Below are 72,089 nucleotides of genomic sequence, written 5' to 3' on the forward strand. Positions count from 1 at the left end.
TTATCTGTGAATATCCAGTTTTCCCAGCACCTTTCCCTGAAAATACTGTTTTTCCCCATTAAGTTATCTTGGTACCCTGATCAAAAATCAATTGACTATAAATGTAAAGGTTTACTTCTTTATTTAAGACTTTGTTTTTTTCTAGCTTTATTGAAGTTTGATTGACAAATAAAATTGTATGTATTTAAGGTATACAATACAATATTTTGATATATGTATACATTATGTAATGAATACAAAAATCAAGCTAATTAGGATACCCACCATCCCACAATCTCACATATTTTTATAGTAATCTCATTATTTTTATAGTAAGAACACTTAAGATCTACTCTCTTATCAAATGTCCAGTGTACAATAGGTATATATTAATTATAGTCATCATGGTGTGCATTAGGTATCTAGAACTTTTTCATCTTGTAACTGAAAATTTTTACCCTTTGAACAGCATTTCCTCATTTCTCCCACTCCTTTGCCCTTGATAACTACCATTCTACTCTCTTCCTATGGGCTCATTTAAAAAAAATTCAACATATAAGTGAGATCATGCAGTGTCTTTCTGCATCTGGCTTATATCATTTACCATAACGTCCTCCAGCTTCATCATGTTGCAAATGGCAAGGTTTCCTTCATTTTCAAGACTGAGTAATATACTACATTTTCTTTATCTGTTTTTCCAATGAGAGATACCTAGGTTGCTTCCATATTGTAGTTATTGTGAATAAAACTGTAATGAACATGGAAGTGCAAATGCCCCTTTGACATACTGATTTCCGTTCCTTTGGGTATATACCCAGACACAAATAAATTATTGCTGGATCATACGGTATTCTATTTTTAGTTTTCTGAGAATCCTCCATCCTGTTTTCCATGATGGCTGTACTAATTTACATTTCCACCAACAGTATGTAAGGGCTCCTTTTTCTTTTCATAGTAACCAACACATTACCTTTTGACTTTCTGATAATAGTCATCCTAACAGATATGAGATGATATCTCAGTGAGATTTTACTTTGCATTTCCCTGATGATTAGTGATGTTGAGCACCTTTTCATAAACCTACTAGTCATTTGTATGTCTGCTTAGGAAAAATGTCTCTCCCTGTTCTTTCTCATTTTTAAATTGAGTTATCTGGAATTTTGCTGTTGAATTGCTTGAATCTCTTATATATTTTGGATATTAACTCTTATTGGATATACAGTTTGTAATCCATTTTCATCTATTACATAGGTTACCTTTTCATTTTGTTTATTGTTTTCTTGGCTGTGAAGAAACTTTTTAATTTCATGTAGTCCCTCTTGTTTTTGTTTCCTGTGATTTTTGTGTCATATCAAAAAAATATCATTGCCAAGACCAATATCAAGGAGATTTCCCCCGTGTTTTCTTCTAAGAGTCTTACATTTAAGTCTTTAATTTATTTTGAGTTGAATTTTGTTTATGATGTCAGATAATGGTCCAATTTCTTTCTTCTGCATGTGGATGTCTAGTTTTCCCAACAACATTCATTGAACAGACTATCCCTTTCCCACTGTGTGTTCTTGGTGCTTTCTCAAAGATTAATTGACTATATATGCCTGGGTTTATTTTTAGGTTCTCTATTTTGTTCTATTGATCTATGTGTCCATTTTTATGCCAGTATCATACTGTTTTGATTACCATAGGTTTGTAATATAATTTGAAATCATTATGTGTGATGACTCCAGCTTTGTTCTTTACGCACAAGATTGCTTTAGCTATTCAGGGTCTTTGTGATTCGATACAAATTTTAGAATCTTTTTGTATTTTTTCTATTTCTGTAAACAGGGATTGCATTGAATCCATAGACCACTTCAGGTAGCATGGGCATTTTGACAATATCAATTCTTCAAATCCATGAACACAGAATATCTTTCCATTTATTTGTCTTCTTCAACTTCCTGCATCAATGTTTTATAGTTTCCAGTGCATAGATTTTTCACTTCTTAAATTTATTATTTTATTCTTTTTGATGCTATCATAAATGGGATTGTTTTCTTAATTTCTTTTTCAGATCTTTGTCTTGTTCCTGATCTTAGAGAAGTTTTCAGGTTTTCACTGTTGACTATGATGTTGGCTGTGGCCTTGTCACATATAGCCTTTATTATGTTGGTGTTCACTCCTTCTATACCTAAATTATTGGGAGTTTTTACATATGTAGGTTGAACCATCCTTGTATCCCAGGAATAGATCAAGGAATAGATTCCACTTGATCATGGAATGTGATCCTTTTAATATGCTGTTGAATATGGTTTGCTACTATTTTGATTAGGACGTTTTGCATCTATGCTCATCAGGGATATTGGCCTATAATTTTTTTTGCAGTGCCCCTGTCTAGATTTGGTATTAGGGAAATGCTAGCCTGATAACATAAATTTGAAAATATTCCCTCCTCTTCAATTTTTTTTGGAAGAATTTGAGAAGAATTGGTAGTAGTTCTTGTTCAAATGTTTGGTTGAATTTATCAGGAAGACATCTGGTCCTGAGATTTTCTTTGTTGGGAGATTTTTGATTATTGATTCAATTTTCTTACTCATTATTGATCTGTTCAAATATTCTGTTTCTTCATGCTTCTGTCTCTGTAGGTTGTATGTTTCTAGAAATTTATTCATTTCTTCTAGCTTATTCGATTTGATGGCATATAACTGTTCATAGTAATCTCTTATTATCCATTGCATTTCTGTGGTATCAGTTGTAATATCTCCTCTTTTCTTTATAATTTTATTTATTTGAGTCTTTCTTTTTTCTTGGTAAGTTAAAATCTTGTTGGTTTTGTTTATATTTTCAAAAACACAACTTTTAGTTTCATTGATCTTTTCTATTGTTTTTCTATTTTCTATTCCATTCATTTCTGCTCTGATCTTGTTATTTACTTCATTCTTATCTAGTTCTTTGGGGTTTAAAGTTAGATTTTTAAAAAATATTCCTTTATTCTTAATGTATGCATTTGTTGCTACAAACTTCTTTTTTGAACTGCTTTTTCTGCCTTTGAACTGCTTTTTCTGCCTCTTATGTTTTGGTAAGTTGTGTTTCCATTTTTGTTTCTCTCAAGATAGTTTTTAATTCCCTTTTGGTTTCTTCTTTGACCCATTGGTTGTTTGAGAGCATGTTGTTCGATATCCACATATTTGTTAATTTTTCAGTTTTCCTCCTGTTATTGATTTATAGCTTCTTACTACTTTGGTCAGAAAAGATACTTGATATGATTTCAATATTCTTAATTTTTTTGAGACTTATCTTGTGGCTTACATGTGATAGATCCTGGAGAATGTTCTCAGTATACTTGAGAAGAATGTATATTCTGTTTCTGATGGTTGTCATGTGTGTATGTCTGCTAGGGCCATTTGGCCTAAAGTGCCATTCAAATCTAATACTTCCTTATTGATTTGCTGTCTGGATGATCTACCTATCATTGAAACTGGGATATTGAAGTCTCCTACTGTTATTGTATTGCTATTTATTTATCCCTTTATATCCGTTAATATTTACTTTATGTAGTTACATGTTCCCATGTTTGGTACACATACATGCATAATTATTATATCATCCTGATAAATTGACCTCTTTATTATTATTATATAATGACCTTCTTTTGTCTCCTTTTACAGTTTTTACTTAAATACTATTTTGTCTGATATAGATATCCCACTCTCTGTTTCCATTGGCATAGATATCATTTTCCATCCCTTCACTTTCAGCCTATTGTGTCCTTAAAGCTGCAGTAAGTTGCTGAGGCAGCTTATATTTGGGCCTTGTTTTTCTTATCTACTTAGCCTTTTTATATCTTTTGATTAGAGAATTTAATCCATTTATATTTAAAGTAGTTGTTGATAGTTAAAGACTTACTATTCTAATTTTGTTCATTGTTTTCTGGCTATTTTGTAGTTTCTTCATTTCTTTCTTCTTCTTTTACTATATTCTTTTGTAATTTGATGATTTTCATGTCACAGCATGCTTTTTTTCCATTATGTTTTATGTATCTACTATAGGTTTATGATTTATGGCTATCATAAGGCTTACATAAAACATCTAACAGTTATAACAGTCTATTTTATGCTTAAAACAAGCTAACTTTGATCACATACAAAACTCTATACTTTTACTTCGCTTTCCACATTTTATGCTTTTGATGTCATAAATTTCACATTTCTAAATTGTGTATTCATTAACAAATTATTGTAACTATAGGTTTTTTTAAATAATATTGTCCTTTCACTTTTTATTTTTTGATACAAGGTCTCAGTCTGTCTCCTGAGCTGGAGTGCAGTGGCACAATCATAGCTCACTGCAGCCTCAAACTCCTGTGCTCAGCCACCCATCCTTTAACTTTTATACTAGTTTAAAATCAATTTACATACTGGTGTTACAGTATTAGAGTATTCTGATTTTGACTACATACATACCTTTACCAGTGAGTTTTATATTTTCTTATGTATTCATGTTACTAATTGGTATACTTTCAGTTCAGCTTGAAGAACTCCCTTTTAGTGTTTTGGGTCTAGTGGTGATAAACCCTCTGAGATATTGTCTGCGAACGTTTTAATTTCTCCTTCATTTCTGAAGGACATCTTTTCTGGGTAAAGCATTCATCCTTGACAGGTTTTTTTTTCTCTTTCAGCACTTTGAATATATCATCCAACTTTCTCTTGGCCTGCAAGGTTTGTACTGACAAATCTGATGCTAGCCTGTTGGAGAGTTCCTTGCATGTGACAAGCCTCTTTGCTCTTACTATTTTCAAAATTAATTGTTTTTTGTTTTTTGATAGTGTGATTATAATGTGTTCTCTTTCCAATTAACCTGTTTAGAAATCTTTAAGCTTCATATAACTAAATGTATATATTTCATCCCCAAATTAGAAAAGTTTTGTCATCATTTTTTCAAATAAATGTCTGCTTCTTTCTCTTTCTCTTTTCCATCTAGAACTCACATAATATATATTAGTTCTTTTTATGGTATTCCATTATCCTATAGACTATTTTTTTATTCTTCTTTGTTCTTTTTAATTTTTTTTCTCCTCTGACTGGATAATTTTAAGTGAACTGTCTTCAACTTCACAGATTCTTTTTTTGTAGCTTGATCAAGCCTGCTCTTTATGCATTTATTGCATTTTTTATTTTATTCATTGTATTCTTCTGCTCCAGTATTTCTGTTAAGTTCTTTTTGCTTTATAAATTCTATCTCTTTGTTGAACTTATAATTTTGTTCATGTAGTTTCTTTATTTCCTTCGGTTTTTTATAAAAACTATTATTTTTAAGTCTTTATTAGGCTATTTGCAGATCTCCATTTCTTTGGGGTCAGCCACTGATTATTGCATTCCTTTTGTGATGCCATGGTTCCTTGATTTTTTTCATGTTTCTATTTTTTTTTTTTTTTTGATGGAGTCTCACTCTTGTCACCCAGGCTGGGGTGCAGTGTCATGATCTTGGCTCACTGCAACCTCCTCTTCCCAGGTTCAAGAGCTTCTCCTACCTCAGCCTCCCAAGTAGCTGGGATTACAGGTGCCCACCACCATGCCCAGCTAATTTTTGTATTTTTAGTAGAGACGGGGTTTCACCATGTCGGGCAGGCTGGTCTTGAACTCCTGACCTCAGGTGATCCACCCACGTCAGTCTCCCAAAGTGCTGGGATTACAGGTGTGAGCCACTGCACCCGGCCACTTTTTTTCATAATTCTTAAAGTCTTGTATTGCTGTATGCTCATTTAAAGAAGCAGTCATCTCCTCCAGTCTCTACTGACTAGGTTTTAGAAGAGAAACAACTTCCTCAGCCAATCTGGCTAGGAATTCTTAGGTTCTCTAAGATATTTTCTATGGATGCACATGCTTCACACTTCTCCTCTTTTGGATGGTAGTTCTTAAGATTGTATTCCTTTTCTTGATGCTAAAAGATCATGCCAGGGTCTAAGAGTCTCCTGTTTGTTTTTCCTAAAGAAGTGTCCTGAAATGCTCAATTTTGTATGCATTCTCCAAATCCCACAGAGTCAATCTGGCTGCCTGTATGTGTCCACAAGATATCTGAAAAAGCTCACACTTGGCATCTGCAGGAGTGCATGCAGGGAGCTGGCCACAGGGGGAAGGTGTGTGTGAGACACATAGAGCACTGGGAGTCTTTGTGGGTCAGTTGGTGGGGTTGGCCAACTAGACATTCCAAGAGACTGGTGAGCAAGCTCCCTGATGGAGTCTGGGATCCACTGCCGTTTGTTGACTTCTGAGCCCTGGTTGCATTGAGAACCTGCCTCTCTTCCCTATTGCTAATCTCTCTCAACCACTCAGCCATGCCAATCCCCTCAGTATTCTGAGTGGGGCAAGAAATAAATGGGTCTTTGGGCAGAGTGTCCTGCAGAACTGAGGAAGCTAGATGCTTACTCACTGCACTCTAACTTTCCTCCCCAGGAAAAACTGCAGGCCAAGGGGGTGTCTCTTAACACTGATCTGTGCAGCCTTGGGAGAGGTGATACAGATAAAGTAAAACTGTTTTTCTTATGCTCTTTAATATATCTATTCTTGGAGTTTTTTGCTTCAATAGTGTGCTAAACTTCTCCACTGGACTCCTATACTCCCACAAATGTGCTCTTTTTCATGAATGGTTGTAAAAAATCTTTCTATACGAAGATAACAGAGAAAACTTATATTTCACCATTTTGCTGACATTCTTCCACTTAAAGAAGCCAATTTTATCCTCACAACAGTCTTATGAGGTAAGCACCATTATTTTTCTCATTTTCCAGAGAAGAAAACTGGTTCAGACATGGTAAGTTATTTGTTAAATATCAAATACCCAGAAAGAGGTGAAGCTGGAATTAGAACCTATGCATGTGTCGCTACAAGCCCTGTGCAGCTTGAGATTCAGCAATAGCCTTGATTCTGGCCATTCAGCCAATCAATAGACTTAGGCTTGATTTCTTTCAGAACAGAGTTCTTCCATATGATATACAGGTAGAGGAGTTCGGCCTATCAATATTTCAAGGTACTTAATGTCCTAGAAATATTCAAATGTTGTTGACACCTTGAAATGTGTTTAAGCATGTTTCAGTGGGGAACTAAAACCTCATAAGAGCATTACTTTCTCATTGCCAACCTCAGTGTTAGCCCTTAACTGCATTTAGCTGTCCAGTGCCAATAGACATAAAAGCTCAAAAAAATTTCAGCAGCAGAAACCTCCCTCTTCCCCAGGTCCCTACCCTCAGGTTAATGGAAAAAAATTTTTAAACTGGCATTTTCAAGGACTTCTCTGCTCGATTTGCTATTTGAAAATTCAAAATATTGTAAACTTTCAAAGGTTGCTTTTCTGATGACAAACACAGAGATTAATGGATTTTTTTTTACTTGTTTTTGTTGTTGTTTGAGATCTAAAGGGTATTTTACATCCCTGAGAAATTCCAAGTTGCCCTCCAAGCTCTTATCTGACATCTAACCAATCTTTGAGTTTGACTAGGTTTATCCAGGATATAACTATAGATTGTTCATTGTCAGAGGAAATATTTTTGCCCCCAGAAGTATATATGTATGTCTCTCAGAGGATGCCAGAGCATAAATGATCAATCAGAGAGAACTGTGTGCTCATTCACAAATGCCAGTGCATACTTTTTCTCTAGCTGACTGCCAGGTTTCTCTCAAAGTTAAAGAAGAAAGGAAAGTTATAAGTTCTTACCTTACTTGGAGCGTGGCTAAACAGGGGTCATAAAAATATACTGATAAATTAATATCAAATTTCCAAATATCTGTGATATTCTTGTTTATGTTCTTGAATTATTATTAATGGTATGCATGCCTTAATTTCCTATGGAGTATAAAAGCATAATTGTTTTTATCATAGGGTCATAATTATCCATTGTCACATTGCCTTAGTTTATCAGATTAGCTCTTATCACACCTAGGAGATAATAAAGTAAGAAATGCTAACAAGACTAGGAAACTTGTGTTTGCTTATTCTAAGATGAAAGGAAGAAAAGAAATGTTCATTACCTTGAGTATTTTCCAAGTGGACTCTTGCAGATGGTGCTCATAATTGGGAGACACTGGAAAGTTAGATATATTGAAGAGACTAAGGGATATAATACAGGTAAATCCTGTAGCACAGTGCTTAACTGTGGTAGGTCACGGTAATTAATTGTTTTCTTTTTGGCTATACATAGAAAATATTTGCCAGAGCTGAGCCGGTTTGATCTGGCTTGTCCCAGGGAAGATAATTGTCAGGAGAGTTCTAAAGATGTTCTTACATTGATGCTATGTTGCTTCCCTCCCAGGAGGTATGCAGAACCACTTAGGGCCATATAGTTTTCTCCTAGACTATGTAACCTACAAGGAGATTCCATTGAGGGGTACTTCTTGGACCTTCTAAGCTCCAAAAGGTCAAGGACAAAGTCTCTTTTTGCTCGCCATTGCATCTTCTACAGCACCTGGCCCAAAATAGGTGCTCAATAATATTTTTTCAATTTAAGAATGCTGAGTATGGACAAATCATATTGAACTGAACTGCTGGATCAGATGTCACAAGATAAACTATCTGCTTCATTGTCATGTGCAGGGGAAATTTATGTTTGGGTTCTGGGACAGTCTCATTCTTCTTCAATTAAATGGCAAGAAAGCATACCACTCATTCCTAGTTCTTAGGAGACCAAGAGTTCCCTTCAAAAAGGAGCTCTCCTTAGTGGTGTTTACCAAGAATTCCACTGATATCATGCTTGATAAGACTCTCTGACAGCACAGCATCAAGAGATCTGAGCATAAAATCCTCCAAAATATGCAGATATTAAGCCCCTGACTCACTCAGGCAGTGGAAACGTAATTTCCACGATCTTGACTCTTCCTCTCCTCCCTAACCTAGGGAAGGTTTGAGGAGTTGACTGGGAGTAAGTAATTTGAAGCTATTGATAGCATGGAAGGGAGAGGGAAGAGAGGCATCTGGTTCTATTATTTTCTGTCCATGCAGGAATCCTCTTAGACACAAGCCACCTTCCGCTTTTTGGCCATTGTTCCACGCAGATCTCGATTTTCCCTTTGGCTCATGCATCCTTCAGGTTGGGTGGCTCTCAGGCTACTTGAGACATGCTTAACATTGTGAGATTTATTTTGCTTCTTCCATGACACTGGGGCATGGTTATCTCTGCTAGCCTGTTTCAGGCCCTTCTTTGAGTTATCCAAATCCTCCCCTCTGTGTCCTCCTTGACCCTCACTTCCATTCCCAGCCCAAAGAAATTTTATCTAATCTAAGGAGAAGCTGACTCAATGCACTTTTTTTTAATAACATTTTGTCTTCGCCTTGTTTCTCCCACATCCTAAAGGCTTAGTCCCTTAAAACAAAAACCTGGAAGACATTCACTTTTCTTCTCTGCTTTCCACTCTTTCATTTCCTCTCTTCTATGGCTCCTTTTGGAGCAGAGAAAACCTAGCTTCTCGAATGAGGTGGGGTGATGTGTTTAGGGTGGGTAGTGGGAAAATAGAGGGAAATTGTGGTAGATATTTTTTTTGAGAAGATGGCCACAGTAAACCTTTCCATCCCTTTGCCCTGTCCCTCTGCAATGTGACTGCTGCTCCCCTAACAAGAGGTAGAATCTATTTCCCAACCCCTCTTGGATCTGGGCTAACCCTTTGTTTTACTTTGACCAACAAAATGTAGAGGAATTGATATTGTGTGATTCTCAAGGCTAGACCTCAAAAGTCCTTTCAGCTTTCACTTTCATTCTCTTGGCATGCAGTGGCATGATGTGAAAAAAGCCAAGCTAGTCTCCCTGAAGAAGAGAGAATGAGTGAAGAGAGAAACTCAGCTGATGGCCAGCACCAACCGCCTGACATGGGGTGAGGTCATCTTGGACTTCAGCCCAATTAAGCCACAAAATCACTGAAGATGCATGAGCTCACCTCAGGCAAGACCAGCAGAAAAACCCATTGCTGAGCCCAGCCTATAAGGCTTACCCACAGAATTATGAGTAAACAAAATTACAGTTATTTAGGCTGCTAAGTTGTTGCACAATTTTTTATGAGGCAAGATACTTGATAGAGACATAAACACCAGGAAGAAAAACATTGGGTAATGTCTCAATGTATTATTACAGTACAGCTATGCCTTAAGTTTTACTTCCAGAGATTTTAGCATTTTCTAATGTCACACTTATGGACTATATGTTAGGAAAGTTTACAACATTTAGAACTGGGGTTTCCCCAAGGACAGTGGGGAAAAACGCAGAGGGTGGAAATGGCAGGGATGACATAGAAGTAGCAATAGTTTCTGAGAAGTGTAGGGAATAATGGTCAACTCAGCAAGAATATAACTGATATGCCTATTATATGCCCATGTCCATGGTACTGGGATGCCAAAATAATCCCATTCATCAAAAATTTATAATCTACTTGCTGGTAGGGTGACAAATATTAAAACCAGTTTTCCTTCAAAACCAGAGTTACATCTTCTCAACTAATTGTGTATGCATGTTTCATGTTGAGAACATGTCCCTAGGGGTCTGTCTGACAGGGCACACACTGCCTCTTCTATCACTTTTGGTATATTACTGTAGCTCCCAGAGAAAGAGCTATCATCAGGAATCATTTATAATACGTTCGTTGAAATATACCCAGTAATTTACTTTCTGTGTAACTTCTATTGATCATGAAAACTCTTATGTGATCTGTTTGTTAGGTCTGGGCTTCCTTGGTGATATTGATCAAGTAGATTCCTTTGTGAAAACCTACATTGATTAGTTTCCTGACAAGCTGTTAAGGCCACTTGCAAAACTGTCACTGGTGATACTTGCAGTTGGAAGAGTGGGGCTCACCCATAATGTCTTTCTGAAGGGAGATTGAATGGAAGATAGATGAATGCAGACAACATTCTCTGTGCTGGGTAACCACTCAGTGATTCATCTCCCAGCTCCTTTTTCTATGGGGAGAAAATTAATATCCAGGCAGTGAACAATTTCTACAACAACCATGATTTGCATGTTTGCTGAAAAATCCACATGAAACACAGAAGGCTAAGGGGAGACAGGTCTGGTCATTTTTAGCTGCCTTGTTCAAGCATACCTTTGGCAAAGCCATGCTCCTCTGCTCCTCCTCAGAATGGCAACTGCCCAAAACCCCACAAACAGCACTTAAAATCTGGATGGAAGACAATAAATATGCTTTGTCATCAGAAATTCAATGTGAACATGGGAAGGGTTAGAACAATAGGCCTCAGTGCTTTTTGACAAAAGAACACCAGATCACAAGCACAATGGACAGTTGGCAATGCTCATTTCTTTACAACTGAAATTAATTAATAACTTGTGCACCCAAAAGAGAACAAGAAGCTATATTTAAGTGCTGCATGTTACAAGAGCTAAGCAAGGGTCTCTAGTGTTGAAGGAGAGAGGGAGGAAGAGGGTAGCTGGTAAAAGAGTCTGACTCTAGCTGGAGCAGCTGTTCCCAAAGCATGTGCTTTAGAACTTATTCCCCTGAAATAGTCTTCAACAGGGTTCCATGATTGACTAGGTTCAACAAACAGTTGGAATTCCTATTAGTTTATCTGAGAAATCCCAGATAAAAGAAGTCTTCTTGGCTTACATGGGGTAGATATTGGTTAAGCTAGTTGTCCCTTGGGTCTAGTTGATAGAATTATTAATTCAGTCAGTGATCATTTCATTAACTCTGTGTTAACATAGTTTAGATTGCTCACCTAGAAAGAATGACTGAGGCCCTAATTCTGTCACTCACTAACAATGTGACCTCGGGCAAGTTAGGTACTCGCTCTGAGCCTCTGTTTTGAGGATTAAATAAGAGAATATGTGTATAAGTGATTATTCACCTGAAGATAATAGATTAACATTGATTATTAATTCTAAAAATGAACTTGTGCTTTCAAAGATGCTATTTTAGTATGTAGAATATTCCTGTTATTAAGGCAATGCCTCTATCTTTAAGGATGGAGCAATTGTATAAGCTAGGATCCTTAACCAAAGATGGGACAAAGAAACAAAAAACAGATTGCACATCTAAGTAAAAACTGAAAATATTACAGAAAGGGATTATTTTCTTGTTGTTACCCAGTGGACAACAGATACAGCAAAAATGAAGTCAGAGCTGTTGAGTTAGTGGTTTTGTTTTTATCATGGGCTTGTTGACTGCTATAATAGAGGAGACCATGGGAACACTTAGTCTTCACCTAATAGGCAAGAGGCCTGAAATTTTCTTCTGTAGGTCTGTAGAGTTTTGTCTGACAGCAACCATTCTGAACTTTGCCTTCTGTTACACAAACACCAGAGGCAGAAAGACAAAAAAGCAAACATTATTTCCCAATGGGACCCTCATCTGGGAAAGCAGTAACTTTTTCTTTTTTTTTTCAAAAAGAAGGTAATCATACAAATCAATAATTTCTATGATAAATTATCATAGAGAATTGAGACTAGTAGTTAAATTCCAAATTTGTAAAAACTATAAAATAATTTTACAACCCCTATGCATTACATAAACCTCCTACTACTGTCCTGGGTGGGATCCGATAAAAAGGCATCTCTGTGTCCACTCCATAGCTGACAAATCTATGATTAGTAGTTATTTATCCAAGGTCACATAGATGGTACCAGAACACTCAACTCAAACCTGTGTCATGGACCCACCAAGTCTAGTCCTTTTATTAATCTCTAAAAAGTATAGCAATAACTCAAATTCAGAAGGCAGCAGAAGGAAGAGAGGTTAAAAATTTGCTCTGAAGCTGTTGCGTTAGAGCCATCTTAACCCTCAGTGGGTTAAGTGATAGGTGAGTCACCAGGGAAACGGGTGCAAGGGAGAATCTATCTCAGGAGAAATAAAGGTAAAGTCACCACAATCCAAGACTAATAGCTCTAGGATTCTCCTCTTCCAGTTTGGACCTAACAGTCTCTCCCTTTCCTGAATTGTCCCAGCTATCGCCCAAATTGACTATGAGCAGAACACTGCAACAGACTGTTCTCTGTACATGTGTGCAGCTCCCAAAATATCTGACACCACAGTTTTCAAATAGAGAAATAACAGTTTTACTTGCCTACTTGTTTTATTTTTAAAAATCTTTTTGTCAGATGAAATCTTTTGTCAAGTTACAAAATTGACATGTGTCTACCACAATCCTTAAAACCAGTGAAATAATATAAAACTATGTAAAGAAAATGTTAATCATACTTCTACCCCCAACAAGAGTAAATAATATAGCAGTCTGGTGTCTTTCTACTTAAACTTTTTGTTTTTTGTTTTGTTTTGTTTTATTGAGGCAGAGTTTCACTCTGTCTCCCAGGCTGGACTGCAGTGGCGGGATCTCGGCTCACTGCAACTTCCGCCCCCCTGGGTTCAAGCAATTCTCCTGCTTCAGCCTCCCGAGTAGCTGGGATTACAGACGCCCACCACTGCACCCAGATAATTTTTGTGTTTTTGGTGGAGACAGGGTTTCACCATGATGGCCAGGCTGATCTCGAACTCCTGACCTCAAGTAAATCCCAAAGTGCTGGGATTACAGGCGTGAGCCACCACTCCCAGATACATCTTTTCACATTAAAAAAAATTGATATAAGGGATTTGGAGTTGTTATTGCCATTTGATGCCTTTCTCACATGACAATGCATTATCAACAGTCCTCCGGGTCAATAGAGAGAGGCTTATCCATTTTAGGAAACATTTAATGTTCCATAAGAGGATTATGCCAGACTTTATTCAGTATCTCCCTCATTAATGTACATCCATGTGTGTGTGTGTTTTTGTACTTGCCTTGACAAATAATGTGATAAACATCCTTGTTTATTAAAGTCCAGCTGTTGTTTCATTAGGATAGATTCCTATAACAGAGATTTCTGTGACAAAAGCTATGGATATATCTTAAATTTAAGATATGTTGCCACATTACCAAAATAAAACCAGGAGGATTAAAGATTTAAATTTTATACATAAAGTAATAAAATCTTAGCTACACAGAAAGGCTACCACCAGCTACTTGAAGCCTCTGATTATAAATCCTAAGTAAATGTGAATCCATATGAAAACAAAGATGAAATTCTATCCTTGAACTAAAATTACACTTTCAGATGAGTTAGGGAGATTGGGGGAGGGAGAGAGAGGAAAAGGAGCCCACAAAACCTCAGGCATTCTACTTTCATTATGACCCAGTAGAACACCAAGATGCAATGAAGTACCATCATTTTGGGTTTCTGGGATGAAGTACCAAAAAACTTAGATTTATTCTCATTCACATTTTGCTATATTCCTATAAATCAGCAGATCTGGTGTGGTTATCTGGTCTGGTGGTCCCAAAAAGTGTGTCTGAGGAACAGTCAATGGCCTTGTTCAGTTATGTACAAGGACTTTGTTATTCAGAGTAAGATTTCCAAAGTGAGGGAGAATCTGAGTCATTCTAACTTATAGAGAAAAGTCTAAAAGCCTGTATGGGGAAAACAGAAAGGAGAAAAAGGTGACCAAGCAGATGAGAAACCAGAAAAGAATTGAAAAACAAACAAAAAAAATGCTGTTTTTGCTGGAGAGTGATCAACATGACTTGCTGAGTTTTCTACAAAACCTTCAGAATACTCTACTTTATTTGCTATTCTTTAGAGTCTGACCTGTATTGGAAGAAGGGCAGGAGATGGTGGGAGAAATAGGAAGAAGTACCCACTCTGGTCTCAGGGTGGGCAGGAGCTTCCCAAGGGAGACTATCACATTTGGCCAGAGTTTGAAGTGTGGCTCACAAGTTGGATTAAAACTGAAACCACATTCCAATCTTAAACCCCTAAGCCTCTCAATTAATCATAGTTTACAAAGAATCTAAAGAAAGGAAATTTTTGACCAACTGATCAAAGCAGCACTCAGAATGGAACCACTGATTGAATATTGACCTCAGCAGGCACTGTAATTGCATCTTATTGGCAAATCATTACTAGTTTATCTTAGTGATAGAAAGCACAGATTGAAAGTAGAGAAGCACTTACTTCTCTGGGTCAAGTGAATAATTAGCAGGGAAAAATCTCTCTGGCCTTTTAAAACATGGCAGAAGTGTTAGGTAAGGGGGTGAGGACTTCCTTGCTGGGAAGATTAGAGGTCAGTTTAGCCGGCCTCCCTGTAACTGTGATAACAGTATCTCCACTACCATCTGAGTCCTCACCCTCTCTTCAAAAATACAATTCTAGTCACATCCTCCACAACAAAACTTCCTTGACATCCCTGACCCTCATCCATCCCCGTCTCCCTCTATATTGTTCCAGCTCAGTACAGTGTAGTGGTCAGGTTCACGCTATGCAAAATATTCACTTTTAATCTTCACAACCACTCAGTGAAGTGCGTATTAATAATATCACCACTCTATCACTGTTTCTGTGCTGTTTGGCTAAGATCAAGTGGCGTAATATCACTACCCTAGAGATGAAGAAACTAGTGCATAGAGTTGGCTAAAATTAAAAATAAATGTAATAAAAATAAATATATACAGAAGTTCAAATACACCTTATAACCCCAGTAAGTAAAGATGCACTTTCTGAGAAGTATGCAGTAAACTTTGCCATCTACTTCTTATAAAAATTGGCAAACTTTTTCTATAAAGGGTCAGATAGTAAATATTTTAGGCTTTGCAGATCAAAGAGTCTCTGTCATAACTAATCAACTCTGTTGCTGTAGGGCAAAAGGAACCCTAGACAATAACGAAATGAATGGGCATGGCTGCATTCTAATAAAACTTCATTTGCAAAATCAGGCGAGAGGCCAGATGGGACCCATAGCCATAGTTTGCTGACCATGTTCTAGATAATAGACTCCTTCCAGGCTCAGCATTATTTCCAACAGGTATAAATGCAATCTCTAGTAAATGCAATCTGATTCCAGAATGTAAGTTGGTCATGACCTTCAATAGGAAACAAGACCATCTTCTGCTCCTCCCCCAAGCATTAACTAGCTCTGCTAGATGATTGTTCAGCCACAGCTCAAACATCTCTAGTAACAGAAAGCTCATGCCTGCACAATTTACTCATTTTCATTAAGGGACAGATGAAGATTTGGAGCACTTTTGTATTAAGATTTCTGTTTGTTTGACTCATATAACACTAAATTTATAACTTTCCAAATATTGAAATCTTAATAAAGTGAACACCTTCTGTCCAAGAAGGCACTTGAAAATTTTTTTCTACTGAGCAGGCTTGTGTGGGGTATCCTAAAAATATTCATACCTGTGAACATATGAACGTTCAGACTTTAAAAAACTCTCACCCAGCTAGAAGGATTAGTAACACTGATTTTATTTGCATTGCTCCAGTGAAAAAGCATGTATGAAATACATATGCATGCATATGGCAGATATGCCTACTCAGACTATTTTTTCTATTGTTTCCTTAGAATAAGAATAATAACCAGAGAAATTACGTTTACCTTGAATTTCCACAGAGGGTAAAGTTTCCTACAACAACACCTACCCATCTTTCTTTTTATCCAAATAGTCCCTCAACACATATTTATAAGCATCTACATTGTGCTTGATTCTGAGAAAGAAACAAATACACATACATATTATAGTGTGACCTTAACATCTAGTTGGAGAGACAAAGCATAAAGTTGCAAAAATTTTCAAACCTGCATATGGCCTCTTGGTCCCATGCCAGTCAGAGCACTTCTGAGAACTTTTGCTGAAACTCAAGTGCTAATCAGCTCTTAGAAATGTTACTAGTGTAAAAGGCTGTATGATGAATATATTTTTATTTTGGCCAAATATAATAATGATGATTTGCATTTATATATTGCTTTGTAAACTTTTAAGTCACTTTAATTTGTATTATTTTTATATATCCTCCTTGTAGAAAAGAGATATGGTAAGCAGTATTATCCCCGCTTTATAGATCAGGAAACAGAGATCCAAAAGGGTGTTTTTGCCCAAGGATGCAAGGTAAGTAAATGGTAGTACTGTAACTAAAACACATCACCTGATCTCTAACTATTAGCCATTCCCATTAGACAAAGCTATCTCTCTCCTGACAATATAGATTAAACATTTATGAATGCTGCTGGAGTTCCAATAATACAGGCTTGGGTTCTAATCAAGGCTGGAAAGAACAGGAAGTCTCTCAAGCTAGCTCAAATGAAAGATGGAATGATGGAATGTATGTAAAAGAACCATTTGGAGCACAAAAGCCATAGGGGCATACAGGTTTTATAGACATGAAAATTCTCAGTAATAGAAGAATCTCCCTTCATCTCTCAGGGTGGCCTCTCCCATTTCTGCTTCTTGGTCTCCTCTATCTCTCACCCGCCAGCTACTTCTTAAAAATGGCCTGGCCTGGCCACCAGCCACTGACCTGAATCTAGAGGCTCTGCTGCCCAGGCTCTCCTTCTATGACAATTGCCTCTAATTATCCTAGTTCAATTACTGGGACAGATAACCTGGACCTTCGCCGAGTCTTTCATGGTGAAGGGTTGAGCGTGAGGTTTATCCTGCATGTCCTTACAGAGGCTGCAGGCAGGTTCAGCAAATTGACCTTCTTCATGGGTTTATTGAAAAAAGTAAATGAAATGTTCCAACTAAGGCACTTACAACAAGAATAACAATAGCCTGAGACATAGCAAAAGGCCAATAAGTAATTACTCCAGTCAAGTTGCACCAAATATTTATTTTACTTACATGAATTCAACCATGAGAATCTTGCACTGGAATGGAGTTGTCCAGGGAACACAGAGGCAGACTATAACAAAGATGGAAGAGTCTCGTTAATCACTCCAAGAAAACAGCTGGTAATAGCAAAACCCCTTTTAAAATTCACCCCTCCCACCCCCTCCCCCGACCTCAACAGGAATAACTGAAAGTAATTAAGAGTGGATGGTAAAATGGAAAGGAGATTCAGGGTATGTGTGGCTATAGAAGTTGGGTTAATGGCCACCAGATGTGAAGCTCTCTGCTTCTTCCACCTCCTCTTGATTTCTCCATGCCTGTGTTGACCCATCCTTATTGGATATCAAAGAAAGAGCTCTAACTTTTAACCACTTCCTAGTGCCTGGCACACATTTAAAATAAGTGTATATTCAATGAAAAACAACGAAATGAATGAATGGACAAACAAAAGAGAAGTCTAGGGCTCTCTGCCATCATTGTATAGGATGCCTGCAGGAAACTTTCAGAGTCATTCTGACTTTAGAAAACCTGAAAATATGAGGGAGTTGACACCCCACAAGGCCACCCTTATCCAATGAGGGACAGAAGCTGGTGGGAAGATAAACCTCCCCTCTGAGGTGCATTCCTCATGGCTCCTCTGTGCATCTCTAAGGGATCCACTCCAGTTGTTCACAACAGTGAAAAGCTTGATAATCAGCTTTACTTAGCTTTTCCTCCTTTCCTTCCACTCCAAAAATGCCCCACTCTTGTTCTTTGAGAACACTTCCCAAAATAAACCAACTGCATGGAAACAACTGTGCCAGGCTCTGTTTTTGTTTGTTTGATTGAGGCTTTTTTTTGTGGGGGGCACTATAGGGGGGAAGGGGATGGGATGTATATCACACTAATGCAATTATTTGCTTGAATTTTCTCCTTTCAGTATATACTCTCCCTGGGTATTTCATTCTCTCCTGTGGATTTACCACCAGCTACATTTCATTGATTTCCAAATCTATAGCTGTAGCCAAGACCTCCTTGCTGAGTCTTAGACAAGTCAACTAGGTTTTACATAAGAAATTTGACTTTAATATGTGTAAAAGTGAATGTTCCAACTCACCACCTACCGTCTTCCTTCTGCTATATTACACATTTCTATCCAAGGTATCATCATAAAGCTTATTATTTGGATTAAAAATTGCATACATGCTTGTATTTTCATTCTCCCCTGTATTGACTATATGTTCCAGCAGTGAGCTCAGGCTAGAGGGAGGAAATGAGTTGCAATTGCAATAGACAAGTCTAAGGTTCCAGTACTTGAAAAAGAGAGCGCAGGCATATTTGAGATAGATTTGGGGAATAAACGTTCCTGCAAATGGGCAGAACAAAGAAGACTTAGAGTACTTACACAGTTTTTTCCTACTCACATAGCAAGATGATGGTTGAGAAAGTTTGGAATCCTGGATTGCTCACTACTCTCTGGTCCAATATTCTTTTTACTGTACAATTCTCTTTTGTCCTGAATTTTTATAAGTTTTTTTCCTAGAAATTTTAGAAGAAGCTCAAGGTAGCTAGGAAGCTACCCTTTTGGAGTAGCAATTATATCAAAGTACAATCCAGTTAAAACCCATTAGATTGAAAAAAAGCTGGTCAAGGAAGCAGAGAGCAGGACCCATCATATCTGCAGAATGGAGCTATGAACTAAACTGTTTACAGACCCTCGTGAAAACCAACTGTAATTCTTGCCCTTGAGCTCCAAAAGATGCCCTCATATCCTACCAATACTGTTTATGTCCTTTCTTTGGAATCAGAGCTGAAATCAAAGAGGCCTCTTAAATCCTGACCTAGTATATTTCAAAATGCCATAGTTTCTTTTTATGACATTCAAATTAAATCCCTAAATTGAAAGTTTTCTAAGGTGCTAATTACAGCTAGACACTTATTATTTTGTTTGTATGAATTTATCTAACTTGTGGCCCATAAAATTATCCTGTATATGGATATCAAAGGGCAAATATTAATCTTTGAGTACATATAACAATAGTGAATATATAATAGACATCTCCTACATAATAAATATGTTGAAATGTATAAGGTGTACTGCTCATATGAATCTAACAACTTTTCAATCATTTCATGGAAATCTTAATAATGAGAGAGTTAAATTATTTGAGTTGAGATTTTTTTCCAGTTGGTTTATTTATCTTTTTCAGAATAGGGTACACATCTTCCAACTCCTCTAATGTTTATAAAAATCATCCAGTAACATATTGGATTACATTCTTTCTTATAACACCTTTGGACATCTTTCAACTTGGGCTGTTTTAGCTAAAATTCAGCTTAAGTTATTTTAATAGAGAAGGGTAACTTGCCATTGGAGCAGTTAACTGTTACTCAATTTGTCATAATTTGGATAATTGGGAAAGTGTTTAACATATTTTAAAGGAAAAGAACATTTTAAACAAATTAGTAGCAAAACTAACATAAATATGCTAACAGCAAAGAACTCCTACCTGCTTATTAGGTGAGTTATTAAAATATTATTGCATGTGCTATCCCCAAGTTAGCACTTACAGAATTTGATAACATTAATATTCTACCTTAAAGTGCTATGCTTAGCACTTTGCAATTTATAACATGATGTAATCTAATAGTGATATTAATAGAAGTTAAAACTTGTTTAATGCTAAGTGCTTTACATGAAACATCATTAGATCCTCAACAGCACTTCATGAAGTATGTTTATCATTATCCCTAAATTATAAATGAGGAAACTACAGCTAAGAGAAGGTGAGAAACTTACTCACGTCTGCCAATTACAAATGTATAAACTCTTTAATTCAACAATCCCGCTTCTGGGATATTTTCCTACTGATACTTGCAAATATGTAAAATTACTTATGTATAAGACCATTTACCTCCATGCTGTTTGTAATAGAAGAGACTGGGAACAGTATTGTATTCATAAATAGGTTAAACAAATTATAATATATCCATATAGATATATCTCACAAGTGGAAAAAATAAAAACAATGAAGGAGCCTTCTATGTGCACATAGAGAATGGACTTCAGGATACATTTTTAAGCAAAAAAAGAAAAGTGCAATATGATGTATATAAAATGCCATCTTTTATGTAAAATATGAATTTCTATGTTTTGTCTTCAATTTCATAAGTCTGCAATATACATAAGAAACTAAGAACAGTGGGTACCTATGGGTGCATGTCACAGGGAGGGGATGGCGGGGGGAACTAGGCAGATATATGATAAAGTTAAGACAAAGACGTGTCACTGTTTGAAATTTTTAAATAAATTATTGGGTTTTAACACATATGAGTGTATTCCCTGGCAAAATTTGCATGAAAAAGGAAAGGAAATAAGAAATGGAGTGGGGAAAGTTAGGCAGGGTAAGCAGGAGAGAAATTCCCCAAAATGACACAGCCAGCAAGGACCACAGCCAGGTTTCAAACCCTGCAGGTCACCCTAAAGCCCTGCTTTCAAGTACTGTCGAATAGTGACTCTGAGTTTCACAATAACTCCATGAGATAGCATAAAAGAACAAACAGAAACTGAAAAAAAGGTGTTCTCAAGATTACACAAACATTAAAACTGCAAATATTGTTTTCTTCCTACTACACCACAGCCACAATAATGAACATGACAATTATACTGTAAAAATATTACAAAATTTTGACTTGGTACTAATTCCAACTCACTTTCCCTCCAGTATGTTTATTTCACAGGTAATTGTAGAAGACCAAAAATAAGCAAGGGGGTTTTTTAAGGAAGTATTAAAGCAGACAGTCTGTGTGTTAGTTTCCTGTTGCTGCTGTAACAAATACCCCAACCTCAGTGGCTAAAGCAACACCAATCTATTATCTTACACTTCTGAAGTCCAACATAGATCTCAACAGGCTGAAATCAAGGTGTCAGCAGGGATGCATTTCTTTCTGGAGTCTTTGGAAAAGACTCTAAAGGGCTCTCAAGAAATCCCTTTCTTATCTTTTTCATCTTCCAGAGTCTGCTCACATTGCTTGGTTCATGGTCCCTTCTTCCATCTGCATTGCCAGCAAGGGCAGGTCAAGTTATTCTCACATCATTCTGACCTGTTTTTATTTCCATATGCCTTTCTCTGATTCTCTCTTCGGCCTCCCTTTTCCATTTTTAAACCCTTGTGATGACATTGAGCCCTTCTAGTTAATTCAGGATAATTGCCTTATCTGAAGTCAGCTGATTAAAAACCTTAATTCCCCTTTGCCATGTAAGATAACATATTCATAGGTTGCAGGGATTAGCACATGGGCATCTTGGGACCATCAGTCAGGCTGCTACAGCCCCTTATGCAACTTGAAGGAGAGAAGCATGCCTGCATTGAGCCGTGTATTTTATGGGATGTTAGTGGATAATACCTAAAAGTAACAGTGTGTTCCCTTGTCAAGTATGTTTGGGGAAACTGGTTTAAACCAAAACCAGGTTGCTTTACTATAGGACTGCAAAATTGTTAATATGTTAATGTGCATGGTGAATCGCCATTTTCTGAAAATATTTGATGTGGAATTCCCCTTAATAAATTTCAAAATATTGGCCCTTTCTAAAAATTTTAGAATAAAATGTTAAACATATATATTTTTTTCTTTTAATACTTGGCTGTATTTTCTTTGCTAAAGTTGTATTAGATGTTTGCATTTTCATTTTTAAGTAAGGTTAGGTTATGGCTTTCTTTTAGGGTGTAATTTCTATTCGGTTTTGGTATTTTTTTCAAAGGAATTTGGAAGATTTGGCTTCTTGAAAATATTCTTGCATTATCTGGATAACTTAAGTGTTAGCTGCCCTTAAACGTTCAAAAAGAGTGCCCTATAAAACCATTCATCCATGGTATCATTTTAAAATTTTTATTCATTAATTATATACATATTTTACAACATAAAATTTATACATATTAAAATTATTAGACTTCATTTTAGAGCAATTTTAGGTTTAGGGAAAAATTGAGGAGAAAGTACATTGAGTTCCCATAGGCCCCTTCACTCCCCAATACAATTTTCTCTATTATTAACATCTTGCATTACTGTGGTATATTTGTTTCAACTCAAGAGCCAATATTGATATATTATCATTAACTAAAGTTTGTGGTTCATATTAGGATTCATTCTTGGTGTTGTACATTCTACTGGTTTTGTCAAATGTATTAATGATATGTACCCACCATTATAGTATCATACAGAATAGTTTCACTGCCCTAAAAATTCAGGGCTCCACCTCTTCATTCTCCCCTCCCTCTGCACAAGACCCTGGCAAATGCTGATCTTTTGACTGTCCTCATAGTTGTGCCTTTTCCAGGTTGTCACATAGTTGTAATCATACAGTACATAGCCTTTTCAGATTGGCTTATTTCACTTAACAATACGCATTAATGTTCCTGCACATTTTTTTGTAGCTTGGTAGCTTATTTCGTTTTATTGCAAAGTAATATTGCGTTGTATGGACTTCCCTTCATTTGTTTATTCATTCATTTATTGAAGGACATCTTGATCATTTCTGTGTTTTGACAGTTACAAATAAAGCTATACAGACACTAATGTACAGGTTTTTGTGTGGACATAAATTAATCTATTCATTTGGCTAAATATCCAAAACAGCAGTTGCTGATTGTATTGTAAGAACACGTTGAGTTTTGAAAAAACTGCCAAACTGTTTTCTAAAGTGGCTGCAGCATTTTGCATTCCCACCAGGAATGAATGAGAGATTTTGTTGCTCCACATCCTCCTTATCATTTGTCAGTGTTTTAGATTCTAACCATTCTAATTTATAGATGAGTAGTGGTATCTCACTATTGTTTTAATTTGCAGGTCCGTAGTAAACTATAATGGTAAGCATCTGTTTGTATGCTCATTTGCTACCTGCATATCTTTTTTGGTGAGACATCTGTTCAGGTCTTTTGCTCATTTTTAAATTTGGCTGTTTTCTTATTGTTGAATCTTAAGAGTTCTTTATATTTTGGATACCAGTCCTTTATTAGATATGTTTTTTGCAACTATTTCCTCCCATTCTGTAGTTTGTCTTTTCATTCCCTTGACAGTGTGTTTGTAGAGCAATTTTTAATTTTAATGAAGTAAGTCCAACTTACCAATTTTTTTGATGGATCACAACTGATGGATCACAATGTTGTTTTATGGATCACTAAGAAATCAGTGCCAAACCCAAGGTCACCTAGATTTTTTGTTGTCTTCTAGGAGTTTTATAGTACTGTAGTTCACATTTAGGTCTATAATTTATTTGAAACTAATTTCTGCAAAAACTGTCAGATCTGTATCTAGATTCGTTTTTTTGCATGTGATGTTCAGTTGTTCCAACATGTTTTGTTGAAAAGACTATTATTTTTTCATTGAATTGTCTTTGCTCTTTTGTCAAAGATCAGTTGACTACCTTTGTGTAGATCTATTTCTGGGTACTCTATTTTGTTATATTAACATATTTGTCTCTGTTTTCACCAATACCACAGTGTCTTGACTACTCTAGCTTTATAGTATGCCTTGAAGTTGGGTAGTGTCAGACCTCAAATTTTGTTCTTCTTCAATATTTTTTGGCTATTCTGGGTCTTTTTTAAATAATCTGCTTGTTGACAACCATAAAATGATTTGCTGGTACTTTGGTTGGTACTGTATTGAATATATTGATTAATTTGGGAAGAACTGACATCTTGATGATGTTAAGTCTTCCTATTCATGTACATGCAATATATGTTCATTTATTTAAATATTCATTAATTTTTCATCAAAGTTTTGTCATTTTCTTCATATAGATCTTGTATATATTTTATTAGATTTATACCTAAGTGTTTCATTTTCTTTTATAGTGCTAATGTAAATGGTATTGTGTTTTTAATTCAAATCCCAACTGTTCTTTGCTGGTATATAGGAAATCAGTTGACTTTTGTATAGTAGCCTTGTATCCTGCAACATTTCTATAATTGCTTAATAGCTCCAGGAGTTATTTATTTATTTATTTACTTATTTATTTATTCTTTTAAATTTTCTACATAGACAATCATGTCATCTGTGAACAAAGAAGGCTTTCTTTCTTTCTCCAAACCTTTATATATTTTATTTCCTTTTCTTGTCTTATTGCATTAGCTAGGGGTTCCAATATGATGCTGAATAAGAGTGGTGAAAGCAGACATTATTACTTTGTTCCTGATCTTAGAAGGATACCATCTATTTTCTCACCATTATGATGTTAGCTACTGATTTTTTTGTAGAACTCTTTATGAAGTTGAGGAACTTCCCCTTTATTCCTAGTTTACTGCGAGTTTTCATGATGAATGAGTGTTGGATTTTGTTAAATGATTTTTTTTTCCACAACTACTTATTTGATTTAACTGATTGTATAATTTTTCTTCTTTAGCCTATTGATGTGATAGATTATATTCATTGACTATTGAATGTTGAACTAGACTTTTATACCTAGAATAAATCCCACTTGGCTATGTGTATAACTCTTTATATTGTTAAATATGATTGGCTAATATCTTGTTGAAGATTTTTGCTTTGATGTTTATGAGAGATATTGGTCTTTAGTTTCCTCTTTTCATAATGTTTTTGTCTAGTTTTGGTATTATGTTAATGCTGGTGTCATAGAATGAGTTAGGAAATATTCCTTCTGTTTTCTGGAAGAAACTGTAAAAACGTAGTAGCGTTTCTTCCTTAACCATTTGAATTCACTAGTGAATACATGCAGGTCTGGTGCTATCTGTTTTGGAAGGTTATTAATTATTGATTCAATTTGGTTATAGATATGGGCCTATTTAGATAGTCTATTTGTCTTTGTGTGAGTTTTGGTTACATCATTCACAAAGTTGGTTCATTTTCTCTAGGTTATCAAATTTACATACAGAGTTATTCATAATCCTGGTATCTTTTTAAATAGTAGATCTTTGACAAATATTTACATTTATTTTCTGGTTATTGAAATAGTATGGATGCTTCCTCGGTTTATATTTGTTGAGCCAATTTTAACAATTTATCTCCTTAGGAAGTTATTATTTTGATCTACATTTTTAAACGTATTGGCATAATGTTGCACAAAATATTTCTTCTAGCTCATCTAATCTCTTAACATTTATATTTCCAGCTTCTGTTTTATTTTAAAAGTTGTAGTTCTCTTTCTTCTTGTCTCTTCTTTTAAAGACTTTCAAGGAAGAGGGGGTAATTTTAATGCTCTGAAGAAGTTTTTGGTTATTAATTGCATTTTGTTTTCTAATTTATTAAATTCAGCTGTTATTATCATTAGTTATATAATAATTATGCTTGGATTGTTTTGGTGTTATCTTTAGTTTCATAAGTTAAATATTTAATTTATTTCAATTTTTTATATCTTTCTTGTTTAATAACCAAAATATCCACAATGAGGCTACATACTTTTGTAAATGATTTGTAACCTTGGGTTTGAGTTGCTGTAAGGTTTGTATGTTATAGGATTTCTTAAGATTTTCTTTATGGTAATATGATAAATATTGACAAATGTTTCCATAATAAAAAAGAATACGTATTTGCTATAGATTATTCAGTTTTGCATATATTTATTACATGTGCTGGTTAATAGTTTCCAATTCTTACTCTGCTTTCTCTTCACTTTCACTACATTTAAAGATCTAATTCTCTTCACTTTCTAGAAACACTTTTTAGAGATTTTTTACTTCAGAAGTCTAAACCCAGAGGATCCAGACATATGACCAATCACATTAGATTTTCAAAGTTTGTCCTAGCTGCCTTTCTCAGATGGAAGAATATGTGATTGTTCTGATGGCCACTGGCAGTTTCCTGCCAAGGGAACACAGACTGATTGTTTACTGTATAAATGAGTTGCTGGGACACACTGAATTTTCTGGGGTAGAATTTGATCTCCACACAATATAAACAGCAAAGCAGAAAAAAGGGGAAAAAATTATTTTCTTCTGTGTTTCCAAGGAATGAGATCTCAAAGGCGGCAATGTAGCCATCCCATGAAACAGCCAATAAACACTCAACGGCCAACATCTCATCTAGATTCGTTCTCTGTAATATCCTCATCAACCTACTACTCTGCATCCCACCATCATCTCTGGTCTGTCTCAAGGCCTAATTAATTCAGACCAGGGCCCGTGTAAGAACTTCCTAACTGATGGTTCTGCTTTCTGTCTCTGTTCCTTCCTGTCATTTAACCCCAATAACCTATATTCCTAAAGCACTACTCTGAGAACAGCTTTCCCTTAAAATCTCCCTACACAATGAAGCCAAAACTTCTTAGACACCAGATTTCCTTGAGAATAGGACCAGCCCTCCTTTCTAGCCTTTTCAACCTACCCCTTTCCATTAACCCTCATGACATCCCAGTCATAAACTCATAAACTCCATACCCATTTTTTACTTTGTCATCACGAAACATTGTCAAGCTGAAAATCTTTTGTTTCCTACATTAAAAATTGGGATACCTAAAGTCATGGTTCCATAAGTACCTTGTGATGTACTAGGCATTGTAGTGAATGTTCTACATGTATTATCTTCACTTAATCTTCACAACATTTTGATGCGATAGGCATTGTTATTATCACTGGCCATTTAACACACAAGGGCATGGACACTTAGAGCAGTCAAGTCTGAATCCAATGCATACTTGGTTAAGTGTTACGCTGTACTCTTCCTTAATTACCCTGCCAGGACCAAGAGAATCCTTGCAGCCTAGACTAATGACTCACATAAAGTAGGCACTCATTATATAGTGAATAAATGGTTGAATGACTGAGGAAATGTGAAAAGACATCTTAAAATGCTTTAGAAATGGTAAATTACTATGCAAATATTATATGTCATCCACAAAATCACTATTATTAAGCTGCTTTTATGATGAAAGTTGATACCTTTTTTCATTTATTTCTATGCCTTGTATTAATATTTGCTAAGTGAAAACATTGATCTAGGTTTTTGTCAATTGTTTTTCCTCTAAAGCCAAGCAGAAACTTCATCTTCCATCAGGTGAACACCTTGTCCAATTGGCAAATATTGACAGTAAGAAAACATCATGTTGAAATTAGCCTTCTATTCTTGTATATTATTGAAAAATCAGAAGTACAAGACCAAAGGCTGTAGAGGAGCTGTGTGCACCCACCTGTGTGTGTGTGTGTGTGTGTGTGTACGTTTGCCCAACGTTTTCAAACATTTAGTTTTACTACATTTACTCTTTCTGACCCAGTACAATCTCAAACTGCATACAAGCAGCAGATGTCAGTGTTGTGCAACTTTCAGGCTGACTGCTTGCAGAGGCAAGCTGTTCTTTGTCACTTAGAGACAGAATCAACAGTCATTTGTACCCACAAACAAACACCCTTAGGTGCTAGGTAAATCGTAGAGGTCCCCCATAAAGAAACTGTAATTTGAGAAGTTACACAGCAACTTATAAAGATGTAGTTGTGATTCAAAGGTTGCAATGGATGGGCACAGCATAAATAGTGGAACCTATCGTGTTTTGCTGGCCGAGAAGGAGATAGGGACACCCAGAAAGCACTGGTTTGGCTCCTTTGTCACAACTGCTGTGAGCCAGAGCAAAGGAAGGTCAGACTAAATCGGCCTCGTTTGATGAAAGAACAGTGCTTTCTATTTGCAACCCATGTGGTCAGATGGCCAAACTCCTAATATGTCCTCAAAGCCCAACATAATCTGGTTTCTGACTGCTTCTATAGCTTTCTTGGGAGCCATTCTTTCTCCTTTTTCTCTGCTGCAGCCACTGCATTCTTCCCAGCTCACAGGCTCTGCTTGTAATGCTCTTGCCACATGCCCCTGTCTCTCCTTTAGTGTCTACTCTTCAGATCTCAGCTCAAATGTCCCTTTATCCTGAAAGGTCAGGCTCCATACATCAGGTCTTTCTTTTATGGTCTCATAGTACCCTTTAATGCCCCTCCATAGACGTATCACAATTTTCAATTATATATGTGTCTGATTCTTTAATTAGTATCTGTGTACCCAGCTCCAATAAAAGTGCCAATTCCATAAAGGTAGATTATGTGGCTGTTTTGCCCATTACTGTTTCCCTAGTTCCTAGCATGGTACACGGCATATGGAAGATTCTCAACATATAAATGTTAAATAAAAAAAATGTTAAAAGGATGAATGAATGGATAAATAAGTAAATTGGTGAATGAACAAATACGTGAATTGATTCCATCTACTCTTCCACTGAATAGACATCCATGTACCAGTGAGCGAATACAAGGTAGGCTGGCTTAAGAAGAGGAGAGTATCTCAAATACCTGGATATAGAGTGATCACTGTTGTTCCAGGATTCTGAGAATAACTCAGCAGGTTGAGAGACTGATCTGCACAAATGGATTCTGACTTGGGCCTACATTCTGGTGGCAGAGTTTGAGTTCTCCCCTGCAGCAATGAATTTCTGTCTAGCACTTCTGAATGCAACCATCACATACTGGTCTCCTATCAGTAAAGAAAGGGGATCAGGTTGCAAATATGTGAGGAATACAGGCCTTTCTTCAGAATCGTGTATTTGGGATGTATCATGTGACAGAGAAGAGCTTATAGACAAAGATAAAGAGAGATAAATGGGTTGGTTTTTTTCTTCTAGGGTATACACCCAAAGGGGAGAATAATCTGGCTATTTTTCCTTCTTCCACAAGATGGGGCAATCGGAATGAATTTAACTACAAAGGCGGACTCACCAGTAAATGTCTTTTCCATGTTAAACAGCCCTATTCAGTCAGATCAGAAAAATGCAGCTGGTTTTGAACTTGTTTATGCAACTGTGTAGCATTTCCTGAAAACAGTAGACCTGGGGTAGACAACAGTTAGGCTGGAGGGGAAAGCCTAGGGCACTTGCCCACTCTATATTGGAGTCAAAGGGTGCTGCCCAGCTTCCAGAACCCCCAGCATTCCAGCCCCAGGGAGTTGCAAGGGTCTCTGGCTCAGAAACAGCTGCTGCAAAATTGAGCAAATTTACCATTCAGAAACATTTTCTCACAATAGAAGGAAATTCTAGATGAGATATAATGATGTCTACTTTGAAATAAATTATTGTAATATAATCAATCACAGTGTACAAATTCTAGTTCTTAATATCTTAGTCTGCTGCTTACAGTCTGCAAGATGATTTCATTCAGTGGAATATTCCACAATGCATTAAATCAGGCCGTACATAAAATAATTATGACGCTAGAGTTTTATTATTCTACCTATGACCTATGTGCACATAACCCTTCTTGCTTCTTCCTGGTTATAGGTCTATTACTAGATCATTATAAATTTTTCTTTGGAAAGAAATTAGTGGAAATGGGCTTGACAACAATTTCTAGATTAAATTAGCACTGTTCACAAAGATAATTAATATTGGTATGGTACTTTTTTGATCATTGTCTCATTTGATTTTCCCAACAATCTGTAGGCTAAATATTACTTTCATCATCACTCTTTCACAAATATATGACATGGGATCTTTACTTATTCAAGTGTCAATATGGGATATTTATTTACTTAAGTAGGCACAGCAGGTAAAACCTGGAGATAGCCATGAACATGGCCTTCAGGTTCCAGTTCTGACAGGTCATGGAAGAGAGTAGGGAAAAGAGAGAAATTAGAGAAGGGAACTAGCACATGCTTTTATGAGGGCTAAATACACATTGTATAAGGTAGGAAACCCAGCCAAAGTGGCTTAAACCTCAAAAATAATGGATTGGCTCCCATAATAGAAAAATCCAGAAGTTCTAGTTCCAAAAGATGTCATCATGGATCTAGTCCTTGAGGACAGCTAGTTTCACCTGATATTTTCAGTTCATCCAGGTTATGTCCTTGTGGTAACAAAATAATCTAAGCAGGTTCGTGTCTCATAGGGTCCCACTGAACCACATTGTCCTGGGGAAAAGGGTGCCTCTTCCTGAAGTTCTCTCACCTGTGACTCACCCTGTCATTGGCTCAAACGGGGTTAAAGGTCCATTCCTGAACCAATCTCAGCTGGGAAGATAGGCATGACTTATTGTCTTAACCCAATCAGAATTCCTACGCTGAAGCCAATTGCACTCAAACTTTCCTTGCTAACAGTGGGAGAGCTGTACATTATACAAAAAGAAAGCCAGGAGAAGGAGAAAATGGGGAAATCATAAAATATACCTACATTTTTTGGAGTTTAACAAATTAGAAAACATTGTCTCTTTTAATATATAAAAATTTATAAGAGTACCAGAACAATCCTGGTTGATACACAATTATTTTTAAAAAGCAATAAACCATTGTAAAATGTTCTGAAGAAGGCCTTAAGCATTAGCTTTAGAAAACTTAAAAACTAAATTTATAGATATTACACTAGCAACACCTGATGCCTAAAAAGCAGAGGATTGCTCAGTAACCCTGGAGAATTCAAACATTTAGAGCAGGCAAGTGTTAAGAGGTGGGAAAAAATACCAAAAACAAAAACATCCACTTAGGTTGAAAACTTGCTAGGTCCTTTATATAAACATCTTCAAGAAGTACTATCCAATGAAACCTCCAAGGGCACTCTGTCTCCTCAACCACTAATTTTTTCAAGCACCTCTGTCCTCATTACTACAAGCATTTGGAGTGATAGGACCTCCCTATCTCACAGGGTTTTGTGACAAATAAAGGCAAGAATGTGCATAAAAGGCTTTGTTAATGTAAATGCTCACAAATGTAAGAATTATGTTGATGAGAATTTTATGTATAGTTTTTAAGATGCTGTAGAAAAAAAAAGACATACCTACCAAAAAACAGGTTCTACATTGACCTTAACAAAATAAATGGATGTCAGTTACATATAGCTCGCTTGCACCAACCTCCCATTTTCCCACTTCATCAATCTCAACTCTCTCAGATCTTCGCCTAATCCACTCCACATAGTACACTCTGAACTTTTTGCACAACCCAGATGGTATACATGGATCCATATGCCTGTTTTCAAGATTGGCTAATTGGCCTCATTTGCACAATAAACTATTAAGAACTCTCTAATAAAAGTCGACAATGTTGCCACACTTTGTTAAAGAGCTAAAGGTTCTGAAATGCAATGCCTATCATCACTTTATAAAAGAGCTGAATTTGAGAGAAAAAACTCTTACAAACCCTTATTGAAGGAGAATTTTCCCAATGGACACAGTCTTAGGAACAGTTGGGACCAGGGACTCCAATGCCACCAGGATTCTCTCTTTTTCCCAACTCTGCTTCTCTGTTTGCTGGCTTCATTCTTTCCATGCAAACCAGCTTTCACAACATAGTGAAAAACATGGCTGTCTAAGCTTCCATGGCTATAAACTTCTATCTCCTATTTCCAATTTGAAAAATTCCAGGAAGAGATTGGCATACATTGGGTTGGATGTCCAACCCTTTATCAATCAATCATGTCCAGGGTATAAGGTCTGATAAATGCATTGTAACTGTAAACAAATATTTGTAGTTGGGAATGTAAGCGCTCCCCACCAAAAAGAGGGCCTATTTTTACAAAATAAATGAATAGTTTGTCCTGGTAGTGGTTGTCCTGGGTAGGCAAAAGATTAGTGTCCACATAAAAAGGCAGAGTTAGTAAAGACATGAGTCTGCCCCTGTAAAACAGTACCAGTCAAACATTTCCCCAGGTCCGAGATTTGTTTACTCTATAATAAGAAGAATAAACCTGCCCATTCCACCAAACTGTGGCAACAATCGCCTGAAACGTGAGTGCATAGTAACTTCAAAAATATTACAAAATTTCAAGGTATGACTGTTGCTATTGCTATCTATATAGGTTACTAAATTTCCCATTTTTCACACTGATGCCTGGAGTCAGACTGACACAGCAAGTGGTTTGAACAAATTGAAGCTCATCTAACATCACAGGCTGTGAGTACACTCCTTCTCAAGCCATATTGCCGTCCAGCTGTGTGTGGTTATTATGCCAAGTTCATCAAGAGATATTTGAGCTTCTCAGGGAGCAGGAGGAGGGGAAGACAGAATGAGACTCAGATGGAAGGAAATAACTCAACCAAAAATCCTCTGGTTAGTCTACTTCCTAGAGAACTTCCTTCTACTTTCCAAACTCTTAGTCACTGTTCTGTCTTCCAGACAATTATCAGCTAATTAATTTCCATGCGGACAAAGATCGCTGTTTAATAGGTCAGCAGTGTATCACCTTGAAGTGAAAATCAGCAAAGGAAAGAAGGGTAAATGATAAAAGGCATCAATAGTATGATGTCTGTCCTAAGTCAACACTGGGAATAGGGATTCAGTCACTGGGCACCAACTTCACTGCTAATGAATGATGAGTGACTGACTATAATACTAAGGCTTGTTATTTCTGTGCTACCCTTCCCTTTACATAATATCAAAGGGGAAGTCCCCAAATAATGACAAAACACACCACTTATATTGCACACTATAATTTCCTAGGCATGTTCCCATATGCCATTTATCGAAAATGGTGTACTTACAGTCTATTAGAAACATTGCTGAACTTGGGAGCCTTAAGTACTTGCCACTTAACCAGTTTGGTGGCCTTGGGAAAAGTCTTGACTTCCATTTCTTCATTTGTAAATTGGGGATAAGAGTATGTTTTTCAACATCTTAGCATGAGGCTTGAATGCAAGGATTTATAAGTTATCTGTAAAGTGTGACATAAATATGAAGAGTTTTTCATAAGGCCTAGTGAAAATCTCAGCAAAGGACGCAATGAAAATAAAGAAAACCTATGTTTGAACTTAATAAAACTTGGATTCAAACGATGCCAAGGAGTTGACCCGAAGTCACCCACAGGTAGCTGAAAGGTACAAGTCTTCCAGTTCCAAGCCCTCTTTCCTATACTGCCTCACCGATGATCCACCAGGGGTGGACGTCAGTATCTTTCCTCTGAAAATATATGTTTTATTCTATTATGTAAGCTGGGAAAAGAAAATGTAACTGAAGACATAGAATGAGTCATCCAGCAATTAGTTACCCTACATAATGCCACTGATAATACATAGAACAATGGCTGTATTGCTTCAGCATACAATCTGTCTCAAGCACCAGACTAAGGAATTTACATGCATTAAATCATTTAATCCTCAGAATTAGCCTAAAAGGTAGGTATGATTAGTGTCCCCATCTTGCAGATGAGGAAGGTGAGGCACACGGGAATTAAGTATCCTGCCCCAAGTCACTTAGTGAGTGGCAGAGTGAGTATTCAACACAGACAAATTAGCTTCTGTGTCTGTAATCCTACCATTATGCTAGGCCATCTCCAAGGACAGCAAGCTTAGTGCACCATCTGATTCTACCTTTTAAAAACTCAAACAAGAGAAAGATGGATTTTATCCAGAGTTTTGAGCTGTATCTCATGTATTTCCAGAGGTTTTCCCACCAGTTTCTGGCTTCATACTGTCCAGCATTGATCTCAAATATCCATCTTATCAGCATTGATCTCAGGGGTTTAAAATCATTTTGAAGGTGATAAAGTGAAGCACTTGTCCTTCTGGACAGCCCACCTCCTGTCTTGCTTTGTTAGTTTTAGCAAATGTGTGTTCAGGCAAAGTCAAAGGCCCCGAACAGAGACTCACCAGGCTCAGCACCATCCTTGCCTTTCCCCTGTGGGAAGAATGCTTCTCCAGAAACAAGGTTGGTCTTGGAAGTTGGCTGTTGCCCAAATGGCAGGAGAGAGCGGCATAAGGGAGTCACACTGAAAGTGATTTTAAATTACACAAATTCAGCAAATACAGAAAGAGAAAGAAAATTTAAATCAATGATACTAGACCGTGCTATACATTAGAATCACCTGACAAAGCTTAAAAAACAACTATCAAAACTTGGCCCACTCTGAAACAGCTAAACTAGAATGCTTGAGGACAGCACCTTGCTTTAAATCCTGCAGGCATTTTCTACACTTGGCTGGTGAACTTGAGATGGGAACAACGCTCCCTTTTGTCTCAGTTCCCAGGGGCCTTTCACAGTATGACCATCTCGCTGCACTGAGTGTAATTCATAATACAGTGTAAAATTGTATTTAGCATATTAAATTATTATATGCTAAACATTACCGAATATATTATACAGTTATAAATATATTTAGGTATATTAATTTTTCGTTTTGTTTTGATTTGTTTTTTTGTACCAGGACATCAGTGAGTACAGGCTTAAACTCAGAAGTTGCAATAGGCTTTGCTACTGTTATCAATTTAGCTGAAGGACAAATAGAGGAAATGTACCTAGCACACCATCTTAAGCTAAGTGGGAGGCTAGGCAACCACCTAAATACATATCTTTTTTTGTCCCCTCATCTATTCAGGACAAGTATAGCTACTGCACATGAGTACCAATGTGAGTTCACCATCTTTATATGGAGAACCTGCAGCCTCAGTTTGCTGCCAGTCTTTAGCCTTTCTGGTCTCATGAGTCATCCCCAAACTCATTGTTGTCCCTTTCCAGGAATAGTGTCACAGATGGGAGTTAAACAGCACACAGGTAGACATACCAACTCTGTAGTTTCAAAGAGCTGGTACTGTAAGAAGACCTGGTAGCTTTTGACTCAGTTCTATCTCTATCTCTATTTTTATCTATTTCTATTTATCTCTAAATCTATCTATCATCTATCTATCTATCTTCTATCTATCTATCTATCTATCTATCTATCATCTATCATCTCTATCATTTATCTATCTATGAAGAGAGATACTACCAAGCAAGTAGGCTGTGAATACCTCTGTATTTGCAATATTTTGAAGAGTACTAGCTGCTGTGAAACCTAATCTCTAAGGGAGTTGCAATTTTGCAATTAAAATTAAAAATTTAATTCTGCCAGTTAGTTCTACTGAGATTCTATCAGTAAATTTAGCCTTCAGCCTGGCCGACGAGAGGTTCTGATTTAATTGGGCAATAGCAAGATAATTTAAAGATGCATGAAGCACTGTAATGCTTCTCTGGGGAGCACATGCGATTGCTTACTTCTTTGTGCCCATTAGACAGAGGCATTCGGAAAAGACTGGTCAGAGTTTAAGAGAAAGGTGGTGCTGCAGCAGATTAAGCACTACCAGCACCGACCTGACTAGGGGCTTTGCTGGCCCTGTCATTAAGGAGCAAGACCTACACCTGGGCTCCTGAGGCTTCCTGGCCAGGAAGATTCCTAAGACTCCTGCCCTGGGTTTTGAAGACCCCAGCCAGCCCTAGGTTCTTAGTTGTCAAAGGGCACACATAAGGATCTCAGTCCTTCACACTTGGCGGTTACTGTGGCTGTGTGTCTCAAAGATGGTCCCTGCTCGCCGCTGGGCAAGAGGCCCTTCCTAAACGTCAGTTGTCAACATGAAACCAGTTTTGTTATGGGCAAAATCGTGTTTCCTTCTCCCAGTACCAGCACTTTACTAAACCATATGTCCACAGGCCACACAAGTCTTATTTATTTATTTGTTTATCTTTCCAGAAATGAACTCAATGGTTCTGCTGAGACTCAAAGGCCAAAAAAAAAAAAAAAAAAAAAAAAAATTTTAAAAGCTGTAGAGTACAAATAGTCCTGTTTTAAAAGCAGGGGGGTGGGGCCCCGCCTGGAGAACAAAGCCCTACTTTGAAGACTTAGCGATTCTAATTTGGAGCCATTTCCCACTCCCAATTCGAAATCTGCATCATTAAACCATGAAAGAGTGAAGAGTAATAATTGTGAGCACGCTGAGTATTTCTTAATGATTTTCTGTCTTATACCCAAAGCAAATAAGCCAAATGCTTACTCAAAGCCTAGAGGGGGAGTAGGGTGGGACTTGGTTTTGCAATTTCTTTTTTTTTTTTCTATAGTCTTTCTTCTTCCACTGAAAGTGTCTATAAAATTTTTAAAGGAAAGTAGGTTGCTAAAATGTACTTAATTTGCCATGATAGATTGAGTCCATGCTTCAGTGACTGTAATTGAATCTGTGACCTATTTCTTTAGTAAAGTAGAAATAGTCTCTGGGGTTTTTGTCACTACCATCTTTTAATGAAATTCAAAAAGACTGTCAAAATGTCTACACTTTTTCTACTGGTTGTTAATGTTATTACTTTACAATTTGTTACTTTTTAATTAATCTTAATAAATGTGTACACACTCTACCTGGTCATTGGAAATGCTAGACATTGATTCTTCACTCTTTTAAAGCCAAGCAAAATTAACAGGACAGAAAAGGCACAGCAGCCAGGAAAGGTCTTCATATATATTTGGTTGCGCTTTTAAAAATATTTTGAGGCATCAGTTTAAGGGTCTGCCTCCAAGAAGAGGGGGTTGTGGAGAGTCAACAGCAAAAGGCTGAGGGGCTCTGCCTATGGCTGTCCTCTTGATGCCACCACTAACTGCTCCCACTTTGCTTAAGGGCTACATATGTGGCAAGCCGACAGCCTGGGGGAGCAATATTTTATTGACAAAATGTAAGAGAAAATATGTTCGGCTGCTTTTAAGCAGTGGTGTAGGAGGGTGTTACAGAACCAGATGGTCTAAGTTAGTCTTTCATTTGCCAGGATGATGGGAAAGCACTGCCTTGCTCTGCAACTGAAATGGTGGTGGCCGCTTTGCCAATGGACGGTTGGCTGTGATTTCCAGGGACAGTTGTTCCTCCAGAAGCAAAGTGCCCAAGGCTCTGGGTGAGCTCTGAAATTCATCTCCTACGGTGTCTGGGGTGGGAGTGGGGAGAATGCCTTCAGGTCTTTGCCATGATGGTGTTAAAAGGGAAGTTTTGCAGCAGTTCTCAAACGTGGCCCCAGATCACAGCATCACTTAAACTGAAATCTGAAATCTGGGGATGGGGCCCAGCAATCGGTGGCCCAGCAATAGTTCTGTTGAACTATTGTGTGGTTCTTGTGAACCATTAGATTAGAGAAAGGAATTAAGGTGGCTGGAGCCTGGAAGTGGGGGTAATGGATGGAAGATGAGTCACATTAGGGTCAGAGTGTGAACTATCAGGAGTGCTCATGTTACCTAACTATACTCAGGACTTTTCTATCTCTTTGCCTGTGATATTCCTTTGGCTAGAAAGCATCATCTCCCACTTCCTGTTTACCTCTTCCCTATCTCTATTTTTCAAAATGTTAGCCATTTTCCAGTGGCATTTGGAGTGTCTCTTACCCTATAGACTTTTCTGACTACTTCAAGAGCATTTGGGCTGTCTCTTCACTGAAACCCCAAGGCTGTGACTTTTCTTGCAGCACCTAGATTTTGCTTTGTTTCTCTAGAAAACAAATCTTTTGAGGGCAGGTGGTCTGCCTGGTCATTAGTGGATGCTCATAATGCCTATTATGATGCAAGCAACACAAGAGACGTTAAAATGACTTTTGAAACATAGAGATTTTTATTCAGTTGAATATGTAGACAACCACCAGCTAATCTCTGTTGGCTTGGTAAGTACTCCAGTTCTCCCCTTTGTCTGGTAATCAAAGTAGACTTCCACTCATGAACCAATGAATTGATCACATGGTCAGAAGGTTCTAGAAACACAATGGTTCAGTTTGACACACACTTACTGAGTAGGCTGCCAAGTCTAGTGCTAAGTGCTTGGAGATAAACAAAATACAGTCCTTGTCTTTGTAAAGCACACATTTCTAATGGAAAAAGAACACATAATCAGATCATTTCAATGTCCTATGATAAGCAGAGACCTACGCACAAAGACTGATGTGAGCACAAAGCATGACCTCCCTCAGATACCACTCTGGAATTACAAACAAAGGTTTACTGTAAAAAAAAAAATGTATGAGTTAAATCTTGAAGAATGAGGAAGAATAGCAAGGAAAAGAGAGTATAGAAGGAAGTTCTAATAAAGAGAACAGCACAAAGGCATGGAGGTGTAAACAGTGTCTTTGTAAGAGGGGGAGGGCCTTATGAATGGTGTGTACTCTGGCATTGGTAGACCATAAATTTCTAGTTGGAGACTAGCAGAAGGCTATGTTGCAGAGCAGGGAACCAGTCATAGAGGGTGTTGTAGTCCATGCTAGGAAATTTGGAATTTATTCTGGAAGACTTAGAGAATAACAGGAGTAGTGGTTAGATTTGCATTTTAAATAGATCATTCTGGCTCCAGAGGGAGGAAGGGTTCAAGGGGATGAGGCTGGATGGTGACAAGAGAGGACAAGATGAGCCCTGGGCATTTGCAGATTTCCCCAGGGACACAAAGTAGCATTCACTCTCAAGTCAATGACAACAATGAGTTCTTTCTCATTAGGAGGAAAACCTAAACAGAGTACAAGTCTGAGTGAGACGCGGCAGGCCTTGCTCCTGGTAAATAGAAGGATAGCCAGGCTGGTTTGGATAAGAATAAGCTCATCTTGTATGAGTGGCCACTCTGCCCCACCTCATTTGATTAATAAGAATTTCCAGCCTGTGGACTTGAACCTAACAGACCATGATGGCTTGAACAGGCATTCATCAATCACTATATCTCCCCAAACCTCCAGACAGACTGACTTGGAGTGATAACTATTCCCTCTCTCATTCTTGCCATCTACACATTTATAATTTCCTAGTACATTTCACTTGATCAGCCAAATAGCCATTTTTTTACATACTTTCCTATAGCAAATGCTGGAAAGAAAAAGAGGTGTTTTCACCTGCCTGTTCTTCATAACTACATACAATAATAATCACAGCACTGGCATTGCTGCTGAGTAATTTAAAGTCCCAAAAGCAGTTTGTTCCCATAATCAGGCCCCTGAGGTCCTAGGTGTGTGGAGAGAGAAAAGAAAAATCCTGAAGAATCTCATCACTCAATGGAAAACTAACATTTAAAATGTTTCTTATAGGATTTTGTGGTTTAGAAAATACTCATCACCTGCATTGTCCTAATGATTTATGATGAGTGGGATCATAATTTGTGAGTGCTGGTGTCCTCTGCAGGAACACAGGCTTAACATCTTGTTCAAGGGTACCAGTTGGTAAGCTCCAGAATTTAAACCTAGGACATGGATTCTACTGCCTTACTCTGCTCTTCACGTCACACTGGAGCAGAATAACTTGACTCAGGATGGTTGGAGGAAGAGAGGTGGAAGAAGGCTGAGAAAAATAGTGAAGATGGAAGACTTTGTTTTGGGATCTTTCAGAATCTCTACTCTCAAGTGGTCCATTTTCTTGGACTACTATCCAGAGATAAGATGAGAATAAAGAGACAAAAAAAAATTGACTTCCTATTTAATCAGTGTGAAACCCCACTACCTATTCAAATTCTAGTTTAGCTTCAAGACCTAGCACAGACTCGTAAACCTTCTTTCACTATTAGAGCTTTCAGTCACTTACTTTTCCTTAGAACCTATGGAAAGAGATGGCAGACAATCCAGCATTTAATGACATCCTGCCACTTGCTGTTTACTGTTAGCTGTGCTTCATCAACAATGCTAAAACCTCTGCTATACAGAAATATAAATCCACCAGAGTGGTTGAGTCTTCCAGATAACTGATGGTTTTCTTTCTTAGGCCCGAGCATTTTTAAAAGTGCAAATATTTTGGCAAGAAGCACATTTATGGTATATCTCATACATCTCTGTCTTTTTAAACATGTTATGCTAAGCATGTTTTTGCCATCCATTATTGCACTGTGCCTTATTACTGGGTATCCCTGTACTTAATGCCCTGATAATCTGAAGTGTATTGTCTTTTATCTATTTGTTTTTCAAATCTCCTCTTACTGGGGAGGCTTTCAGCCATTACTGTGCCTCCAATGGGAATCTTTTTTTTTCCCCCTTCACTCTGACACGATCTCAGCTCACTGCAAACTCTGCCTCCTGTATTCAAGTGACTCTCCTGCCTCAGCCTCCTGAATAGATGGGATTACAGGAGCATGCCACCATGCCGGGCTAATTTTGTATTTTTAGTAGAAATGGGGTTTCACCATGTTGGCCAGGCTGGTCTCAAACGCCTAAGCCCAAGTGATCCACCTTCCTAGGCCTTCCAAAGTTTTGGGATTACAAGTGTGAGCCTTCGTGCCCAGCCTCTAATGGGAATCTTCTCTCACCTTCCAACTCACTGCTCCTAAAGCATCATGAACTGGGAAATCGGAGAGTCATGATTGTTAAACATATGGGCAAAGTATGAGTAAACAGGTCTCCAGTCAGGGCCAGAGGAACAATTTCCATTATTTGGGATGATCAAAGGTTTGATCAAAGATTCATATCTCTTGACTATTTTTAGTTGGAGAAATTTCCTGAATAGCTGAGCTCTGAATAGGGAAATGTTTCTGGAGGTAAAATTCATCAGGTAATGTTTTTACAGTATCCAACTCAGTGCCGAGGGCACAGCAGACACTGAACAAGGGCACAGCAGACACTGAACAAGTTACTTGGTGACTACAGTGTCCTCAACTGCAAAAAGTGTCCAATAATGACCAATAGAGTATTTGCATCACCTGCTATTTTGATTGCCCTCAAGATTTCAGGTAGTGGTAAAAAATGAACACAGCATCATTTTGATATGGTATCTTTGTAAGCAAACTTAAATTCTCTTTGGAACATGAGTACATGTAAGCAAAATGATGTGGTCCAACTAACTTTGAATAAATAGTGCTGCAACATCCAAAGACACAATGGGTTGAGTAACCTCTAAATCAACTGCCCTTATAAATGAAGATGGTCATTGTTAAACTTAAAAAAAAACTGAATGAATATGCATATTATACTTAAGATTGTTCTGGTTAATGTAAAGAACAACTGAGGAAAAGAATGAAACTGAAAAAAGAAAATGGCGTCCAAACCTTTCTTCAGACAAACAACCTCTGTGTCAGTTTTCAGGGTTCGTCATACTGTTTAATTTCAAATCTTTATGGAGAGGATATGGGGGGAATATCAATAAATGGCTCAAGAATAATTTTTCTTGTTCTGTTTTACTTTATTACATCATTGTATCAAGCGTAGGGTATCAGTGAGTTTTGGAAATTATGCCACCCAGACAAACCAGTGCAGTGATGACAATGGAGATTTCTGGCTCCTGTAGTCTTTGCCCACCCTCCTCTGAACCTGCTTTTTAGCATTTTAGAAGAATTGAGAGGAACTCTAGAAATTACAGCTTTGACCATTCAAAGGCTATCATCTGGGAAGTTTTAATGACTACATGGCTAGACTATCATATTTTTGCCCCAAGCTACTAATTGAGTCTCAAAGGTAGCATTCAGCATCCTTTCCTACCGAGATCTCATTATGCACGTGTAATGTGAGTAAACAATGAGATTCTATTAAATTACATTCCTCCCTTTAAATTAGCCTTAATACAGAAAGGGAGGAGACAGGGTGCTTATTCTTACAGAGATCAAGTAATTAATTTTGTAGGTTCTATGAAATATTGAAGGAAATCATGCAAATGAATTTGCAAACAATTAGAGCAGGAACTACTCAAATATGTGTATTTATGGAAAAAAGATATAAAGTGAATACAGATCAGTTCATTAGTCTCATGGAGTTTCTTCATCATGGTAAGAGTGTGGTACATGTGACTAAAGTGCTAAATAAAATTTTAGATAGATGTTTATTAATTGCTAGATGTTGACTTTTACTTTTAAAATCACTTTCAGAAATTCTAACATTGTGTTCGGTTACCATTTTAGTCCAATCTCATACCTAGAAGAAATTGTGTTCATAACCATAATACGCTCCCCTCCTTTATTTATACAGAATTTCAGGGTTTTCAACTTACTTCATAATCCAGGGACATTACAAGCACCTCAGTTAGGAATGCTATATTTTTGCAAAGCAAAGCTTGAAACAAAAATATTTTGTGGTTAAATGTTCATTAACTAGAAAATGTAACCCACACAAAAAGCACAAACCCAGAGCATATCAGATAATCAAGGTTTAATCAAGGTTTATTGTAGTATCTATTATTTAAAACTAGAAGCTAAATACATAAGAGCATCTCTCTGGCTTTGTGCTTCAAATATTTATACACATGTTTCCAAATGCTCCAGCATTAGCATTAGGGAAATATAATTTCCAGAAGGAAATATCTACATATTGCTCCTGTCAACTTCTGGGTATTTTCCCCACAATCGTTTGAAATCACTTGAAATCAGTCTTGTCAGCATCCAACCTTGACCCTAGGACAGGGTTTCTCCTCCTTAGCACTATGGACATTGTGGACTGCATAATTCTTTGTTGTGGCAGTGGCTGTCCTGGGCATTGTAGGATATTTAGCAGCATCTTTAGCCTCTACCCATAATAAGTCACTAGCATTTCTATAGGTGCCAGTAGCATGTCTCTAGATATTGCCAGATGTCCCCGGAAGAACAAAAATTTCTGACACAAAATAATGACTAAAGACATGACATCAGAGATCTATGGCACAATAAAGAGAGCTCCAACATGTATAGTGACTGGTAGCTTATGGCGTGGGGAGGGATGACAGAAAAAGAAATTAAAATACACGATTAGAAGATTCCTGAATTAAAGGAAAGAAACACTTAATTGAGAATAGAAAGGCCTGTTCACATCCTGAAGAAACACCAAGATGTAGTTTGGTAATAAACTTCAAGGATTAAAACAAAACAAAACAAAGATACAAAGGAGAAAAATATTCTGCCTCAGACTTAACCAAATAAATGCGATAAGATTATCAAAAAAAAAGTTCTGTTATTTGGGTGAGTTACCAAAATGAGGCATTCTTCTTTGCTTAAGAAGTGGGGCCCATGACACAGGGGGAGACTCTACTTTGTTAGATCGCTGCTCAAATTCTGGACCACAAACTTGGGCATTGGTGGTCGTTTTCTATTCCTAGTGGATACCCCCAGTGGATTCACTCATTAGAGGTTGTCTGAATGCGTATTATTTCCCAGGAGCATGTCAATTACCCCACTCTCTTACCAACAATGCTTTTATATATGGCCGGAAGTGTCCATTTTTATCTTCAATAAATTTTAATATTTACTAAGCTTTTATCTTCACTCGTTAGGAAAGAGCAGGCTTTTGTTGGTTAATTGCGCATTCCTTCTTCTTATATATTGCCTCAATGCATGTTGCCCATTTTCCTACCATTTTCTTTATTTTTTAAGTTGGACTGCAGTTGCTCTTTGTGAACTGTCAGATGCGTTGAGAGAATGGGCTTCTCCGGAGTGTATTTTATCTTTTGAATTTGTTTCTGGTGTTTTGCTGAACCAAAGGTTTTCATTTGAACGCGGTCAAATCCTTCAGACTTCTCCTTCACAGCCTCCGGGTATCTCATCTTCCTTGGAAAGGTCTTTATATCACTCTGGGATTATGATATTCTTATACTTTTAGTATTAACATGGCTGAACCGCAACCGATGACAGGAAATTGGATGCTTCTGACCCAGTGAGCAGAAGAACCCTGGGAAAAGGATGACATTTTTTTCAAAGGGCTAAAAATATAAAACATACAGACCAAACAGCAGAAAACTGAAAATCCAAGGTCTAAGGCAGCGCTTCTTGCCTACTTGTAATTTGTGAACTGATAGAAAGGACACAGAAACATACCTTAAGGTCCACTATCAGCTATGCTGCCTTATGGTATATTATGCATGCGTGTCTGCACATGTATATACACAAAGTTGGCAAGTTAATGATGTAAATAGGCTCTTCTACATGCCTAGAAAGAGAAGAAACTCTGAGAAAGCCCATAATTCTTTCCAATTTGGCATTCTTCTAAGTACCCAATACCAATATCCCATGGTATTCATCATCAACCGGGACTCTCAGATTAAACTTTTTTGATTCTGAAATTTTATAACCATCTACTCTATTCCCTTCTTTCCCCAATAGTCTAGTAAAAGCCCAAAATAGAGACTTTTCTAAACTACTGCTCCTGATCTCAACCCCCTACCCTACCTCCCTGGATTAAGTTCCTCTTGATTGATGGAGTTTGGTTGTCTGGATTCTGCAAGCTCAGCTGTCCCAATTTATAGTCTGGCTCCAAGCCCCACCCACTGCTGAATGACCAGGGGCAGTGTGATGTTGAACCTAAAGGTCTCTATTGTGACATATGTAGCTGGTACAAAAGAATGTTTGCTTGCCCTCTTGAAGGTCTTGAACACTGCTGGAAGCCTACTAGATATTTAATGTAATCACCATGATAATGGCTAAGATTTATTAAGCATCTGCTATGTGCTTTATGGTGCTAAGAACTTCTCATGTATTTACTCATTGAATCTTCACAAAAACCTTATGAAGTAGGTAAAATTATTATATTATCATTCCCCAATTTAGAGTATAAGTTAATGAAAGTCCCAAATAAAAATAACTCAAAAAGGCTTTTCCAAAAAAAGGGAGAGGATCCATTTGATCCATTGTAAGAAATTCTGTGATAGTTATTTATGTTAAACTTGGCTACCCCAAGCAATGAATGACACAGTGATAAAACAGACTCTTGTCTGGAGCTTTTCAAACTGTAAATGATTAATAATGTTCATTTCTTACTAAATGCCTTGAAGAAAGCAGTGCCCCTTCATGAGGGAGATAAGGTATACATAGAAAGTAGCAGAGAGTGGAATAAAAGGCAGGGTAAATCACTTTAACACTTGCAAATAAGAGAATTCACCAAGGAGGGCTTGGAGGCTGTTAAGATTTCCTCTAAGACAAGTCTCACCTTACATTACCACTGGGTATTTTCTAAGGCAGGGATTTCACCCATTCCATCTTTGGACTAGCAGTGTCTGTCTCAGGGGAATGAAGAAGAGTGGGAGGGATGATCCCATCTCTAGTCTTCACATGGACTAGAAATAAGTGTTGTGACATAAGAGCTTGTGAAATTTCTTTAATTCCCCCAATATTATCACTGTTTGGTTCATGTTCTTATACTATGCTAATTTTCCTATAGGAAAAAACAGTAAGACACTCAAAAGAAACCATTTACTGGTTTTGAGAGGCAATAGAAAGGGTCAGGTAGATAATTCTGTATCTAGTGCCTTCATTTTCTGTTACTACATAATGAATGACTACAAACTTAGTGGTTTAACACCATAAATTCATTATCTCACAGGTTTTGTGGGTCAGGAGCCTGACATGTTTTAGCTGGGTACCCACAAAGCTGAAAACAAGATGTTGGTCATTTACATAATCATCTGGAGACCAACCAGATAAATGTCCACCACCAAGCTCCCCCAGATTGTTGGAAGAATTTATTTTCTTGTGACTGTATGACTGAGGTTTCCATTTTCTTGCTAGTTGTTGGCCAGGGACTTCTCTCAGCAGCTAGAGGTTGCTCTCAGGCTCTTGTCACTTGGCCCTTTGCACAGGTAGTTTAGCATGTGACTGTTTAATCCTTCAAGACAAGCAGAATTTCTGTTTCTTTCTTTATAAATGTCCTGGCCTTTGAAGAACTCATTTGATTAGATGAGACCCATCCATGATAATCTTTCTTGTGATTAACTCAAAATCAACTTCTCTGGGACCTTAATTACGTCCACAGAATCCCTTCACCTTTATCATAGTATGCAACCTAATCATGAGAGTAAACAGCGCGAACACTAGGGGGGCAAGAATTGTGAGAGGCATATCAAAATTCTGCCTACCATGGCTGTGGACCCAGAACTTTATTAGGGATTAGAGGATGCACCATGAGAAAGCAACTCAAATCCTTGAGGAATGCAGAGAGAAGGCATAAGGACATAAGGGAGGTGGTGGCCTGGAATGAGACAGATGAAACTGTGTTTGCCTGCCAAAGGTGTCCCTGCTGTATCTGGAATGCTTCACTAGAAGCAGAAGGAGGAGGGAGCTGCAGGAAAAGTTGAATATTTATAACTTTCAGACTAAGGTTTTCTTCTATATCTGGCCACTCATCCTAAGAAGAGGAACCACATCACTGGCTGAGCCCAGACCTAGGAGGGCAGGTTATCTTATCTTGCATTGCAACTCTGATCAACTGATAGAGTCTGCATGCAGTGTCACCTTGAGAAATATTCTGAGACTGTGTTGTGGTTCAGCAGGAAAGAGTGTTGTGCTTGATTAGCTATGTCTTTCATGAACTCTGGATGGTGAATGGAAGTATGTTGAACAAGTACTTGTTATTCATGACTTAGACTGTACACATCACCTGAAGACATCTCAACAAACATTAAAACAAAATACAAATGCTTAGGAATATACACTGTATAGAAAAGAGATGACCTTTATAAGATTGTTTTGAGGACTAAGCTCTGATTTTTTTTTTTATCTTGCCCAAATTCCTATCTAAGGGGTCTGGGGAGTCATGCCCTACAAACCATGAATTCTCATCAGATGGGTTTTATTTAACCCTGTATATTGTAATTTACTTTCCAATCTGACTCTGGCATAACAAGGAAGAAAATCAAAATGTTTTATGCCGAAATATATTTCCTTGCCATACCTTGAAATTGTCCTGCAAAGTCTCTCGTAGGAAAAATCCACATTCTCTAGAGAATCCCTTTTCCCCTTTGTTTTTTTTCCCCTTCCTTTCCAGATCCAGGAGACAATCAACTAAGAGCCAGGCACCCTTTTAGGTCCGATAAGAAACATTTTACAACCTGCCCTCTCTGAAGTCTGCTATCTGAGAGCTTCCTCCGCACAATAAAACTTGGTTTCCACAGTCCTTTATCTTAACCTGAACATTTCCTTTGATTCCAGATCTTCAGATAAACTCAACCAATTGTCAACCAGAAAATGTTTAAATTTACCTATAGCCTAGAAGCCTCCACATTTTTTCCCACCTTTCTGAACAAAACCAATGTATTTCTTAAATGTATTTGATGTCTCATGCCTCCCTAAAATATATAAAACCAAGCTTTACAACGACCACCTTGGGCACATGTTCTCAGGACCTCCTGAGGACTGTGTCACGGGCCATGAGCATATTTGGCTCATATTTGGCTCAGAATAAATCTCTAAAAATATTTGACAGAGTTTGACTCCTTTCATCAACAGTTTCTTTGCTTCTCATCCCCCAAACGGTCATTTTTTCTACTTAAAGTCTCCCATTGGGAGGTTGTTTACTTATAGACCCAACCCATACACGATTTCTTGGGAAATACCAGGTAAATGTAAAAATGTACAGACCTCAAAGAGTGATGAAGTCATAAAACAGAAACCCTTCAATGTTTGAAAAAGTTTTATAAGAGTGAACAGTCTATCGACTCACCATTATGCCACCAAAGCAATAGGTAAATGTGTATCTTATTTCCCAGTGCTGCTTAGAAGCCACAGAAAGAAGGAGGTGCCCATATTAAAGAAAGGATTCATTGAATGACTTCCTGAAGAGTCGGATGAGCCACATCCCATTTAGCAGATAGAGAAATTCAGGGTCATGTCTGAGTCTGTAGGCCTCCACTAGATCTTCTCATTTGATCAGATCAAGTCTCCTGAGCATTTTAATATTGAGAACATTTGCAGTCCTCGTTGGAGTAATTTCTGCTTTCCCATTCCTTGGGGCTTGGCAAGAAGAAGTCACCTGATTTTTACAACTTCGTGGCATTTTCCCAATCATGAAAATGCCCTCATGTTTCTCACTCATACAACAAACAAAGGCAAGAAAGCAAATCCATCTGCAGAATAGTGCCATATGAAGCTAGATTAAAATGCTAACGGGTGAGCATGCACAGAGAAAACAGCACACTGCCGAGGGTTAAAGAAACATGGATTTCATCCAGAAAGGCCCTTTGCACCACAGTCTCTACTACCCAGCTCTGTCTGAGGGGCTGGAGACAAAGAAAGTAAGACAGAAGTGGATACCAAACTTTTATGCCTCCTAGTCCCAGTTATAGCTCCTTTCAACACTTTGGCTTGTTTTTTCTTGGAATGAGGCTATGTAAACCCTGAAGAAACAGCCCCTGGCAATGCTTTCTCACAGAAATTTCCCCCCTTATATTTCTTCCCCCTCCAACCCTTTATGTAATAGAACTACTTTGGTATAGACAATAGGTTGCAATTATCCTTCGGAACTGAGCAAGGAAAGAATGCACCAAGATGGGCACGGGAGCAAAACTAAACACATACCCTTAAAATACTAAGCAGAATGCATGCCTCTGATATTCTCATCACTCCTGAGCCAAATTATTTAGTTTATAGCTATTAGATGCATCAGGACAGTTCTTCTGATCCCTGTGCTATTCCTTGGGTATCGAATTTAGCAACAACATATTGGTGAATTAATTTCAAAGATCTTTGGGAGAAAACAGAATTGAATCCAGTGAACTCAGGGATGAATAATATCCCTGAATTTGGAAATGAAATGTGTTTCCATTAAGAAATTGCTTCAGAAATGAAGTAGAACAAGATACATAAATTCCAAGTATCTCTCTTAACAGAAAGACTTGAGAAATGTGTTTAAAGAAACATATTAATTATCTATAGCTATTCTAAATGCTTCTAAAAACAAACAAACAAAATGTCTATGCTTTGTGCCATTGTGTGTTTATTGAGTAAGCCCAAGCTCTTACTTAGTGTGCATTGATTCTTTGGTTGCCATGGCAGAGGGAATGGTTTCTGTGATATGACAGCAGTTGCCATATGTTCAGCTTCAAGCCAACTGACTCCATCACAAAAAGAAAAGAGAAAAGAAGGAGCTGTGCAGCCTCACCTATTCCAAGGGTCCTATTAGGACCAAGTTGTCATATAAGCTTCTGTTCCGGGCCTGACAGTGAATACATGCCATAGCCATGTCCTTTATGCAACATATTTGCAAAAGATTTTTACATGGAAGCCACTACTCCAGTATCCCAATCAGCATCTAACTCAGATACAGTCCTCTATAAGTTAAAACATGGCCTATGAAGCGATTTTTTAAAAGATTTGTAGTCAAGAAGAGACACATTCTTTGGGGGAGGATGAGGCAACTGGAGTCGCCAATGACCTTAGAGAGCTGGAACTTGAGACACACAGAGGGAATGTGTGAATTCTAGGATCACCAATAGAATCAATAAGCTTTTACCTGTAGGGGATAAGTCCTGGAAGAATTCTAGAGTTTGAAACTGTCTGGACCATTTGAAGCAGCATCTCAGAGGGTGAGTTGGGCATATTCTTGCCCAACTCTCTCTCTCCATAAATAATTCCAGGCTGAGTGTTTCATGGTCTGACTCATTGTGACTATCATGTATGTGGTTATGTTGCCAATTAGGATGCCAATATTCCCACTGTCAGAGCACTAATGAGTGTTTTTAGTATTCAAGAGATTACTTTTTGGTATACTTCCAAGGTCCTGTGAGTAAGTTGGCTATTCACTGATAGAGAAATTTATTTTTTTCTGGAACTTTATGGTATGCATTATTAAATCCTTGCTACAACAATCTAAATGATCCTTGAGGGAGTCAGAGCCCTTCCAACTGCAAGCAAAGGACTTTTGATGTTGAGATATGGCCCCAATGGCGCTCTTCAGTAATTCCTATTTTCTTTACTATGGAAACCTGTAAGAATATCCAAGCTAGCAGACTTAAGCTAGGCAATCTACACTAATAATGGTTTTGTCTTTACCATGGTTAAATTGTGTAAAAGTTGCAGATGGCAACGCTGAGCACTTTGTACATATACACAATAACAGGGCTGTCATTCTTTTATCAGGTCACCAAATCAACCAGACAGCCCACTCCACATATGGGCAAATGGCTTGAAGAGACACATTACCAAAGAATTCCCAACAGTCAAAATGTGTTTAATCTTATCCACATACATATCTCAACATATCTTAATATCCATATCCATATCTCAATAAATCAAAAATGTGTTTAATCTTATCCATATCCAGAGAAATGCAAATTAAAACTATAGAAGGATACCACTATGCACCCACCAGTTTGGCTCAAATTTAAAAGTTCAGCAACATCAAGTATTACTAAAGATGTGGGGAATTCAGAGCTCTCATATGCTGCTGGTAGGAATAAAGGTTGCAGCCGACACTTTGGAAAACAGTTGCGCATTATCCAATAAAATTAAAGAAATGCAAAAATTCTTACCTAACAATTATACCCTAAGGTGTGTGTACAACTGTCTATTTACACCAATGAGGATGCTCCCAGCACCATAGCTTGTAATAGCCCCAAACAGAAATTTCCCAAATGCCTATCAGTATTATTGACAATTGGCCCAAAAATCCATTTATCATCATTGAAAATGAACAAACTCCAGTTACACTTAAGGACATAGTAAACTTGATAGGGTAGGGAGAGAGTTGCTATCAAGAAGAGTAGGCAGTTGGTGGCCACATAGATTTTTATTTGTTATGTGTACGTATAAATTTATATCTGGATTTCATTTTGTTTGGTCTGGCGACAGTATTTGTATTGTCTGCCATAGTGAATGAAGTATTGGACATCTAACTGTTCTTATCAACCAGATCGTAAGCTCTTGAAGAAGAAATATATGTGTGTGTGTGTGTGTGTGTGTATATATATATATATGTATATATATATACACATATACATATTTCAATTTACTCTCCAGTAAGTTATATTTTCCAGTTTAAAAAAAAAAGTTGAAAGAAAAATCAGTATCCAACAGGGACCATATGTTCAGCTTCAAGTCAACTGATTCCATAGCAAAAAGAGAAGAGAGCAGAAGTTGCTGTGCAGCCCCACCTATTCCAAGGGTCGTATTAGCACCAAATTGTCATATGGGCCTCTGTTATGGACCTGATAGTGAATACTTCTTGTGATAGTTTTCACTTCTTGTGAAAACTTTAACTAAAAATTTGGAATGTAATTCAAATAAATCTCAGTAGACACATAAGAATGTAGTTTTCATTTATCTATTCCAACCCTTATTGGATCTGCTTGTTTGTGTACCTAACAATTCTTTGGGGTAATGAGTGTCACAGAGACACATGTAAAGAAAAATTGACCAAAAGACAGTTCCGAGAGCTAGGGTTCTTTAGAGAGGTAAAGAAGAAGAGAAATGTTATTGCATCCTTCTTCTGTGAGGTGGCAGTAACTTGAGATTAGAGGATCCTCGTCAAACCATGTGCTTCCTCTGATGAAGTCTTGTTATGATAATTATTATCACTCCAGAGATGTTGATAATTATTATCACTCCAGAGATGTTGATAATTATATTTAGACAGTTTTAAAAGCAATATTGTATAATATTTTTCCCCATTTAACACCAGCATCAGAGTTGATGAATACTCAGTCAGAAGAAATGCAGGCCTGCAGGTTTGTCCACAAAGTGTTCCCATCAACCGTGTAAGTGAGTTTGATAATTTATACATTATATTAGGGGGGAAACACACTCTTTTGCAAAGGACTGGTTCTTGGCGCATAATCAGTTCCCATTGAATTTAAATGACTTTTGGTCCTACACCAATGCTGATAAAATACTTTCAAATGTACAGAATATTAACCAAATGTTTATATTAAACAACTCCTTTCAGGTGAAAATGCGCTCGGTGAAGCATAGCTCCCTGGAGCAAGTTAGTGAATATTAATGTTTAGCACATTATAAGGCTCTACAAGTACTCTGATGTTGGAGGCCAAGGGGGAGATAAACGAGCAAGGTTGGTGGGTGAGCCCTGCCAGGGGAAGGTACAATCACATTGGACATAACCTCACCGAGATGGAAATGGAGGTTGAAATACATGCAATCGGGGCTGCCAGGAACTAGGAGGCAGATATGGACTGAGAAGGAGAGTACCAGGCTCTCCTGCGTGTTCCCAACTCAATTCCCCCGAAGACCTAGTCTGGTTTCAGACCTGCCCAGGGTCCCATCAGCAGAGAGATTTATGGGGCATGCCTCATAATTAATACCAGCCAATTTCCAGTTAATCATGGCCCTCGATTTCGGGTAAGTGAAGGATGCTTATCATGAGAAGCATTCGGACTTAGTTAAGTGCTACAGTATTTCAAATCTGCCAAAGCACACCGGCCATTTCCAATGATCATTGTTTATCTGCAGGTTTCAGGAAATCATATAAATATGCAACTCACAGTGCATATACACATATTTCACGGGGGAAGACAGCTGTTATCAACCAGGCTGAAGGTCAAAATGAAAATTCTTTTGCATATCTCTTGGTGGGTAAAAGGCCAGACTGGGGAGCATGAGACCCAGGGACAATGCCCAGCTCTGAATAGGACATCGGTGGTATTTCAGTGAGCTAGCTCACATCTTCACTTCTGTTCCTCCACCCATAAAATGAGGATATTAATATTTCAGGTAACCAAGGTGAAGTGCTTTAAACAGCTTGGAAGACCAATGCTAAATAAGTATATGGTATTATTTTTTAGTCTTGTGTTAATAATACTTTAGAATTCAATGCATGTTCAACATTTTGTTGTTGTGGTTATAGTTTAATTTTATATTTTAATAGCTACTTTTAAAATTAGTAAGGCTAAATCTTCTCAGATTTATTGAAGTTCCAAATGAATAATGATAAAGGGAAACCAAAGTTATTATTCCCATTTTACAGATAAAATAATATCAGGCCTGAAAAATCTCTCTCTAGAAGATGTTGTATGCATCTTATAGCCTCTGGAATGGCTCTCATATAAATCATCCTAAAATATTGGTTCTAATTTTCAAACACTATTTTCAGAAAAGCAGAGTACAGAATTTTCCATAAAATTCAATTCTAACCTCTCTATCTGTATCCATATCTTTTTTTTTTTTTTTTTTTTTTTTTTTGAGACTGAGTCTCACTCTGTTGCCCAGGCTGGAGTTCAATGGTACGATCTTGGCTCACTGCAACCTCCATCTCCCAAATTCAAGTGATTCTCCCTGCCTCAGCCTTCTGAGTAGCTGAGATTACAAGCACCCACCACCACACCCAGCTAATTTTTGTATTTTTACTAGAGACACGAATTCGCCATGTTGACCAGGCTGGTCTCGAACTCCTGACCTAGGGTGATCCGCACAGGCGTGAGCCACCGCACCTGGCCTCATATCTATTGAAGACTTGTAAACTTGCAGATCCTGACACCATAGAACCTGGTCACACAGTAGCCATGCTTGGCACATGAAATAAATGTTAGGGCCTAGAGAGGGTAAGTGACCAGCTCAAAATCAACACAGCTAGGACCTGAGCCAGGATTACAACCCCCATTCGAGTGTCTTCCTTACTATGTTAAACCCCGTAGTTTGTTCTCAATCAAGAATCCACCATGGCTTCATGCTTTGCTTGATTGTAAGGCAGACACAGGACAACCTTCAGCAAAGTCTGATTGAGTAGCAATGTGAAAGCTGGAGTAGAAAAACAAATAAGTATAAGATATTCTCCCTTCTTCTTAAAGAGTTTACAACTTGGTTGAGAAAAATGTTAGGTGTTCAATACTTCATTCACTATGGGAGACATTACAAATACTGTCACCAGGCCAAACAAAATGAAATCCAAACATGTGGGAGTAGACTAGTGATTTCCAATGTATGTTTTGAAAAACAGTCCCACAAGATTGGCCATGCCTAAGTAAGTAAGTAAATAAAAGTATAAATACCTTTTATGATTAAATAAGTTTGAGGCATCACACACATTGTAGAGTCACAAGACGCAAATGCATTCAAGTGCTCTGAGATGTCCCACAGTAAAGGAACCTATTGAATAATTTCCAGTTTTGTGTTTCTCAGACTCATAAAGCCTTTTCAAAGCTTTCAATTGACTTGGCCTTTTCTTACTTCATCTATGGAATTCTAACCTCTAACTGAAAGTGTAACTATAATTTTATGTGCTTCATGTCCTGGTCATCTTTTAATCATTGGCTCTTAATACAATGTCTAGCATGTGGTCCCTTGCATCTATTTGTTGAATGAATACATAGCCTGCTTGGTGCTGTGATGGAGAACAGGATCACTAAGCCATGTTCTTTGTCCTCTAGGACAGCTCTCTCAAATGTTACTGTCTATATGAATCCACCTTGGGATATTAGCAAAATGAGTTTCTGATACAGAAGATCTAGAAAGCGCCTGAAATGCTGATATTCTGTCTCCCAGGTAAAACCAATATTCCTAGCCCCAGGGTCACTCTTTAAGGCCATAGTAGATATGAGCTCTCACTCTAGCAAGAGATGTATGCCATGAAAAGATGTGACACTTGTCACCATAGTTCAAGAGCAGTTCTGGCCAGGCACGGTGGCTCTCGCCTGCAATCCCAGCACTTTGGGAGGCTGAGATGGGCGGATCACGAGGTCAGGAGATCGAGACCATCCTGGCCCTCATAGTGAAACCCCATCTCTACTAAAATACAAAAAAAAAAAAAAAAAAAAAGAAAGAAAATGAGCCAGGCATGGTGGCACGTGCCTGTAGTCCCAGCTACTCGGGAGGCTGAGGCAGGGGAATCGCTTGAACCCAGGAGGCGGAGGTTGCAGTGAGCCAAGATAGCACCTCGGCACTCCAGCCTGGCAACAGAGTGAGATTCCATCTCAAAAAAAAAAAAAAAAAAAGAAAAGAAAAAAAATACAGTTCTATGGGAAGACCAGGGCAGACATGATTTATTCTGCCTAGGCGGGTAGGGAGACAGTGGAGGAGGATCTTGTGAATGTCATGGGAGGGGTGCTTTGAGATGAGCTTTAAAGTGTGACTGGCATTTTGCCAGTCAGAGGAAGGAAGGACATACAGGTTAGTCAACAGCATGAACTAAGTGGCAGAGCAAAGTACCGTGTACTACACGTTCAGGAAGCAGTGAGGTAGGAGCACGTAGTACTTAGGGAGTCAAGAGATAAATTGTAGAAGGGACATTGAACTGAATTGTGTTATGGTTTGGATATTTGTCCCCTCCAAATATCACATTGAAATTTGATCCCCAGTGTTAGAGATGGGACATAATGGGAGGTGTTTGGGCCATGGGGGTGGATCCCTCATTAATGACTTGGTGTGGTCCCTGTGGTAATGAGGGAATCCTTACTTCTTTAGTTCATGAGAGAGCTGAGTGTTTATAAGAGCATGGCATCCCTTTCCTCTCTCTCTTGCTCCCTCTCTCACCATGCTACACACCGGCTCCTCTTCCTCCTCTACCATGATTGGAAGCTTCCCAAGGTCCTCACCAGAAGCAGATGCTGGTGCCTTGCTTCTAATACAGCCATACAGAACCATTTTTCTTTATAAATTACCCAGCCTCAGGTATTCCTTGATAGCAACACAAAATGAACTAAGACAGCATTGCATTTTAAAAGTCCAAATGTTGAATAGTAGAATTCCAGAAATAATAAACTGGCAGGAAAGAAACTTTGATAAGTGGGTAGAAATCTTCTTGCTGCCCTTTCATGAAGCCATGTGGCCTGCATGGACGCTATCTGCTCCTGGATTTAGCCCTGCTTTCAAATTTTAATGGGATGTCAGTGAGGTTTTCAAAATGATTGATAAGACATAATCAACCCCTTTCACTGGTTGAAGATGATGCTGTTTTTAAAAAGCACTTAGCATTTCAAGAGTTGTTTTATAGGCATCTGCACAAACCTATGAAGCAACAAACTTTATTTAGCAGTTATCGACAGACTACTACTGCTTACAGGGTTGTATTCTTCCATTCTGTTTCAGATTTTAGCCCAGCTGTTCTGGGATCTTTTATTTCAAAAACTGGAAAACCAGGGCTATTAATAGAGTCAGGCAGCTAATTTAAATCTGATAATGTGCTGACACTTGGCTGCATACTTCAGCACAGATGCCCATGTGTGCAATGTGTATTTATTTCTGTACAAATGTGTACATGCATATGTATAAATAACAGCAAATACTATGAAGTCAACACTTATTATTTAACAGGGCCACCTGGGAGTTATCCTGTGCCTCATAAATAGAACACTATTTGACATGTAAAAATCTTCTACAAGGTGATTGAAGCCTGCAGGTTTAAGGGTCAGAGTTATTATAAGTGGGAGCGTTACAGACACACACAGTACTTCTTCTGGATGGAAGAGAGACCCATAGAAGACCAGAACATTTTAGCTAAACTTTACTTTCCTCATATGCCTTATACTATAACCAAATTACTTACTATTGTCCATACATAGTATATAGTTTTCTTCATCTTGCTTATGTTATTTTCTCTGTGAATTAGATAAGAATCTGGGCTTTAAAATTAGCTTTGGGTTCAAGTTTCAGCTTTGCCAAATTCTAGCTATGCGATTTGGAGCAAATTACTTACTAAACCAAGCCTGGCCTCTCATCTGTACAATGGAGCCATTCATTTTATTTACACTGAAGGGCTTTTATGAGGATCAAATGAGATAATGCAAGTAAACACTCAGCACAATGTACAAATCTGATTCATGGTGACAGAAATCAGAGTGTTTTTCTGGAGTGAAGGGTCATGAGGTTTCACTTGGATAGGGACATAAGGAAACGAAAGCAATAAATATCTTATATCTTAATGGGGGTGGTGGTTACACAGGTATATTTTCCCCATCTAATATATAGGTGTGATGATGATGGTGGTGGTTATTATTATTATTCTCCCATCTCCATATCTAAATGCTATTTATTTTTCAAAGTTTAGCTCAGGAACCATTTTATTTTCATGTAGCTTTCACAGTCTCCGTAATTGGAAGAGATCTCTTTTACTTTGAACTTATTCTTTGCATTTCTAAGATACAGTCTTCCTGGTGTTAAGATTTAGCTCTTTGTATGTGTCTCTTACCTCCACTAGCTTGCCAGTCCTTGGTAAGGTGTCTCTGGATGGTCTTGGAATCCTGCACAGTATCTAGTAGAGATCTATTTACTCTTTATCCTCCCATTAAATCATTGTGCAAAGGGTGAATTCAGTGTAACCCTACATAGAACTGCCTTGAACTTCATTCTAGTACCTCAATACATCCAAAGCCTTCTCCAGGGTTTCCACAAGCACAGTTTCCTCCTGGCTTTGGCTATAATTTCCATGTATGTTGACTCTGTTACCTTCATCCAGTCATAAAATTCTATGCTACTTTTTATAATTTACACAAGCACATATATTCACCTTAGACACGTATGTGCAAAACAAACTTTACTGAAGAGGTGGAGAGTAGGGTTGCAAAGATATGGGACTCATGCCACAGCAGTGCCAAGAGCAATGAGCAAAGCCAGCCTGTTCTCACACATCTCCCAGCCTCTCTGCCACCAGAGGCTTTATGTAGCTCTTCAGCCTCGTGCTGCACCCAGATTTCCACCATCACCCTGTCTCTTCTCTGTTCCTCTTTGTCTTTTCTCCTTCCTCTCAGGAACAGAAACAAATTCCTTTCTTTGTTGCAGGTGGAGGAGTTCAGCTATTACCTTGACTTTGCCGAAGTCCTAGGCACTCCCATGCCCTCAGAGTCTCATTTTGAATCCAGGCACTTAGGGATGCTATTTTTCCACATCAAACAGCTTCCTCCCAGCAAAAGAATTCTGGTGACAGTAGTGAAGATAATTTTCACTCCTGCTTACAGAATGACAAAGCAAAAGCAAAGAGGAGAAGAATGAAGTAAAGACAACCAAAGGAAAAGACTGATGGCTCCTTAAGAATGATCTTGATAAAGGAATGGTGGCTGAGGGGTCCATCTCCTAAACCACCCACCTTACTGACTCCCTAGAGCAACGCCATACAGAAAGCTGCACCTTGAGGGGAAGACACAAGAATCCTGGAGTGGAAAAAAATTGGGTAATGATGACAGCCTTCGAGGTCTTGAGAGTAAAACAGAAGCAAAAAAAAAGTGTTATTTTTATCTTTTGAAGATGGTTCCCTCTTAAGACTTTTGCGAATGATTAAGATTTCAATTATGTTCCAGGAAAAAAATAAGATTTTTGCTTGACAAAAAAAAATTTTGTCTAGAACAGGTGGGAAGGAAGAGATAGTTTAGCCACATCCAAGAGACCTGTAAATGGGGTACAGTGATGTGAATGGTGTACCAGTCATAAAAGAATGTTAACTGGAGAAGTCTCTGCTGTCTTCCTGTAACTGAGGAGGGTGTAACCATCCTTGTGGAAGCGTCCACTTTTATTGAAGATTGGCTAAATAAATCTGTGCCTACTGAAACTCAAGCCATTTCAAATTGGTCTGTACTTATTTAATTTATTAAATCTTTAATACATAATATTGAGCACATATTATGTTATTGACACTGAGTACAATAGAGAATGCAGTCAGGAAATGAGGCAACCTTAAAGACCAGAGGCTGTCAACCTTGACAGCATATTAGAATCACCTGGAGAAATTTTATGACCTTGATTCCTAAATCACACTTAAGGTCAATTAGTCAGAAGCTAGGGGTGGTACCTAGCCATAAGTAGTTTTTTTGTATGTGTTTTTTGTTGCTGTTGTTTTTAATTGCAACTCAGTATTGAGAAAAAAAAAACATGGAGATAAGAGATGACTACGTAGCCGTTCACTGTCATGATGGAAGATTGTCTAACAAGCCTACCCAAAGACTATCTAATTCTTTAGGGGAATGTACCTTCATTTATTTTACTATTTAGTAGGATATTTACTTAGGATATTACACAACTCTGTAAAAGCAGATGTTGCCTTGCAGAACAAACAGAGGCCCAAGCTTATTCAAATAGAATAGAGCTTGTGTTTCTGTAATTCTAACAAGTTCTCAGGTGATGCTGACACGTGCTGAAGTTTGACAATTATTGGAAAAGTCTGATAGCAATGCAATAGATTCTGGTACAATAACAATGCAAATACTTTTTTCACTAGTAGAGCTGCAAATAATTTCTGTCTAATTCCAAGATTACAGGGTTTTTGCTCCATAGAACATTAACCAGTTTTGTATCTCACCTAGCAATCTTATTTCAGCATTCTTTCAGGACCTATGTCTACTTGGTCTTTCTAGTTCTCTTTGAACCAGTTGAAACTTATCCTGCTGGCTCCCTCCTTAAATGAATTAAATAACTTTTTGGCAAGTAGTCATTGTACATTTGTATGAGATTCAAGCTTTCAACTTTTGAAAAATTATACTTTGACACCAGGTGATACCAATGTGCATCCAAGATTGAGATTCACTGCTCTAGAGAGAAGCCAAAATCCTGGAAGGCATCCAAAGAGAAACCACTGTTTTCTCTATCCCAAGCAGAATCATATAATTATTCTTGAAAACTTTTATGAGTCCCACCTGATAACAATAAAAATTAATATTTACTGAGTGCTTACTAGTGCCAAGCACGCTATTCTAAGACCTTTACACCCATGATTAAGTCCTTTAATCATTACACAAGCCTATAAGAGAGATTCTCTCATCTGCATACCAATTTCATAGATGAGAGAACTGAGGCACAAAAGTTTAAGCCACTTGTGTATATTGACACTGTTGCTAAGTGACAGAGCTTGAGTTCATACCTAGGAAGTACTGCCTGTGCCCTTCAGGGCTAAGACATACCGTACTTCAGGGATTGAGGAGATCTGCCTTTAGAGTTATTTATCCAGATTCATAGACACCCACAACTGGATACCTGAATTACTGAAACAATCAAAGCCAGCCAAAAATGCATACTCTTTTTTTGTCTTTTTTTTAACTTAGATTTTTAAATTTTTCATTTTTATGGATACATAGTAGATGTATATATTTATGGAGTATATGACATATTTTGATACAGGCATACAATATGTAATGATCATATCAGGGTAAATGGCATATCCATCACCTCAACCATTTATCATTTGTTTGGGTTAAAATTTTTTAAGTTATAATCTTTCTGTTATGTTAAAATATACAATAAATTATTGTTGACTGTAGTCACCCTGTTGTGCTATCAAATACTAGGTCTTACTGATTCTATCTATGTTTCTGCACCCACTAGCCATTCCTACTTTTTCCTCCTCTCCCTGCTCCCCTTCCCAGCCTCTGGTAACCATCATTCTACCCTCTGTCTCCATGGGTTCAATTAACATTTGTTTTAACAAAAATTTACACTCAAAGTTGGTTTCTTTGGCAGGGCTATCACGTATCCACTTATTCTTTATCAAACCCTCATATTAGCAATCATCTTCATTAGGGTAGGTGACTAACATCTCCACATGAGAGTATATAAGTAAATTAGGATGTAGATTCAATAGAAACCCTGATTTGGTATCCAAGAAGAGACATTCAACACGGTTAGAAATTTGAAACTCTTGTCATGTAGTTCTCTGGATTCCCAAAGTTCAAAAATGAAACAGATAAATAAAAGGGAGAAATATTTTAAATTTCTTCCTAATTTAAACTCATACCCAAATCGACATTTGGGCAGGTCCATCAAAAAGCACTTGGGGAGAAATCATCTGTGCACTAAGTGCTTTTTATACCATGAGCAAAAGTCTGAATTGTAAGTAATATTGGCAAGAACAAGCTATAAGTTAAGATGCAAATCCAAATCGAGTGTGCGGTGTTCTGGCTTCAAGCCTGGTAATTGAATTTCCAGTTTATTATCCTTAATGTTTTTTAATGTGAGTTTGCAATTCAAGGCAAAATGGAAAGCTGCTCCTCCAAAGCTTTCCCCTGAAGCCCTTCCAGGAACAATTTCTTTTCAGAGTCAAGAAATGGTTTTGGGTCAGGAGTGCACTTTAACTTTTTCAAACTCTAGAAAACTCTATCCCGGGGAGACACTAAACCATGGGTCCACTGAAGGATACTCATCTGGAGACTAGGGATTCTGGAGTCCGAACCTGGCACTGGAGCTTATTATAAAAAATGGAAAAGCTGGGCTGGGCGAGGTGGCTCACGCCTGTAATCCCAGCACTTTGGGAGGACGAGGCCGGCGGATCACGAGGTCAGGAGATAGAGACCATCCTGGCTAACACGGTGAAACCCCGTCTCTACTAAACATACAAAAAATTATCTGGGCGTGGTGGCGGGCTCCTGTAGTCCCAGCTACTCGGGAGGCTGAGGCAGGAGAATGGCGTGAACCCAGGAGGCAGAACTTGCAGTGAGCCGAGATCGCGCCACTGCACTCCAGCCTGGGTGACATAGTGAGACTAAGCCTAAAAAAAAAAAAAAAAAAAAAAAAAAATTGAAAAGCTAAATGCTGGGAGCTGCTTAAGAAGCCCTGTCTCAGCTGAGAGTTCCACACAACATGGGCTGACACTCGGTGCCATAGAAAGTAGATGGGGAATGTTTCACATGAAATCTGCTGCTTCACTATGTGTACTTAGTTATTCTTCAACCGCCTGAGCCTTTTGGCTATAACAGCTAAGCCATACTTGGCGCACACTCTCACATTTTTTTTTTCCCTAAAACAAGCCCTGAACAAGGCTGAGGGACTCAATCCCCTTGAAATAGCCTTCTTAATGAAGAAAGAGCTTTAAAGGTGTTAGCTAGCTTATTGTAATAATAATGATGATAATAATAACAAAAACAATAACTATAAACATAATGAAGGTCTGCCATTTTGCAAGCTGTATGCAGCTTTATGCATTATTTATTACCCATTATTGTTATTCATTATTTATTACATAATTTATCTCTCATAATAGACTTAAAAGGTAGGTTATTGCCCTCAATTTTATATAGGGAAACTGAAGTTCGGAGAATTCAAGTAATTTTCCTCAGGTGATAGAACTAGAATGGCGGCGTGGCCAGGATGCAAACCCAAATTTGTCTGCTCTGAAGCTTGAACCCTTTATTACTAGGCTAAGGGCACAAGCTCCTCCAGTATCTTCTATTGGACCATATACTTCTGTCTTTCTTTAAACATTATTTAAATATTTGTGTGTATGTGTGTGTGTGTGTTGAGTGTGTGTGTAGAGAAGAATATAAAGAAAAAGGGCAAACGTACCATTAGCCCATTGCCCATCCATGTACATGGCATGAAAATCCAAGAGTAGATTAGTATAAGTTGAAAATTAAAAACTTTCCCCAAGCTCTGTCACCAGAGGTAACCACTTGTATATTTCTTATATATCCTACCAAGAAAAAGTATTCTGTTTCTCATATATACATCTGTATATCTGATTTTTAACAATCATTTAATATTTCATTAATGTATTTAACTAGTTCTCACATATGTTCATTTAAATTACGTCTTTTTGGCATTTAAAATCTCGAGTACAATAAACACTCTTATATATATAGTTTGGTGAAGGAACATATGTTATTTTTAAACTTCTGTAGATATTCCCTCTAAAGGCATTGTGTTAATTCACTCTCCCACTTTCAGACCATGAGTAGTCCTCTTTACTGTATCCATTTACTTTCATCCCCATGCCACTTGATTCTCCCACCAAGTTTATAAAGTAAGTAGAGTAGGGATGTTGATATGGTTTGGATTTGTGTCCTCGCCCAGATCTCATGCCAAATTGTAATCCCCAATAATAGAGGAGGGGCCTGGTGGGAGGTGATTGGATCACGAGGGTGGATTTCCCCCTTGCCATTTTTGTGACAATGAGTGAGTTCTCATGAGATCTGGTTGCTTAAAAGTGAGTAGCACCTCCCCCTTCTCTCTCTTCCTCTTGCTCTGGCCATGAGAAAACATGCTTCCTTCCTCTTCACATTCTGCCATGATTGTAAGTTTCCTAAGGCCTCCCCAGGCATGCTTCCTGTACAGCCTGTGGAACCATAAGCTAATTAAACCTCTTTTCTTTATAAATTATCCAGTCTCAGGTAGTTCTTTATAACAGTGTATGAACAGACTAATACAGATATAATCCTTGTTTCTAGCATAAGTCAAGGCTAGAACCGAGATGTTCTAAGTACAGAACCCTTTCCTTGAACAAATTATACTTTAAAGCTTCAAAGATAAATAAAAGGTCAATACCCTCTGTTTTTACCTCTGACAGATGAAGAGAACAAATATAACTGGGCTTTGTGGTTTAGAGCTCTGGGATAAGAACTTTAACCATGTTAAAAACCCTCTAAAATACCACTTATTTAGAGTTGGGATAGATCCATGACCTTCTATTGTTCAAAGGCATTTTCCTTTGTAATAATTCCATGGAAAGAAAAACTACTTGAAAGCTGCATTTATTAAAAAGCCCAAAGGCATTTGAACATCAATTTACATTTTTCTTTTTTATAGGAAAAAAAGTAGTTAAGTGTAAATGAATGTCAAACATGTGGTTTACATTTTCTTTAAGATGCATGTGGGCTTTAAAACCTAATGAAAATACTTTAGAAAGAACATATTCCACAATATGGTAAGTGTAAGATATGTAGGAAATTTGGAGCAGGTCAACATTCAGGTTGGGTCTTGTATAAGTCCTGCAGATAAAACAGGAGGAGATATTTGGTCCTCTCACATGAGATTTCAAAGAGGGGGGTGTCAGGTCTCTGGACCTAGGTTTCACCCCAGTGTAGGCCTATGATTTGAGGGGCTGGGAGACACTCCATAGTTAAGGAAGCTTTTACAATTATTCCTCACCCATTTAATGAACACCTATTCTGTGCTGAAAATTAGAGATGTGAAGACAAATGAAAGACAAACTTGTTTTCAAGACCTTGAATTCCTAGTAAGGAAACCAGATATGGAAAGAGACAAACAACAATAAATGTGATTAGTGAAGTATAACATAGTGTCAGGGCAGTACAAACAGGGGCATTCACACTTGCGGGGGTCATGAGGGAAGATGTCCTGAAGAAGGAGACCTGGAGGATGAGTAGGAGTAGCTGAGCAGAGTTTGTCAAGGACATTGCAGCATAGAGACTAGCATGCACAGAGCAGAGGCATGGGAAGCTTGGCGCTGCAGGGAATGCTGGTACAGCCGTCCTCCTCATCTATGAGTTTACCCTCAGTGATCTCAGTTACCTGGGGTCAACTGTGGTCTGAAAATGCTAAATGGAAAAATCCAGAAATAAGCAATTCATAAATTTTAAATTTTGCACCATTCTGGGTAGCATGATGAAATCTCACACCATCCCATTTTGTTCCCATTCCAAACATGAATCATTCCTTTGTTCAGCATATCCACTTTATATACTCTAACTGCCCATTATTGTATAAGGGAAAATGTAGTGCTCTAGATAGGATTCTGGACTATTGGTGGTTTCAGGCATCCACTGGGGGTCTTGGAACATATCCTCTCCGGGTAAGGGGGAACTTCTGTAGTTCCATTTGATTACAATGGAAAATGGACTGTGGAGGAAAGAATAGTTAGCAAGAAGGCTAAAGAGGCAAGCCAGGTCAGGTTAAAGTGTTTGAACTCCATTGGGAAGAGACATTAAATGGTTTTAAAAATAACTTTTTTGAGTTTTATTTATTTATTTATTTATTTATTGTTATTATTATTATTTTTGAGATGGAGTCTTGCTCTATTGCCCAGGTTGGAGTGCAATGGCATGATCTCGGCTCACTGCAACCTCCACCTCCCAGGTTCAAGTGATTCTCATGCCTCAGCCTCTCAAGTAGCTGGGATTACAGGCACATGTCACCACACGCAGCTAATTTTTGTATGTTTAGTAGAGACTGGATTTCACCATGTTGTCCAGGCTGGTCTCAAACTCCTGACCTCAAGTAATCCACCTGCCTTGGCCTCTCAAAGTGCTGGGAATACAGGCGTGAGCCACTATGCCCGGACCTTTTTTGTGTTTTAGAAAGACTAATCTGGACTATGGGTGGAAAACAGATGAGAGACAGGTAGTACTGAGGACAAGAAAATCAGTTAGCATGTTGTTGCTAAAATTCCATGAGAAATTATGTACTCAAACCAAGGGTTTAGCAGTGGAGGTAAAGAGAAGTGAATGGAACCAAAAGGTTAATGCTGTGGTGTCTAAGTGTGGCCAAAGGCAGAAGAAGAGTTATGGTGACCTCTGAATTTTTGACATGAGCTTGAAAGTTCAACCTCAGGAATGAACACTTAGATGGCAGTTAGATTAAGAGGCAATACAGTTTGTTGAAAAAGACACTGACTTTAATTCATTTAATTTTCTTCTAAACATGAATAGAAGGCAATAGAAACGAGACATATTAATGACTATCCACATAACGTTTTAAAGGAATCTGATAATCTTTTAAGATTAAGTGTTAAGGACTCCCAGAAGACTCTGCAATATAGAAGAAGGAATTTTTCACAACAATTACATTTGGCAATATCATGCTCTGGAGAAGATGTAAGGTTATAAAAACTCATATTCACTGTTGGTAATGTATGTTGGTATAACCCAGAGATTTGACTTTTCTCTGTAAGCCCTAGAGAAAGGCCAGTGTATACACACATGTACAAGAATGTTTGTTGAATCACTATAGTAAAGAAAAAACCAGATATGATTTAAATGTTTATCAAAAAATGAGTGGATAAATAAATTGTGGTGTATTCATATAATAAATATTCTTCTGATATTTAAACGAGTAAACTAGGCTTAAATTTATAAAAATGGATATTTTTAAAACAATTGTTTTTAAAACATAACTCTTAAAAACCTAATTTTAATTAAAAAATGAGTCAGGGAACGATATGTACAGATGATATTAAAACGATCCATTGTATTATTTATAGATATTTATGTTAACAGTAAATACATTAGTAGTATACACATAAAGCATGCCCAAGGTTGCCTGCTTTAGGTAGAAGAGAAAAATCAAGGATGAATATAAAAGGGCTTTAAAAATGTCTGGTTTGCTAAACTCTTTATTTAGTTTCTCAACCTTTGTACCACTGACATTTTGGACCAAATAATTTTTGTCATGGAGGAAAGCCTTGTGCATGGCAGGATACTTAGCAACATCCCCAGCCTCTACCCACTGGATGCCAAGCAGCACCTCCCCATGTCATGACCATTGAAACTATCTCTATACATTGCCAAAATGTCCTCTGGAGGCGGAGGTGGACAGAATCACCTTGGTTAAGAACCACTGATTTTGTAGATTGGCATTTCTCATGTTTTTTTTTTCCCATTTACTTGTCTCTTTTTTGAAATACTTTATAATATAAGGGCAGAGGGTTGAAGAGAAGAACATTCCTTTTGCTACTATTTTAATCAACTATAGAATGTCTTGGTGTTCAGACATCAAGACACAAAATAGGCCCTTGTCCCCAAGAACCCCATGTTTGGTAAGGCAACGTAGGATGGAGGCAAAGAGGCCCTGGAGTGGGACAGATCTAAGGACAGATTTAAGGCAGATTTAAGAACAGATGTAAGACAAATCCAGTACTGATCTAAGGATAGATCCTGACTCTGCCATGCATTAACTATGAGAGCCTCAGTCTCCTCATGCCTAAAATAAAGATTTTTCTTCAAGTAAGGTATGCAAGATTTTACCTTCTAGAAGTCTTTCTGAAACACAGTAAACATGCAACAAGGAGCAGTTATTATACCATTTGTTTTCATTATATGCACACACTTAATAAATCATATAAGATAGTATTGACAATATCCTCCCTATTCCCCCACTCCCTGGGTCTGCCTTCTCATTGGTGACTCCAAGGAACAGGAGAGCAGTTTGTCTCTGTCTACAATCTCTGTTCAGCTCATAAGCACTTGCATTTTGCATTCTCAGAAATATCTCTCACAGAAATGCAGAGCGGGAGAGAGGGAGAGGGCCAAGCAACATGAAACAGCTCACAGGCTCATGAAGAAGATGGTATCCGAGACATTTTCAAACACTCACTGAAACCTTCATAGTCCTTATGAAGCCAAACTCTCTCTCTCTTCTGTTTTCCATTTTTAAGTTTTAAGTTACCTAGATTTTACTTGGCCTATTTGTAGGCCCCATAGGGTGGTATTTCACCACACTATTCCTGTGGGTTCCATAAGGAAGCCCAGTGAGCCCAGTTTGCTGGAGTGAAAACATAGCAACATGGAGACATGTCCTCATATTATGGAACATGTTTTGGCCTCTTGGACAACCTTGTTTAGCATTTGAGCAGGCTTCCTTGGTGACAGTCCTATACCAACTGATTTTCTTCAAAATTTATGCTAGCTGTGTTGTATTTTTGTTATAGAATCTTTGCAAGAACCAGAAATTTCATTTCCATTATATCCTGTTTGCTATCCTTAACAAGCTAGTTTTGGTTCAGATTGCTAAATTCAGTTATGAAAATACTGATTATTGTCAGCTATGTGCCACGTCATTACACATGCCAAATTGCTGCAAAGGATATCAAGAGAGTTGAGGAAAAAGAGAGGTATTACCCCTGAACCAACCAAAACACCTAGAACAGAAGGAAGCCTCTGAAATGAACCAAAATGAGTGAACGAACTACAATGAATGACTATGTCTTGGTTAAGCAGAAACAAAATATGTTTGTAAAAGAACAAGCATGAATTAAGACAAAGTACTGGGAAATAGGGCAATAGAGTGAAGACCTGTGACTTTGGTTTGATCTAAAATATCAGATTCAGAGCACCACATAATTACTTAATGCTTATTCACTCAATTCATACAACAATTAATTGCACCTAAAATGTATCCAGCACCTGGCTAACTATCACGATGTATATACAACCTGCACCTTTCCATACACCAAAAAACAAATCACTAATTATGGGCGTGCCATGATCAGTTATTGGTGATAGGGAGAATGTTTACATTCTAGAAATGGAGTAAAATCTATCTCTATAATGTCACATAGTGTTAGTACTAATGTATATTGATATATCATTGAAAATATTATCTCATATTCAGCTCTGTCCTCTCACATATGAAGTTACACATCATCCTTGCTTTCTATCACTTTGGAAAGAATGCAACCCAAGATGTACCTTCACCAATCTCCCTTTCCACCATAATTCATGGTTCCCAAGGTCTGTCTCTGTCCTAATGGATGAATTCTATTCACAGAAATTCATTGTTTCCAGAGTTCTTTTCATCTCTTGAAATATAGAGTATCACAATGGACCAAGGGAGACGGCTATGAGAACAATCTTCTTTGCTGCTAAATAGTCACATTCACTAGGCTTTATCTGGGCTCCACATGCCTTTAATCTGCTTTGTAGAACATCAAAACTCTTTTAATATACTTCTAAAACTGAATAAGGCAATAGAAAAGGAACACATTAATGACTATTCACATAAACTGCTTCAATTTTAACCTGATTTATTATTTAGTGTACTGAAAATCAAAATTAATTACAAATATTGATGCTGACCACATGTGCATAGTTTTTAATCTTTACTTCATTAACACAGTTGAGGCACAAAGAAAGATCTCTAAGTGCTATCTGAATATATTAATAGACTGTTTAGAGGTAAACTACTGTAATTCATATGATTTTGTTCACACATAACTCTCTGATGGCTCTTTTATGATACGTAATAATCCAATATCAAGAGAGACTGAAATGGCTTAATAAGTATTTTCCAGAAATAAAAATTACTATCTACCCAGTGATGTCATTTTAAAGAAACAAAACTTTCCAACTTACTGTATTCTAGCAAATGGTTTTTTAAGGTTACATTTACTCAAGTATACAAAATCAGTGTTCTACATGTATTGGGTTCATGATGGCTTGAATTCTGGAACCTGGAAACCTCAGTAACTGCTCTGTCAGGTAATAATTGAGGCACTCCAAACCATGGTACTTGGCTGCTGGAGAACATTTTGAAACTGAGATGAACCCCTTCATTTTGAAGATGAGAAAATAGGAGACTTCCAGAGGAGTTGTGTCTTGTTCAGGTCCCACTCATAGTAAAGTTTGTAAATTCTAGTTCAGGAATTGATCCCGAATTGATGCTGAGGCTGTCCATCTGAGGCCGTCTACGGTGCTACTGTGAGACCAGAAAGGCATGGGGTAGCAATTAACAGGCAAAGAACAGGCTGCTTTTTCTAGCTTGTGCTTGGAATTTCATTGATATTAATTATTCTTTGAGGTTCTTATAGGGATTTATATTTTTATATATTTTTTTTCTAAAGTTTACTGTTCGTGGAGAATAGGCCTTGTAGAAATAAGAGCTTAAACCATCAGTTGGCATCTTGGTAGAAATCCTGCCAAAGTACAAAGAGAATACTCATGAAACCAGTGAACACAGAAGTAGGATGTTTAAACCCATGAGGAAGGAAAATGGTTTCAGCCAAACGTACGGAAGAACAGTCCTCCAATTAGAGCAAAGTCAAATGGATGGAGGCAGTAGACTCTTCATCCCTGGGTCTATTTATGTAGCTAATGGCTCTCACTTTTCGAGGATGCTGTATATATCATTGGAGAATCAGCTAAGTGTTGAACTCTAAGAATTCTAAGTTTCTCTCTAACTCTGAGATTCCATGACTCATTGAAAGCAAATTGGACAAAGTTGGTGTTAGAGAGGTAAGGGGGCATTGAGTAGAAAAGTAGAACAACCCCAAAGACAAATTCTACCTACTTTGTATTGTTTGTGTAAAGTAAAATTGCTTTCGGAATAACTGAATAGAAAGAGAGGAGACCAGAGTCCTTTATCACGTCATATCAAGTGGCATCTGGAAATGAAGCCCTGTGATAGGTCCAGATTCCTATGATATCAAAGACACTACTAGGCTTGGAAGATCTAACAAGGCATCATAGATTGGAAGCCTGCATTCAATAGTTATCATCTCTGTAAGGAGGAGTTTATTGCACTAACTCTTGGTAGAATGTAGTAAGAACACTTGTAAGAAGAGATTGAAAACTAATGACTATTGCTATTTCTCAAATCCTTGCTCCAAAGGGTATGATTTTAGTGTTTCAGAAAGCTGCAGATATTGTTAGTGCTCAGTGCAGCACACACATATTAATGAATTAAGGTATTTATTTGTTTATTTTAAACAGCCAAGCGTTAAACTTTCATGTGTAGAGAAGCTCAGCCACCTTATATTCTAGATGCCCCTCATGGCTATTGAATGAGTTGCTAGTATAGGGCCCAGCATGAACACACCACATGTGAGAACTTCCCAGCAAGTATACCACACATGAGTTTTAAGCAGAGGTGGAAACCAGTAATGTGGCATCGGAAGCGTATGCAATTTGAGGAATTTTTTGTTTTGTTTTGTTTTTTTGTTGAGCTGGAGTCTCACTCTGTCACCCGGGCTGGAGTACAGTGGCATGATCTTGGATCACTGCAACTTCCACCTCCCAGGTTCAAGCAATTCTCCTGCCTCAGCCTCCTGAGTAGCTGGGATTACAGGTGCGCACCACCACGCCTAATTTTTGTATTTTTAGTAGAGACGGCATTTCACCACGTTGGTCAGGCTGGTCTCAAACTCCTGACCTCATGATCTGCCTGCCTCGGCCTCCCAAAGTGCTGGGATTACAGGCATCAGTCACCACGCCTGGCCTGGGGAATCTTTTAAAAGAAAATGAATAAAAAAATATAGATGCAAAATTAAATGCAGGACCTTAGAGGGAACCCATGAGAGTAAGTCCTCCTGCAGTATGAACTTCATCAGCACCTCAGTCAAGCCAACTCTGGGTGACAGGCATACCAAGAAGCTGATCCCTCAAGTAGACCTGGCTGACTTGAGGTGAGCAGAGCCCCTGGACTTGTTGCTTCATTCATTCATGGGTCTATTTACACCATTTAGCTCCATGTGTTACTTTTGTTGAGTGGAATACTGAGAAAAAGTTTGAGAAACATTGTTCCTATTAACTTGAAGTCCATTCCATTTTCCGTTACTACAAACACATTACCTATGTTATTTTAAGTTAGAACTGAAGGGAATATCAGAACCTACTTCTGGCTGGGCACAGTGGCTCCTGCCTGTAATCACAACCATTTGGGAGGCCAAGATGGGAGTATCACTTGAAGCCAAGAGTTTGAGACCAGCCTGGGCAGCAAAGGGAGACCCTGTCTCTACAAAACATTAAAATAAATTACCTGGGCATGGTTGCACACACCTGTAATCCCAGCTACTTGTGGGGCTGAGGCAGGAGGATTGAGGATGCAAGTGAGCTATGTTTGTTCCACCACACTCCAGCCTCCAGCATGGGTAACAAGACTCCATCAAAAAAAAAAATATTACTTCTTACTCTTCAATGAACTTTAAATCTCTTCCTCAATTTTTACCTGGTCTTATTATCTCTATTTGATAGGGAGTATATATTGAAAAATATTAGCTTTTGTCATTTTAAATGAATGTATTTTTTCTGTCTCCCTTTCTTAATCTCCTGTTCCTTATCTCCAACTCCACCAGAAAAAAATCCCATGACATTTTGATTTCACAGAATTCTTTTTATTTTTTTGAAGAAATGGAGTCTCGCTATGTTGCCCAGGATTGAGTACAGTGGTTATTCTTAGGCGTGATTATAGTTCACTACAGCTTGGAACTCCTGGGCTCCGGCAATCCTCCTGCCTCATTCTCCCAAGTAGCTGGGGCTACAGGCATGCAACACTGTGCCTGGCTTCACAGGATCGCTTTAAATGTGACTGCCATGCTTATGTCATGAGGGCTAACCACATGAGCATACTTACCTTTGCAAAAAATGTTCCAATGCCATTTTGAGTCTGTAGTCAAGATTGTATAAGCACTTAGCATCTAAACCAGAAAGTACTTACGATGCTTCATATACACTATTGTTCTGCATGTGTCATTTCCAAAATATTCATTTATCAGGAAACCTGCCTAATTACCAGGTGCCAAGGGGATGCTACAGAGAGATATTTCAGTGACAATTCTTGTCCCCCATGAAGGCTACAATGGCTTAACCAAAAGATGTTGATTTTTCTGTGTCGAAAAGTCACATATACCCCATCTGAGCACCAAAGGCATGCACGATGGTGTTTCCTGCCTTTTTTTTCTTTTTTCTAGGAAGATTTGTGAGACAGTTGAGTATAGGACTGTAACAAACTGGCTTGGCAGGGAGAGCTTTTTCTTTATTTATTGAAATTAAATGCTAATTGATCCAAAGATGCAAACAACTCCAAGATATAAAATAGCATGTATCATGAACATTTCTCCTCCTACTGGCTTGAATC

The 72,089-nt window shown here is 37.8% G+C and overlaps 2 long non-coding RNA genes across 2 annotated transcripts; both read right to left on the minus strand.

The window, feature by feature from the left end:
* Positions 1-17,572: 17,572 nt before the first annotated feature.
* Positions 17,573-37,763, minus strand: LOC129137497 (uncharacterized). The gene is made up of 3 exons (XR_008540095.2): positions 37,637-37,763; positions 34,122-34,240; positions 17,573-17,662 (listed from the first exon to the last, which is right to left on the minus strand). It is a non-coding gene; the product is annotated as an uncharacterized LOC129137497 (long non-coding RNA).
* A 4,561-nt stretch (positions 37,764-42,324) lies between these two features.
* Positions 42,325-44,434, minus strand: LOC100614148 (uncharacterized). The gene is made up of 2 exons (XR_128925.6): positions 44,325-44,434; positions 42,325-43,827 (listed from the first exon to the last, which is right to left on the minus strand). It is a non-coding gene; the product is annotated as an uncharacterized LOC100614148 (long non-coding RNA).
* Between the last annotated feature and the right edge of the window lie 27,655 nt (positions 44,435-72,089).

This window comes from Pan troglodytes, chromosome 18, assembly GCF_028858775.2.
Source record: "Pan troglodytes isolate AG18354 chromosome 18, NHGRI_mPanTro3-v2.0_pri, whole genome shotgun sequence".
Classification (NCBI taxonomy): domain Eukaryota; kingdom Metazoa; phylum Chordata; class Mammalia; order Primates; family Hominidae; genus Pan; species Pan troglodytes.